We start from the raw sequence: 72,089 nt of genomic DNA, 5'->3' as shown, positions 1-72,089 counted from the left end.
GTGGTGGACATAATTTCTCTCATTTTATTTTACAGCATTTATAGTCTTACACTTGTTACTGATCTTTATAAAATCAACAGCTTTAAATATCCCATTTTGTTTTATTAAATGTAGAAAACATAATTAATAAGGCATTACAAAAGATTTTTAAGTCCATTGACCAAACCAAGCAGTGGAAGAAGGTGAATGATGTAGATAAATGTTCATATTAGAGTTGATTTCCTTGACAATTTTGTTATATTTCATAGCTATATTTACTCTATCTATGTATACAATGAACCTTCATGAAACAACCCGAGTACAGTTTTTATTGCTCATAGATTTGTCGGTCATAAGTATTTAATGCAAGAGATGTTACGTATTTATATAATTAACACCACTAATCGAGAACACATTAATAGAAGTTAATGATGGAAATAGGCAATTACTAAAGGAAAATGAGAACAAAGTTAAAAAAGCAAGGCAAGGAGAAACTGAATGAGTAGGTTAGTTCAGATACGATTAGGATAAGAGAACAACAGTTTCTCTGTTTAATATTTGGGCACAGATATCACTTCTACTTAGAAGGTCATCTCCTGATTCATGGTACTTACTGTTTTTGTGTTTTGTGTTTTGTGTTTATGTTAATACAGGGTTATGTTAATACAGTTTTTCCAGTAACTAAATTTCTTCATGAAATAATTGAATGCAGAAATGTATTATCCTTAACCAGAGGATGTAGTGGCTCACTTCATTACAAAGTACATAATATAAACTGCATTTAGCTGTTTCAGAAAAATGTAAGGGAATGACAGGCAGAACACAAGGAGAAATTAAAATTTCAAATTGCAGGAAAAAATTTCATGTTTGGAAAGAAGAAAAAGTCATGTATTTTTAGATTACTTTATAAAAGAGTAGGTTTTAAGGTATAGGATAGAGTAAAATTACAGAGACAGAGAGATAATGATTTTAGTGATGAGAAGTGAGAGAAGAAGCTTAAACTACCACATTGCTGTGTTAAGATGTGTATGAGTATTCCAGGGCAATATTTTAAAGTGAAGATTGAAGAAATTAAAAATATGAAAAAGGAAAGTTAATCTGGGAGTTATCTGAAATCAGGTGAGCTGAAAAAATAATTAACAATAACAAGGACAAAATTTATAAAGAATGTATCTAAAACATCTCTAGAAAAGTGATGAATAAAAATTGTTGAAAATTGAATAGAATATTTGGTGGTGAAATTGTAAAATTAGGAGGTGAAGCTTCCTGAATTCGAGAGATGGGGCCACAAACTGGAAAACAATTATTTTCCACTGAATAAAAAATATTTCAACTTGGTTTCAATTGAAGAATAGTGGACAATGAGCAGCTTCACTTTGAGACTGTTTTAGTGATCTCTTTATTATTGAATCACAGTGTTAATTCTCATTAATAAAAAAGAAAGTTTTTAAGAAAAAAATATATTTTTTTTGATTGGAAACTAGAAAACTAAAGTTTTCTGTTAGTTGTTGCAGATACAGTATTCCTTATCCCTTAACATGGAAAAGAAAACCAAAGGAGACTTAAACTCAGTAATAGAGTATACTGGCATCTAAGAAACAGGCTTTGTGGTATTTAGTGCTTGCTTTTCATACCAATCTTACAACTACATTTGTGGCAATGTCCTCCAGGCACCTAACAGTGTGTTCACAAGATGTTCAGGGGAGCTGATGTGGCTCAGTCGTTGAGCACCTGTCAAATGAAATAATAATATAACTCTCAGTTCCCTGTCTCTTCTACATTGCCAACACTATATTTCTCTCTATAATCATTCTCAAATATTCCATATACATTGACTAGTACTTTTTTCTGTAACACCGAATACATTAAAAATTTAAACATTTAAGAAGATTATAAAAGCAAGGGAAGGAATTCTGGTCCACCTAGATGCTAACATAAGAAGCTACAAAGTGTCATTCCCTTACAGAACCTTTGAACAACTAGCAAACATTGTCAAAGCAATCTTCTTCAGAACTCCAGAAGAGAGTTAAAGGGTTGCAGTAACTGGGGAAGAGCCAAATCAAGAAAACACAGCTTTTTAAAAAAGGTGAGAGAAGCTTCTTTTGCCTTAATTGGCCCCTTTCCCAATTAATTGGCCGGCAGTTCCAATGTGGTTCCCTGATATTGCTCTTGAGGAAACAGAATAATCCCTATGTACATCCTGCAGTGCCTACATAATTATGCTAATCTATCCATGGTTAGCCTGAAAGATACAACCAGGAAACTTGTCTTTTGTTCCACCTACCAGAACTTGCCTCACAGTCTGAAGTAGCTGGCAAACAGCTAACAGAGTGCAAGAAATGGTCAAATGGGCAAAAGATTATCTCCTTTAATTTATACATTTAAATACCCCAGAGAGGGGAAAGTCTATTACATAGAAAGTAGAGGTGGCATTTGTTTTTTGGAAATGGAGGAATTCCTAAGAACATGAACAAATACAAGCCTCAAGTTGAGAAAAGATGGAGAGGCCCCTGAACTTAACATTTGCTTTGGGCTGATATTACTAATACTCCAGGAAATTTCTGTCATATCACTAACTGGATACAAACTTAAGGAATAAATAGCTCAGGGACTAAGACCAAGAGTTAACACTTAAAAATATTGCAATGTACAGTGTGCAACAATAGATGATAAGATAAACAAAGAAACAGGAAGTGATGCCTCATTCAAATGAACAAGATAAAAATCCAGAAACCATCAACAAATAAGACCAGACTTTGGACATACTGGTCAAAGTCTTTTAAAAAAATGATACGCTCATGGAGATAAAGAAAAACACAGAAAAACTAAATGACATCAGAGAGGCAATGGATGAACAATAAGGTACTTTTAATAAAGATAGAGAATTAAAAAAAAAAAAATTTAAACAGAAATACTGGAGTTGAAGACCAGAGCAATTGAAATGAAAATTTCTCTAGAGGATTTCCACAGCATGTTGGAGCTGACAGAAAAACAGTAAGTGACTTCAAATTTAAGAAGTGGGTATGGTTCAGGCTGAGGATCAGAAAGAAAAAAAATGAAAAACTTGAACAGAGCCTGAGGCTTGTGGACCATCACACACTTTATGGGGACCCCAGAAGAAGAAAAAATAATGGCAGAACTGTTTCTAAATTCAGCAAAAGACATGGATATATAAATTCAAGGACTACAACAAACCACAAGGAGACTAAACCAGAGAAGAACCATGGCCAGACACAAAGTAGTCAAATTATTGAATGCCAAGGACAAGGAGAGAATTACAAAAGTTGCAAGAGAAAAGCAACCCATTGTGTAAGAAGCTGTCCCAGTGAAATTGAGTGCTGATTAGAAACTATGGAGAAAAGAAGGCAGCAGAATGAAATAGACTGCTGTATTAGCCAAAAAGGATGCTGATGCAAGGTACCAGAAATCTGTTGGCTTTTATAAAGGGCTTTTATTGGGGATAAAAGCTTGCAGTTACAAGGCCCTAAAAATTCTAACTTATGGTACCATATATGAGGTACTTCCTCACCCAGAGTCAGTTCCCACATGTTGAAGCAAGATGGCAGGCAATGTCTGAAAGGGTTCAGCTTTTCTCTTTCCTTTTAAGGCTCTGTGGTCCCATCTTCTTCCAATCTCAGATGTAGGCTGGCATAAGGCTTGTCTCCCTTCCTCTTGGGCTTGGTTCTTTCCTGGCTGAGTTGCTCTGTTCTCTTTACGAGGTCAGCTGTAAACTATCAGGCTCATCTTTCTTCCTGGGGCTACAGGATCCTTTGTGTATCTTTTCTGTGTATCTATTTCTGTGTAAGATTCAGTTTTATCAGCCCATCAAGGAGGCTGGGACCCAACACAGAGTCACACTCTAATGATGTGGTTGAATCAAAGCCCTAATCTTAACATAATTTAATTAGACATTTCAACTTCATCTAAAATAATGAAAGTATTATCATGCCCAAAGGAACATACCAATTTACAAACATAATCTTTACTCTTTGTGAAATTCATAAACAATATCAAACTGTCACAAGTGTTGAAAGAAAACAGTTGCTAACCAAGAATTTGTATTACAGGGACTGTCTTTCAAAAATGAAGGAGAGAGAGACTGACATTCCCAGATGAACAGAAATTAAGAGAGTCTTGTCTACAAGAAATGATAAAAAGAAAAGGGAGTAGACATTGATCAAAATGACAAAGAAATGACAGACTTTAGGAGAGGATTATGGGAAGAAGGTGAAGTAGGGCGCTCCAAGAGTTAGTCCTTCCACCAAAACAATGATTAATCAAGCAGGAACTGTCTGAAACAAATATTTGGAAACTCTGGAGGCCAGAAGAAAACTGAACAACATACTTGGAAGAATGCAAGAAAGAAGCTGATAAATTACAATAAAGAACAGTAAATTACTCTCTCTTCACAGTGGTTATCAGCATTCATAACCCCACTTTTATTGCAGGCCCCTGTGGAGTCCAACCGCTGGCTAGTTACTGGTGACAGGGACATAAAATTCCTCTTCCTTAAAAATAGACATGGACACAACTGGTCACTGATTACAATTTTTGATTAGTGAATTTGGATGACTGGGGCCCAGCTCTGAAGGCAGCTATTATTTCAACCCATCCCAAACAATGGTGGCAGCCATAGTTTCAACCCACCCTGTACAGTGGAGGCACAAAGATGCTGCACTTCCTCAGGGCTGCAAGGCACAGTTAGCTGAAGGACTACATTTGCTGAGCAGGTCAGGTATGCTCAAGTTTGGGGCACATCAGAGAAGTTTTTACTGCCATTCCTGATCCCCTCCCAAGAGTGTTTTGGAGCAGGTCTCTGCCCTCTTTGTTGGTCCTTTTTGGCTAGGAAAGATTGACTTGGAAATTTTGACTAGGAAAGACTGACTTGGGAAAGTCTGTTTTGTTGTACCTTCCCCCCAGAATTTGCCCTCCAAGCAAAAGCTGCTTGAGACAACAAAAGGAATTAAAGAAAATTATAGAAGTGGAAGTCTGGGGCAAAGTGTTATCAGCTTCAAACACACCAGAGAGTAAATTCTGTCTCATCGTAAACAGAGAAGGCAACCAAACTCCTGTAACAGGGAAACTTCAAAAGCAACAAACAAGCAAAGGCTCAAGAAAATATAGAGTCCCAGAAAGACTTGGAAAACTTTGCACACTGCATTGGCTTTTGGCTGTCCCGCTTGATAGGAGGACTGAAGCAAAAGAAAATTTTGTCTTTTCACCAACTGGTTTACAAAACCAAGTTACAAACTCTCAGGGAAGAAATTATTAAAATGTACAGTATGTATCTAAAGAGTACAAGACAAATGAAACAAGATATCCCTAAGGAAAAGGATAAAAATACAGAATGCACCAGCCAAAGAAAAAGATAAGAATGTGGACACATTGAATGAAAAAATATCTTAAAAAATGCTTAAGGAGATGAAGGAAAATGCAGAGAAAGAACAAAAAGTTATCAGGAAAACAATGAAAGAGCAGCCCTATCCTCAAATTGCACTGACTGTATAAAACCTGTGACCCTGCAGCCTATTAAGAAGGGAACAAATATCTTCCTCTTTGGGAATATAGAGTGGAAGGGGGAGAGTGGTTTCTCTTCAGTGAATTTGGCCAGCAGAGGGCACTTTGTATCATGGCTCTAGGCTGACTAGAAACACTTCTCATGAGAAGCCTTGGAGGTAAGAAGGCAGTAGTATGATATATTTAAGATACTGCAAGAGAAAACTACCAGTCAAGAATCTTATATCAGGCAAGATTGTTGATCAAAAATGAGGCACACATTTAGAAAATTCACAGTTAACAGAAACTGAGAGAGTTTGTAACCCTAGACCAGCTTTGCAGGAAATACTAAAGGAAGTGGACATCCTGAAAAGAAAAGACAGGAGAGAGAGGCTTGGAAGAGAGTTTAGAAAAAAAGAAAAATCAGTAAAAGTAAATGAAAGTATAAAAAAGGTTGTGAAAATTAGATATGACAAAAAAACTCAAAGATCAAAAAGGGTGAAGTCAGAAGTGTCTTTTCAGTAATAACATTGAAAGTTATTGGATTAAACTCCCCAATCAAAAGACACAGACAGGCTGAATGGATAAGAAAATAATAGCCATCTATATTATGTCCACAAGAATCTCAACTTAGGCCCAAGGACAGAAATAGATTGAACATGAAAGTCTGGAAAAAGTTATTCCAAACAAATAGCCACAAAAATTAAAAAAAGCTGGAGTAGCTATACTTTTTTCAGATGAAATAGATTTTAAAGGCAAAGCTTTTATTAGAGATAAGGGAAGACATTATATATTAATAAAAGGGACAATTCACTAGGAAGAAATAAACATAAATATATAGGTACCTAATCAGAAGTACCAAAATTACATGAGGCAAGCACTGGCAAAACTGAAGGGAGAAATAGATGTCTCTACAATAATAGCTGGAGAATTTAATACACTACTTTCCTCATTGGATAGAATATCTGGGCAGAGAATCAATAAAGAAACAGAGAGCTTGAATACTATAAATGGACTAAACCTAATAGACATATACAGAACATTACACCCCAAAACAGAAAGACATACATTCTGCTCAAGTGCTCATGAATATTTTTCCATGATAGACCATATGATGGATCACAAAGCAGGGCTCAATAAATTTTACACAATTGAAATTATACAAAGCACTTTCTCTGATAATAGTATAATAGAGTAAGAAATCAACAACAGGCAGAAAAGGGAAATTCACAAATATTTCAAGATTATACAACATACCCTTAGATAATCAGTGATTCAAAGAAGAAATTGTGAGAGAAATCAATAAATATTTCAAGATGAATGAAAATGAGAATTCAACATATCAGAACCTATTGGATGCATGGAAATTTCTAGTTCTCAGTGCTTACATTAAAAAGAAGAAAGAGTTAAAATCAGTGACCTAACTACACACCTGGAGAAACAGAAAAAAATACAAACAAGCAAGCAGAGGAAATGAAATTAAAAAAAAAAAAGAAATGAAATTAAAAACAAAAATCAATAGAATATTTTTAAAAATTGGTTCTTCAAGAAGATTAACAAAATTGACCAACCTTAGCTAGACTGACAAAGAAAAAAAAAAGAGAGAGAGAGAAGATGCAAGTAAATAAGATCAGAAATGAAAGTGGGGACATTACTGACCCCACTGAATTAAAGAGATCATAAGAGGATACTATGAATAACTGTATACCAGCAAACTAAACAATGTAGATGAAATTGAAAAATTCCTAAGAACATATGAATAACCTACACTGATATTGGAAGAATAAAACAGAAGACCTCAACAAACCAATCACTAGTACAAAGATTGAAATAGTCATCAAACAACTCACCAAAATGAAAAGTCCAGGAAAAATGAAAAGCCAGGGAAAAGATGACTTCACATCTGAATTCTACCCATAACCATGCAAAGAAGATTTAATGCTAATCTAACTAAAACTCTTCCATAAAATTGAACAAGAAGGAACAGAACCGAACTCAATTTATGAAGCCAACATCACCAGATATTACAGCCAGATATCCCAAAAATTGAAAAAGAAAAAAATTACACATGCATTTCCCTATTGAATATGGATCCAAAAATTCTCAACAAAATACTCACTAAGGGAATCCAACAATATGTTAAAAGAATTATTCATCATGATCAAGTAAGTTTTATACCAGATAGTCAAGAGAAACAATCAGTGTAATATACAACATTAATAAATTAAAGCAGAAAAATCACAAGATCACCTCAATTAATGCAGAAGAAGACATTTGACAAAATACATCATTCTTTCTTGGTAAAAATACCCCAAAAGATAGAAATAGAAGGAAACTTTAAGAATAAGATAAAAGGCATATATGAAAATCCACAGCTAACATGTAATAAATGATGAAAGACTGAAACTTTCTATTTGAGATTGGTAAGAAGACAAGGATGCCCACTGTCACCACTGTTGTTCATTATAGTGCTAGAGGTTCTAGCTAGAGCAATCAGGCAAGAAAAATAAATAAAATACATCCAAATTGGAAAGGAAAATATAAAACTTTCACTATTTGGAGAGGATACAATACTATAGTCAGAAAATTTGAAAAATCTACAATAAAGCTAAAAGAATTAATAAACAAGTTCAGTGGACTTAAATCATATAACCTAGCAACAGTGGTAAAAACATCATGGAACTATAAATATATAGGCCAATGGAACCAATCTTATGATGCAGAAACAGACCCTCATATCTATGGTCATGTGATTTTTGATAAGGCCATGAAGCCAGCCGAGATGGGCCAGAACAGTTTATTCAACATATAGTGCTGGGAGAACCAGATATCCATAGCCAAAAGAAAGAGGACACTTATCTCACACCTTATACAAAAATTAGCTCAAAACGGATCAAAACTTAAATACCAAACTAGAACCATAAAACTCCTACAAGAAAATTTGGGGAAATATCTTCAAGAACTGATGATAGGTGGTGGCTATTTGAAACACCAAAACCTTAAACAATGAATGAAATAGTGGGTAATTGGGACTTCCTCAAATATAAACATTTTTGTCATTCAAAGGATTTTGTCAAGAAGGTGAAAAGGCAGCCCACTCAATGGGAGAAAATATGGAAATCACATCTCCAAAAAGCGTTTGATATCCATTCTGGAATAAAGAGATCATACAACTCAACAATAAAAGAATAAGTAATCCAATTTAAAAAAATGTGCAAAAGACTTAAATAATTTTTTTTCCAAAGAGGAAATACAAATGGAAAAAAAGCACATGATAATACCACTGTCTATTTGGGAAATGCAAATCAAAACTACAATAAGATATCATCTCACACCTCATAGAATAGTCATTATTTAAAAAACAAAACAGGAAGCAATAAGTACTGACAAGTTTGTGGAAAAATAGGGACACTCCTTCACTCTTGATGGGAATTTAAAATGATGCAGCCTCTGTGGAAGACTGGCAGTTCCTCAGGAAGCTAAATATAGAATTGCCATGTGATCCAGCAATCTATGTACTATAAATTATCCAGAAGAACTAAAAACAGTGACATGAACAGATATTTGCATACCAATGTTCACAGCAGCATTATTAACATTTGCCAACAGATGGAAACATATCTAACTCCTCTAAACATATATAAAAGAAAAGAAAGATGTAAAAACAGTTAATTGCACGCCTGGTATAACTAGAAAAATAGTAGCAATGTAATCCCAAAGAAGAAAAATAGCAAATAGAAGGAAAAAATAGCAAAGATTAGGAAAAAACATATGAAGTTAAGAACAAAAAGCAATAATGAAAACCAATAAAAACAAAGTTTTGTTGTTTTAGAAGATCAACAAAATTGACAAACCCTTAGCCAAACTAACAAAGAAAAAAGAGAGAAGATGCAAATAAATAAAATCAGAAATAAGAGTGGGAACATTATAACTGACACCAAATTAATAAAAGAGATTATACTCTGAATAACTGTGCACCAACAAACTAGACAAGGTAGAAGAAATAGACAAATCCCTCAAAACACACAAACACCAACACTGACCCTAGATGAGATAGAAGATCTCAACAGACCAAACACAATAAATGAGAGAATGAAACTGTCATCAAAAACCTCCCAAAAATGAAAAGGCTAGGACTAGGTGGCTTCACAGGTGAATTCTATCAATTATTTAAATAAATTATAACACCAATCTTAATGAAATTCCTTCAAAAAATTTAACAGGAGGGAATACCAACAAACTCGTTCTATGAGGTCAACATCACCCTAATACTCAAGCCAGAAAAAGATACTACAAATAAAGAAAATTACAAACCAATTTCTCCAATGAATATAGATTCAATAATCCTGAAAAAATACTTGCTAACTGAATTCAAAAGCACATTAAAAGAATTTTAAACCATGATCGAGTGGGTTTTATCCCAGGCATACAAGAGTGGTTCAACATAAGAAAATCTGTTAGTGTAATATGCCATATTAATGAATTGATGAAGAAAAATCACATGATCATTTTGATTGATGCAGAAAAGGCATTTGACAAAATGCAGCGTTTTTTCTTGATAAAAACTTTCCACAATATAAACTTAGAAGGAAGCTTTCTCAATATGGTAAAGTACTTGTATTAAAAACCCACAGCTAGCATTGTATTCAATGGTGAAAGACTGAAAGCTTTCCTACTGACATGAGCTAGACGAGGATGCCCACTCTCACCACTGTTGTTCAATGTTGTGCTTAAAATTCTAGCTAGATAAATTCAGCATAGAAAAGAATGAAAGTCACCAAAATAGGTATTAGAAATAAAACTTTTGTTATTCACTGATGATGTGATCCTATATCTATAAAATCCTGAAAATTTCACAAGAAACTACTGGAATAAGTAGACGAGTTTAGCAAAATGGTGGGATACAAGATTAATATGCAAAAATCAGTAGCATTTCTATACACTTTTGGTGAGCAATCTTAAGGGGAAGTAAGGAAAATGGTTCCATTTACAATAATGATTAAAAGAATAAAATATTTAGGAATATACTTAACCAAGGGCAAAAAGACCTATGATCAGAAAATTATAAAACATTGCTAAAAGAAATCAAAGATCTAAATAAATGGAACAGCATTCCGTTTTCATGCATTGGAAGACTAAATATTGCTAGGTTTCAATTCTACCTAAACTGATTTACAGATTCAACAAAATCCTAACAAAAATTCCAATAGCCATTTTTTACAAAAAGAAAAAGCCAATTATCAAATTTATTTGGAAGGGTAAGGGGGCCAAAAAATAAGATCTTAAAAAAGAAGAACAATATTGGAGTATGCTCACTTCCTGTCTTTAAAACATAATTTTAGCCACAGTGGTAAAATCGGATTGGAACTGGCAAAAGATAGACATATAAATCAATGAAACCAAATAGAAAATTCAGAAGTAGCCCTCATACCTATAGTCAGTGAATTTTGGCAAGGATAGCAACACCATTCAGCAGGGTTAGGACAGTCTATTCAACAAATTGTTCTGGAGAACTGGATATCCATAGCTGAAAGAAAGAGGACCCTTATCTCACACCTTCACACCTTATACATAATTTAACTCAAAAAGGATCAAGGACATAAATATAAAATCTAGAAGCATAAGACTTTTAGAACAAAATGTAGGTGAACATCTTCAAGACCTTGTGTAGGTGGTTGTTTCTTAAACCTTACACAAGCAATAAAATTTTTAAAAAAATAGATAAATGGGACCTCCTCAAAATTAAATATTTTTGTGCTTTAAATAACATTGTTAAGAAGGTGGAAATGCTACCTACTCATTGGGAGAAAATTTTCAGAAACTACATATCCAATAAGGGTTTGATCCTCATATTATATAAAGTTATCATACAACTCAACAATAAAAAGACAAGCAAACAAATTAAAAAATGGGCAAATTATTTGAATGGATTTTTTTCTAAAGAAGAAATATGATTGGAAAAAAAGCACATGAAAAGTTGCTCAATCTAATTACCTATTAGGAAAATGCAGATCAAAACTACTATGAGATTTAATTTCATGCTTTGCAGATGGCCATTAATTGCTAAAAAAGTCAGAAAACTACAAGCATTGGATTGGATATGGAGAAATAATAACACTCCTTCACTGTTTGTGGGAATGTAAAATGGTGCAGCCTCTGTGTAGGACAGTTTGATGCTTCCTCAGGAAGCTAAATATAGAAATGCCATATGATCCAGCATTCCTGCTAGAAGGAATATATTCAGAAGAACTCAATGCAAGGACACATACATACATTTGCACACCAATATCATAGTAGTAATATTCAGAATTGCCAAAAGATGGAAACAACCTGTGTCCATCAACTGAAGAATAGCTAAACAAAATGTGGTATATATATATATATATATATATATATATATATATATATATATATATATATATACCACACATATATATATATGTATGATAAATACTATTCAATTGTAAGAAGATATGAAATGAACTTGGAATGCATGTGACAATAAGAATGAACCCTGAGGACATTTTGTTGAGTTAATAAGACAGACACAATAGGACAAATATTGCATGATCTCACTAATGTGAACTAAATACAATGAGAAATCTCATGGAGTTAAACTCTAGAGCATAGGTTACTAGGAAAAAGAATATGGGTTGAATGGGGGAGCTGATGCTGAACATATGTAAAATGTTTAATAAGAGGGATTGTAAATATAAGGAAATGGTTAGAGTTGATGATAACACATTATAATGACCATAATTAACACTGCTGATATATAAATGTGATTTTGCCTGAAAGGGGTCGTATAGGGAGGTTAATGGCAATTGAAAGAAAGCTAGAGGATAATCTAGGGACTACATAAAAATGTGATTTCAATGGTGGATATGGATAGTGATCAATAGTGCAATAGAAGAATGTTCCTCTATTACAAGGTGTTAAGAATATGGAACTATGTGGGAAAAATACAACTAATGTAACATGTAGACTATAGTTAACAATGATATAATATTTTTTACAGCAATGGCAAAGAAGGTATAATGTCATTGCTAAGGGTCAATAATGAAGAGTTCTGAAATGGACTGAGCTGGAGACAGCACAACTCTTTTATAAAATTGATAGCCACTGAGTATACATTTCATGTGTATTGTACATGGAGGATGATCATTAACATAGTGAACCCCATGGAGAATGATGGACTGTGGCTAATAGCACAAATAGGAGATCATTTTCTCATGAACTATAACAAATATAAAATATCAATACATGGTATTAATAATAAGATTGTGGGAAATATACACCAAATATAATTATGTACTATACGTAGCAGTAATTCTATGATGATGTTCTTTCATCATTTGTGACAAATGTGTCACAACAATGTAAGGTGTTGGTGGTAAGATGATATATGTGAATCTTGTATGGTATGCATTTTTTTGTCAATTCACAATTTCTCAAGTAAGAAAAAGAATAACAGAATTATTAAATGCAAAAGTAGCCTAAGACACCTCTGGGACACATATAGAGTACCAATATACACATTACGGGAATTCCCAAAATAACCAGAAAGAAAGGACCAGAAAGAAAATTCAAAGAAATATTGATACAGAACTTCCCAAATTTAGCACAAGACATGAATTTGAATATCCAAGAAGCCCAGAGAACACCAAACAGGACAAACATGAAGAAAAACACACCCCATCATTTATTATCACACTACTGAATACAAAGGACAAGAGAGCATTCTGAAAGCTGCAAAAGAAAAGCAACATCTTATGTACAAAGGAGTCCCAATTAGATTGAGTGCCAATTTCTCAGCAGAAACCATGAAGCCAAGAAAGTAGTGGGCTGAAAAGCATAAAATGCTAAAAGAAAACAACTGCTAGCTAAGAATTTTATATCCAGCAAAACTTTCTTCCAAAAATGAGGGAGAGCTTAAGACAATCTCAGAAAAACAAAAGCTCAAGGATTTCATCACTACTAAACCTGTCCTATAAGCTATGCTAAAATGAATTCTGACTGAAAGGAAAGAATACTAGACAGCAGTTCAGAAAAGCATGAAGAAATAAAGGCTGGCAGTAAGTCCCCAACTCTTACCCCAGACACCATTTCTGGTTACAAGTTGTAGCTCAGTTTTGTGCAGGTGCAAGCTGACAACATCTTACCTCAGGCCTTATCCTGATAAAGTGATTAATTCTGAAAGAAGATAGAACAATTTTAAATATAGCTGTACCTAATGGGCAAAGCCCAAAATATATGAAGTAAACATTGACATATTAGAAGAGAAAAATGATGGTATTGAGCTAAAAGTAGGAGACTTCAATACACCACTTTCAATAATGGATAGAACATCTAGACAGAGGATCAGTGAGGAAATATAAGACTTGAATGACACTCTAAGCCAATTAGTCCTAACAGACATATATAGAACATTTCACCCAACAGCAGTAGAATACACATTCTTCTCTAGTTACACATGAATCATTTTCCAGGATAGACCATATGGATGTCACAAAATAAGTGTGGTGGTTTGAGATATGTACCCCAGAAAAACATGTTCTTAAACTTAATCCATTTCTGTGGGTAAGAATTCATTATTAGTAGGACCTTTAGATAAGGTTTACTTCAGTTAAGGTGTGGCTGAACTCAATGAAGATGTGTCTTGATCCTATTAATGGAGTCCATTTTAAGAAGAATGGCATTCAGGCAGATTGAGAGAAAGCTCCAGGCAAGATGCTGAAGGTCATCAGAACCCAGAAGAGAAGAGGGAAGCCAGATGAGGTCACCATATGCCATGCCTTATGACAGAGGATCCCAAGACCAAGACTGTCAGCAGCCAGTACCAGAATGCTAGTCTTCGGGAAGAAAGTACCACCTTAATGAAGATTTGACTTGGAATTTTTCCTAGCCTCCAAGCCATGAGCCATTAAATTCCTATAGTTTAAGTCAACCCATTGTATGGTATTTGCTTGAGAAGCCAAGGAAACAGAAACAAAAATCTCAATATATTAAAATTATTGAAATTATTCAATCTATCTATTCTGACAACAATGGAATGAAGTTAGAAATCAATAAATGAGGGAGAAATGGAAAATTCACAAGTATGTTGAAATTAATAGTAACACTCCTAAACAACCAATGAGTCAAAGGACAAATCACAAAGGGAATTAGGAAATACTTTGAGGCATATAATAGACAACAACACAACATATTAAAACTTATGGGATGCAGCAAAGGCAGTGCTGGGAGGGATATGCAAAAAATGGTTATTGTATTAAAAAAGGGAAAGATTGCATATGAGATATCTAATCTCTCAGGTGGAGAATCAGCAAAAAGAAGAGCAAACTAAACACAAAATGAACAAAAGGAAGGAGAAACAGCAAAGAGAGTGGAAAACGAAATAAAGTATACAAAATAGAGATTATTAACAAAACCAAAAGTTGATTCTTTGAAAAGATCAATTAAATTGACAAAACTTTAGCTAGACTTACATAGAAAAAAAAGAGAGGATGCAAGTAACTGAAATCAGAAAAGAAAAGTGAGATATTACTACTGACCCCAAAGAAATAAAAAGGATTATAAGAGGATACTATGGAAAACTCTATGCTAAGAGATTTAAAAACCTAGATAAATGAACAAATTCATAAATCACAAAACCTACCTGCACCAACTCAAGAAGAAATAGAATATATTAAAAGACTAACAAGTAAAGAGATTGAAATCACTAATCAAAATCTCTCAACAAAGAAAAGCACAGGGCCAGATGGCTTCACTGATGATTTTTACCAAATATTTCAGTAAGAATTAACACCAATCTGACTCAACATCCTCCAAAAAACTGAAAAGGAAAGAAAATCTGAACTCATTCTATGAGGCCAACACAACCCTAATACATTCTGAGGCCAACATCACCCTAGTACCAAAGGCAGATAAAGTTATCAGAAGAGAAAATTACAGACCAATGTTCCTTATGACTATAGATACAAAACTCTTCAACAAAATACTAAATAATCAAATTAAACAGCACATTAAAAGAATTATGCACCATGATAAAGTGAGATTTATCCTTGGAACAATTCAACATAAGAAAATCAATTAATGTTAAAATTAAATCATATTAATAAAATGAAGGAAAAATACACACACATGAAAATATTGATTGATGCAGAAAAGATGTGGCAAAATCCAGTATACTTTCTTGATGAAAACCCTCAAGAAAATGGAATAGAAGGAAACATCCTCAACATAATGAAAGGGAAAATATGAAAAACCACTGCTAAGAACATTCTCATGGTAAATGACTGAAAGCTATCCCTTTAAGAACAGAAACAAAGCAAAGATGACCATTGTTATCATTGCTATTCAACATTTTAGTAGAAATTCTAGCCAGAGTAATTAGTGAAGTTGGAAATGAAGAGTAAACATTTTCTCTATTTGGGGATGACCTGATATTATAGAAATAAAATCCTGAAAAACCCACAACAAAGCTACTAGAACTACTAAATTAATTTGGCAAAGTGGTGGTATACAAGAGCAACAAAACTCAGTAGTATCGCTAAGAAGTAATAAAGAACAATCTGAAGAGGAAATTAAGAAAATTTTCTTTTACATAGCAATTAAAACAATCAAGTATTCAGGAATAACTTTAACCATGGATGTAAATGACTTATGCATGGAAAACTACAAACAATTTTTAAAATGAATTGAAGAATACCTAAATATATGGAACAATGTTCCATGTTCATGGATTGGAAGACTAACTATTATTAAGATGTTAATTGTACCTACAGTGATTTATAGAGTCAAATGCAATCCCAGTCAAAATTCCAGCAGCCTTTGCAGGAATGGAAAAGCCAATCATCAAATTTGTATGAAAAGGTAATGAGACCTGTATATCCAAAATTATCTTGATAAAATACAAAATTGGAGGATTTACCCTTGCTGATTTGAAAACTCATTACAATGCAACAGTAATCAAAGCAAAATGGTATTAGCACAAGGAGAGACATATAGACAAATAGAACCAAATGGTGAGTTGAGAAATTTATCTTCTCATTTAGGGCCAACTGATTTTCAACAAGGGTGACAAGACCAGTAAATGGTAAAGGAATAGTCTCTTCAAAATATGTTGCTGGGAGAACTATATATCCACATGGGAAAGAGTGAAGGTAGACCCCTACCTCACCATATATAAAAATTTACTCAAATAGGTCAAAGACCTAAATATAAGAACCAAAACATCAGGAAGTATCTTCAGGACCTTGTACTAGGCAATGGGTTCTTAGACTTTACACCAAAAACAAAAGCAAGAAAAAAGTGAATAGAATAATGGATCTTCATCAAAATTAAAAGCTCTTTAATTTTGATAAAATGCATCAAAATACTTCATCATAAAAGTAAAAATGAACCTATTGAGTGGGAGAAAGTATTTGGAAACCACATATCTGATAAGGGTTTAGTATACAGAAGATTTAAAGAAACCCTACAACTTAACAATGAAAAGACAAACAATCCAATTAAAAATTGGGCAAAACTGGACAAAAGGGAAGCAGATGTGACTCAAATGATTGGGTTCCCATGTGCCATATGGGAAACCCTGGGTTTGGTTCCTGGGGCCTCCTGGTGAAGACAAGCTGGTCCACACCTGCAGACAGCTGATGGCCCATGGACAGCTGATAGCCTGTACCCATGCCCCTGGAGAGCTATTACAACAAGATGATGCAACAAACGGAGACAAGCAGACACAGGAAAACGTGCAGCTAATGGATACAAAGTGGACAGTGAGCACAAGTGGCAAGGGTGGGGGCAATAAACAAATAAATAAATAAATCTTTTTTTAAAATTGGGCAAAAGGCTTGAAAAAGCCAATTTTCCAAAGAAGATATACAAAGGAATAATAAGCATATAGAAAGATATCTTTAAACATTATGGAAATGCAATTCAAAACTAAAATGAAAATACTACAAATAACACAGAATAGCTAGAATTTTTAAAAAATGTTGGAGAAATAGAAATATTTGTTCATCATTGAGAAGAATGTAAGATGGTGTAGCCACTGTAGAAAAGAGTTTTGTGATCCCTTTAAATTTAAATATAGTATTTTCATATGACCTAATAAACCAACATTTGGTAATAAATACAAATTAATTGAAAGCAGGGACTCAAACAGGTATTTTCACACACACAATCATGGTTGTATTATTTACAATTGGTGGAAGCAAGCCAAATGGCCCTCAACCGATGAATGTATAAACAAAATGCAGTACCTATAGATAGAGAGATAGATGATAGATAGTTGGATAGTCAGATAGATGGAGACAGATACAGATATAATATAAATATACAGATGTGAATATCATTTAGTTGTAAAAGGAATGAAGACCTGATATATCCAAAATGGATGAACTTTGAAAACATCGTGCTGAGTGAAATAATTCAAACACAAAGGCCAAATATTTTATAGTCTCAGTAATATGAAATAATTAAAATAAGCAAGTTTATAGAGTCAGAAACCAGAATGTTGCCAGTGACTGGTGTGGGTATAGGGAATGGGTAGTTATTTTTTATTGTTAAAGGGTTTCTGAATAATGGAAACATTTTGGTAATGAATGATGATGATAGCATAATATTGTGAATTTATTTATTATTTATTATTTTTATTTTTTGTCTTTATTTTTTAATATTACATTAAAAAAACATGAGGTCCCCATATATCCCCCACTCTCCTTACCCCACTCCTCCCCCTATAACAACAAATATTGTGAGTTTAATTAACACCATTGACATTTATTTGAATGTGGTCTAAATGGGTTTGTTTATATGTTATGAGAATTAAAAAAATAACACCATATGTCTGTAGAATATAAGAAATGTACAATATTGTAAACTATGGAGTATAACATTATAGAATAAATATAACATGTTTTATCAACCTTAACAAGGGTACCACACCAATAAATATAGATTGTTAATAATAGGAAAAACTGCATTTATGAGAACTCTGTATTTGTTCTTTGATTTTCTGTAAACATATAACTTCTCTAACTATAACAAGAAAGTCAAGGAAATGAGATATATTTCTATTTTATGATAATTATCTGATGTTCACTGGAAGTTAATATCAGTATCATTCTATAATGAAATATTAATGTTAGAGTTGATTTGAGGGACATTTAGTTCAAATACCTTATTTTTATACTAAGAAATTTTGTTTTAAAAATTATTTTCAGAATCTATTCCACTATGTCCATTTGCTCTTCACAAACAAAATACCTATTTTTGTTTGCCACTTTTAAAATTGCCTCTTTCTTTAACTTGGACAAGTATTGTTCTGATCTTTGTATATTCATGAATTTTTTCTATCAATTTTCTATACCTCTAACTCAGCAGAAAACAATTATTGAATGTTTGTTGTGTACCAGGTTCAGTTTCTTCTAAGTATATGTAATGTTTACTATAATATCAGGATATAATATTTGAGATATCATTTGAGATCTATCCCCCCCCATCCCCCTTTCTCATCACTGTCACTATATCCATGACTTGGAGAGTTACCATAGAATCCTATAGGTACTGCTTTCAAGAGGAGATTGATATTCTTCAAAACAGAGTGTCAAGTTCTTGGCACTGAGTTTTAAAACAGCCTTTTGAAAAGCATAGCAGGATTAAATCCAAAATGATTTTGTTAAGCAAAGGCAAGACTGTGAGACAAATGTCCAAAAATATTGTTTTGATGATCAACAAACAAAATCCCGAATATAAAAGTTAATCCAAGATGAAAGAATGCAGACTTATGTAAGATAGAAAAGTTACCTGACCAGGTTAGATGAGGATCCCATAGATAGAAAGCTTTGGAGAACTGGTAGGACTGTGGATCATAAGACTCATGTCAATATCTCTTAACTTTAGATCACCATGAGGTAGGAGGTTAAGAAAAAGAGAAGAAGGAAAATTCTGAAATGAATGAATGGGTTACTAAACAGTTTTAAACAAGAGGAGAACAAATATAACAGGAATTGCCAAGATTATGATTTGTGCCATCATTAGAAATGGAATTGGAAAACAAGGTTAAATTCTTACAAACAATAAACTGCCATTTTTTTGCACAATCATTTTATATAAATTTAACAGTTGCTGTCCACAAAATGGAAATCAATTTCTCGAAGGAAATATAGCCAGTAATTAAGAACTAGTAAGTTTAGATATATGATTATTTTTCCATTTCTCCACACAGTCTCATAGTATTTCTCTTTTTATTTTTATTTGTTTTTTTTTCTCTCTTTGAAATATGACTATATCCCAGATTTTTATTTACCTCTTGACCTGACACTCATAGAACCCAACATTGAGTCACAGGGCACCAATTCTAACAGAAATAGTCAAAGATTATTGACCTATCTTGATTCTCATTTGTAACATTTTAGCTGTGGTTGGGTGTTTGGCATAGAATGTGGAAGGGCATGGAGAGGAGGGTATGTTATAAACATGGAGGGCCAGTTTTATCAGTAGCTCTAGGTGGTAGTAAATTCTCAAAGAAGAGGACATTAATTAGATAAGAACTCTAAGATATATCGACTGAAATTTAAAAGTAATATCACCGTCATGGAATTGTAAAACATTAAAATTCATAGTCAGAAATCATGTAAAAATACAAGTATTTAATATAAGCAATATAACATAAATATAAGAACTTTTAACTATATTTATAGTATAGATATTTTTTTCTTTCATTCTCAGCATTGGGAAATTTTATTAGGGACTCTAATCTCACAAACAAACACTATAAATTCAATTTCTATTGACAATGGAATTTTTTTTTCAATTTATTTACAAGTTAGCTACATTAAAAATGGGATTTATTTTTAACTGACTTGATAATTTAATATCCAATTATTTTAAAATCATCAGATAATTCAGGCAAATGAAGGGTTAGTTCAGTTTGTTTGATTGCAAAAGACCAAAATGTAATAACTCTGTGTCCAAAATAATGGCAAGTGAATCTGAGATTCTGTGGGCTAACATAAATGTTATCATTGTTCATGAGTATATAGAAACACAATGTATGACATAGCCTAAAGATCTAATTAGAAAAAATGATATTCTATTTTACCTTGAATCTGCATTATCATTATTCTGTTTATATATATTTAGATATATTTGAGATGATTCAGTATTCAGAGCAACTGCAGTTCAAAGCTATGTGGCTAAAGGCTTTACAATAAGAGAAAGCAATAAAGCTTTGGAAATTGTGTTCTATTTTAACATAAATAAAATTATTAAGAAATGATGGTGATAGTATGTAGTGAATATATTTTGTATTTTCTCATCCTAATGGTTATTATGTTTTCTTTAAATTCAGAACTGAAAATGTTTGGGATATATCATCTTTAAATTTTTGTGCTGATATCAACTGCTTGTTTGCATCTACTTGTATAACAACAACAAAAAAATAGTGCCATGTTTATATAGGGGATAACTCTGAAGAAACATTGAAAAAGTAGGTTGTTGAGACTAGGAGTCACATTTGTGAATTTTTGTTCAATATCAGCTGCATCATCTTTCAAAATCTTCAAGAAATAGGCAGTTACCTATAAATGTTCACAATCAAGGTAGAGCATTCAGTAGAATAAGTGAAAACAACCAGGGAGGTAAATGGGTTGTCAAATTCTGTCACCTTATCATTGAGGATTTCCTATATAAAAATGACAGGGAGGATGTGTGATGACCTTAGACAAATGATAGTGGAGCAGAAAAATAGGAAAAAATAGTCACCTCTATACATTTAATCTGAGTCATTCCTTAGTGGGAAGGTGAACTGTCTTATGGGTGTCCAAGATATTGATACAGGATCAGAAAGGTGAAGATGATACAGTTGTACGTTATATGGGTGGGTGATAATTACTCTTCCAGGAGAGTATTAATGCTACTTCTCTTTAAAAGGAAGCTTCAGAGCAGGAAACAAGACTGCAGTGATTACCCATGTGTCACATCTCTCAGTTCATTAGGACAAGATATTTTGCCTTAACTTCCCATCACACAATTAACTCCTCCTAATAAAGACACTGAAATTATAAGAAAATAAACCAACAAACCAACACCATACTACAGGGTTAAAATGCTCCCAGTAAAGGATAGTAAATAATCCATTAATATAGACTTTCAATTTAGTAATGGATTAATTTACTAAGAATGTTTGCTCAGAGAGAAATGAACATTAAATAAACACGTAAGGATAGAGGAAACTATTAGAATATGTCCAGAATATGACATCATATTGGTGAGAGAAGTTAGTTATATGAATAAATGAATACATGTCACTGTCCTACCTAATTTATTTGGGTATATAAAGAACCTTCTTTTCCCTTTTTATGATAATCATAAAATTTTATTAATGGATAAAAATGAAAAATATGAGGGTATGCCTATGCAAAAACTCAGCCCTATAAGAGTTTTTCCAAGAGTCACAAAGTAGAGTTGTCAAGATCATTCCTTATGTGCAATGCATCTACATATGTATAAAAAGATTTACCTATTTCTGACCTAGGAATGTATTCACATATACAGAAATATACATTCTGAATATGAGATTAAAGATAAAGGACAAATCCTAAAAGTACAAAATTAAATTAACTATAATTTTGAAGTAGCATTCATTTTTACTGGCTATTTTATATAATATGTTAGGCAGGCAGTGCTTTTTTTGCTTATTTGTAAGATAAACATTATTACAAACAAAAGTCATGCAGGAAATGAGCGAAGTATGTCAATCATATGACTCAACTTTTCACAACTTCCTTACTGTGAAATCTACCAAGTGTCAGAAAAATACGATTACTTATAACACCCCAAAATAAACTATTATCCTAAAATCCAATGTAGCTTTGCTCTTTGATGGAGAGCAAGAGCTGCAGCTGAAAGGGTGCTAAGGGGACAATGTAATTCTGCTCTCAACTTGCTTTGAACTCGGAGTCTAGAAAACAAAAAGCTGCTTTTGAACCTGAAAAAGTGCATTCTGACCATCAGTGCTCTCCATATCTACTTTTAAATATCTATTTGCCACTATTATTTGCATTGATGAGACATTACTTTTGGCAGAATAGTCTCTCCTCACATTTTCTGAAAAGAAAGCTGTAGTACCAAGAATTTCTGCTTCAGTCAGAAAGTTAGAATAGATGATTTGTTGCCAGGTACAAGAAACTTGCCCATCCCTGTCTGTCTAACTGTTTTTAAATATCAGAAAAGGGTATTTTTTATGCAAACACGTGATCAGACTAGGAAATACATGAAGGTTCTCAAATTATTGAGGGAAAAATTCCAAGACTGTTCCAAAAATGGAAAAAAAAATTAAATTATACAAAAAAGAAAGAAAGAAACTTCAAAACAGTCCTGCTCTCAGTCTTGTTCTCTAACCTGATAAAAGGAGACCCAAGTCTTCAAGCCATTTCTAAGAAAAGGCATTCTTAGAAAAAATATGAACTACAAGGAACAGAAAAAAAAAGGATCTATGCCCTCAACAAAAAGTAAGAAAAATGGAATCTATAATACATAATGTAAAATATGATATGAGAGAAAATAAAATGAAATGAAAAAACAAGAAACTAGAAAAACAAAAGTGCTGCTTAGAATGCAGAAAGACAGAGAAGATAATGCAATAAATAAGCAAACAATCCTTATTAGAATAAAGAACTATCATAATTTGCAGTGCAGAAAAGATTATGAAATTAGTGATGGAGGACAAACTTGTGGATATTTCTCTTGCTTTCAGAAGAAAAAGAAAAAATCAAAGAATTTACAACCACGGGAACATTTCTGCCTCAGAAAATGGAATCCTATTATATGAAAAATACTATTCCTGGGAAAAAAAACAAAAAACAGAAGGAAGTGAAACAGGTGCAATCATCAACATCCTGAGAGAAGAAAATATTCCTATATTAAAAATGATTAACTGCAAGGTTCATTAAGTACCAGACAAAGCTAATAAAGGGAGATTAGCACTAATATCAAACTTGTTAGTATTTTTAATTTCTAATATAAAAATATCATACAAGAATTAGAGTTTCAAAATATTATCCATAAAAAAGGGAAAATCTGGCTGAATATAGACACTAAAATTTTTAAGATGTATTTTTTATTTATTTGTCTCTCCTTCCCCCTCCCCCGCTCCGCCCCCCAGTTGTCTGCTCTCTGTATCAATTCCCTGTGTGTTCTTCTGTATTCTTGTCAGCTGTACTGGGAAACTGCTTCTCTTTTTAGTTGCATCATCTTGCTGCATCAGCTCTGTGTGTGTGTGGTGCCACTCCTGGGCAGGCTGCACTTTTTTTGTGTGGGGCGGCTCTCCTTATGGGGTTCACTCCTTGTACTTGGGACTCCTACACGGGGGACACGTCTGGGTGGTATGGCACCTCCTTGCACGCATCAGCACTGTGTGTGGGCCAGCTCACCACACAGGTCAGGAGGCCCTGGATTTGAACCCTGGACCTCCCATGTTGTAGGCAGACGTTCTATCAGTTGAGCCAAATCTGCTTCCCAAGACACTAAATTTTAGGACTAATAATATCTGAAACACTGTGTTTCAACCCCTTTTCCACCCAACACAACTGAGAATTATGCTATACTCTTTTCTTTAAAAGTCCTTTCTTTGGCAGTGGCTTTTAATCATTGCTGATTGGGCATATATTTAAAGAGACTTCTCAGAGTTTTATTTGTAGTAGGTGGATAGTTCCTGTCCACAAGCCACCCTTTTACCTCCTATCCCTTACCTCCATCCACCAACACATACAACCATGCATGCATTTGGCCTGTGAGTTACAACTTTTCAAAATTTGGAATGGAAATACAAAATTTTGAGAACAATCATAATAATTGTTATTTATATGCAAAAGAAAAAGCAAGATATTTTTCAGGCACGAATGGACTTGGAAAGTATACTACTCAATTGTTATCCCTCAAAAACAATAGCCTAAATATGGAAGTCGTATTACTATGTGTGAATCAAGGCAAAGTTCTTATGTAAAATATCAGCAATGAGCATTAAAAATATACAAACAGAAAATTAACAAAACTAAGAACAGCACACAAAGATATATATTTTTAATAGGAAAGAACAATTAAGTGTTGAAAGAGAAAAATAACTATCAGAAAATAAGTTGTAATTTTCTTGCTACTAATGAAAATATGCAATGATTTGGCTTAAACAATGGAAATTTATTGACTTACAGTTTTGAGGTTAACAAAAATCTAGATCAAGAAATCACCAAGGGGAAACGGACTTTGGCCCAGTGGTTAGGGCGTCCGTCTACCATATGGGAGGTCCGCAGTTCAAACCCCGGGCCTCCTTGACCCATGTGGAACTGGCCATGCGCAGTGCTGATGCGCGCAAAGGAGTGCCTTGCCATGCAAGGGTGTCCCCCGCGTGGGGGAGCACAACGCGCAAGGAGTGCGCCCGTGAGGAAAGCCGCCCAGCGTGAAAAGAAAGTGCAGCCTGCCCAGGAATGGCGCCGCCCACACTTCCCGTGCCGCTGACGACAACAGAAGCGGACAAAGAAACAAGACGCAGCAAATAGACACCAAGAACAGACAACCAGGGGAGGGGGGAAATTAAATAAATAAATAAATCTTTAAAAAAAAAAAAGAAATCACCAAGGTTACGTTTTCTCTCCAAAGACAGTGGCTTTCCAGGCCTGTCTGCTGGTGATCCTTGGTCTTTAGCTTTTCTGTCAAGATTGAAATACATATGGTAGCCTCTCCTGGTGTCTCACTTCTCTTCCATGCTCCACTGGTTTCAGCTTCTGGTTTCTCCCTCTTTGGTTTTCTCTCCATCCTTTTGAATTTCATTCTGCTTATAAAGGACCAATAGTAAGATTAAGAACAATCTTCTTTGATTTGGGCCACACCTTAAGTGAAATAACCTCATCAAAATGTCCTACTAAAAGTGGGGTCCTACTTACAGGAATGGATTAAGATTAAGAACATGTTTTTCTGGGTACATAGCTCCAAACCCCTACAATAACATGTTAAAACTGATGACATTGATCCAAAATGTCAATATTTTCAGTCCCTCAAAAATAGGAAATACCCTAATATCAGAGTGGACAGAATATGAGGGTGATTATGTCTTCATCTCATGGAGGAAATGTCAATAAATGTTATTTCATTCATAATGTTAATGAAAATAATTTCAGATGATGACTATTAGAATTTAAAACTGATTTAGATGCTACTTGATTAAAAAAGAAGAAACAGAAAATGAAAAACCAAATAAAAATTTGTGTAAAACCTATGAAAGTGTAAGTAAAGATACAACAAGATGACAGAATGAAAGTCATACCTTTAATTGCTTTTAGTAAATGCAAATGAATAAAATTTTCAGCAGTTTCTGAATTGGCAGGAAATAATCATTCACATTCAACTGTGTCCATTTTGATAATTTCTAATTTAATAACCTGCAGACATACTTTACTTCGAGAATTGATGTTGCCAGATAGGACAGAGAAGATGTAGTTAAATCCAAGGTAGTTTCCCTTGGTTTCAGCGACCCTAAGTGAGGCCAAGGATGTGTATTTTTCAGGAAATTGATGTATCTGGAAATCTCAGTTCTTGACATATCATTTTGTACTTTAATAGTTATAGTAGCAGAACCTATACTAAATATTTAAGTGCTTCCTTTTAAGTGATGGTTTATAAATATTGTGCTCCCCTGTTTTTGAAACAAACAACAAAATCAGCAACAAACTCAGCTGTAGAAAGATACTTTTCCCAAAGGAAAGAGAAGAATCTGTGGCTAATTTTTCTTTAACAATATCTCTGCCTGTGGCTTTGGAGAATTCCTCAAGCACATTTCTTCACATCTTCCCATAGAAAGAGAAAAGTTCTAAGATGGGAAACAAGACAAATTTTAAAAAAGTTTATATGATACTATCAAAAGACACTCCTATATCAAAGGAGCACAGAAAGATTTTAAATGTCAAAGCCAAATAAATATACAAAAATAAAGTAGAAAGTACAATAATATTAGAGGAAATTAAGCTAAATTTGCAAGGTACAAAGAAAATAAGTTTTGTATATTGAGATAGATGTAATTCATAAAGAAAAATGTGAACTATAACGGTTTATATAATTATCAAACTAACAAAAGTGAAATGTATGAAAGAAGTCTAGAAAACAGCAAAATTTTAATATACTTTTTGAATTTTTGACACAATAAGAAAGAATAAAGATATAACAAAACTAAATAATGTACAAACTAAACAATAAATATTCAAGAATCAGCATAATATTGATAAATACCAATAATGTACACAAATGTACCAATTATTTTCCCAGGTAGAATTGTGCAGATGCGTTTCTTTCCACAATTCAGTATTTTGAGAAATTAACAAGGGATGGTTAAAAGAATTAAAAATTTGCAAAATATAAGATATTTTTATAAGACTTATACAAATAATTCCAAAGTTAATAGTTAATAGTTAATAGTTGAAATGAATCAAATATGAATACATCAAGACACTGGCTCTTTTAGGGAATAAATGTATTATCATACAGCTACAATATAAAGTGATTTCCATAAGAAGAGGAGGATCAGTTACAGATAAAAATAGCTACAGATATAGCCAACAGAGAGAACTTAGATATATGTACAGCAGAAGCTCCAAATCACTCAAGATATTTGGTTATTTGATATATGTTACTGGGAAATTTTGAAAATTATTTAGATGAAAACATGGCTGGATACCTACATGCTATATGCAAAAGTACTAGGAGAATATAAAAATCAGCATAAAAGATGGAATTAAGGACAGTGGGAAAAATTAAGAGAAAAGAAAGGAACACTCACCGTGATTCTTTGATATTAGCTTTGGGCAGATGTCATCTAAGTGTACAAGTATATGAGTATTCTTTTTATATTATGAAGCATACATATTTCTGAAAATCATAAATACATGCTTCTTTTTTATATTTGTAATTAAAGAAAATATTGAATACAAAGAATTTTAAATAAGGCACAGTTTTAAGAGAAAGTAAAAACTGTATCCAAGACAATTAGAAAGAAGTGAGAACCCACAAATCCATTGTAGAAAGAATTTTCAGTTGATTTTTGCAAAGCAATGTACTAGCCAGAGGGTCCTAGATGTAAATTATAGGGCACACTAGTACAACATACAGGAAGGCTTGGAGGTGGGGAAACAAAGGTGAATGTAAGAAGTGGATGTATCTGTATTGTCTAAAGCTGGACTTCATACTTGATAAATAAAATTGGTTTGAGGTTTGAGAGACAAAGGAACTTAAGAATTCTTTATCTGGCAAAATTCTCCTTCCAACTAAGTGTGAGTTTAAAGCCTTCACAAGAAAACAAAAATGAGAGAATATTTTGCAAAAAGACCATTTTTACAAGATATACTAAAAGAAGTGCAACAGGTTGAAAGGAAAAAAAAAAACAAGAAAGAGACTTGGAGAAGAGTGGAGAAATGAAATGTAAATTTAAGTGTAAAAAGACAGACAACTGGAAGATATTTGATCATGAAAAGCCAAAGGACAAAGTGGATGAAGCAAATATATCCTTTCAGTAATAACATTTAATGTTAATGGATTGAATTCCCAAAACAAAAGACATAGACTAACGGAATGAATAAAAAATATGAGCCATCTACGTGCTGTCTATAAGAAACTCATGTCAGACACAACTAGGTTGAAAGTGAGAGGTTGGAAAAATATATTCCATGCAAATAATAATCACAAAAGACCTGGAATAGTGATACTAATATGGAAAAAGAAAAAATATGCATATATATATTAACTGTGAAAGTGTTTTAACAGATTAATAAGGTCATTATATATTAACAAATGGTGCACTGCACCAAGAAGAAATAGCTATAATAAATATTTGTGATGGTTAAGCTAATGTGTCAACTCAGCCAGGTAATTGTGCCCAGAAGTTTGGTTAAATAAACATTGGGCTGATTGTAGTATAAGGACATTTATGGACTTCAGTCATCAGTGATTTTACTGCGTAGAAGGCTGATTTTATCTACAATCAACCAAGGAGATTGCCATCAGCTCTAAGCAATGTTTTAACCAATCAGTTGAAAGACTTAAAAGGGGAAGTGTTTCAGCATCCAGGAAATTTCCCAGCTCATCTTTGGGCAGTCAATGTCTCCTGGGAACTCATCAAGGACTTTCATCAGAATTTCATCAGAGGCCCTGATTTGCAGCCTGCCTGCAGAATCTGGACTTGGCCTCTCCCTGGTCACATGAGAGAATTTTACAAAATTTCATACTATTTTCAGATATCTCCTGTTTATTCTGTTTCCCTAAAGAAACATGACTAATTTAATACTAATGAGAATTGTGTAACTTCCAGATACGTGGTGTCGAAGTAGGTAGGCAGGGATCAATGTTCTCACAATAAACAACAGAGGAAGGGTAAAAAGCTATCCAAGTGAGCCACTTTGGGGATCTGTAGACTATGAGAGTCCTACACATCATTCAGGAGGGAGAGGGACAGAGAGCTAAGGCCAAACAAAAACCATTAGTTCCTTGACCCTGTGGCTGGAAAGGCATACATACCTCACCCTCAATGCAAATTGCCTCAGTAAAAGCCCTGGATCACTGCAGCCAATTGAGTGGGGAAAGAATATTTTCCTCTATGGAAGGAAGAAGGGCCTGGTGGAGGGTGAAGAGTGTTTTCTCTTAAGTGAGTGTGGCCAGCTAAGTCCCCTTTGAATCTCAAAAAAAAAAAAAAAAAAAAAAAAACCCAAAAAACAAGCCAGCCCTGAATTGGCCCCAGGAAGATGGGAGGAGGCATTTGATCAGGCAGGATGTTACACCCAACCACCAGGAGAGAGGGAGGAGCTAAGTCAGTGAGCGGGTTGGTGGAGACCTAACAAGCCCAGGAGAGAAGGAAGCCAGGGCAATAGCATGCAAACTGCTAGAAGCCCAACTCCATTAAGGGAAAGGGGTAGGGGAGAGGAAGAGCCAGATAAACTTTCAGAAGCCTACATAAACTGTGAGGTGACTGTACCACGGTGTAGGAATGTCTGCCTCTCACATACTAGGTCCCTGGTTTGATTCCTGGTACCTCCTAAGAGAAGGGATCCAGAGAGATATCTAAGTTGCCAGGCATCCACCTGGCACCTAATGGCAGAGAATTAGTAGACTGACATTTTTTTTTTTGTTTTAGGTTTTTCGATCTGTTATTTTTTATTAGCTATTGTTTTATGTTTATTATTTATTTTATTTGCTAAAACCAGGTACCTTACTTGTGGAGGGCAGCTTCAGGGTGATTGAATGATGAGCACCAGCAGCCTGATGTAGTTCCTTTGGGCCTAAGAGGAGAGGCTACTTTTCCTGAGTTGTTTTCGGTTTGTTTCTTGTTTTTCCTTTTCTTTGTTTCCCTTTTTTGAATCCTTATTTTATTTCTCCTTATTTTCTTTATTTCTTTTCTTTCATTTTTCCTTCTTCTGTTGCTTTTCTTTCATTCCACCTTTTCTTATTTGTTCTTCTTTTTAACCTCTTCTCATCTTGCCAGTCTTTTATTTTGTTATACTTTTTCTTGTTTCGTTTTTATCCCACCATTGTTATTCTTATTCCTTTTTACTTTTTATGATTTTTTATTCTTATTATTTATTTTCCTGTATCTTTATGACTCCTTGTCTACATTTTAAAAAATTATTAATGTTATTCTTTTTCTCTTCTTCTCTCTTTCTTTTTCTATGTTCTTAATATTTTTTTCAAGGGAATACAGACAAATACAAGCATAAAGAAAACAAAGTAAAATAAACAAGTTTTAAAACAAAATAAAATAACACCCTAGAGTAGAAAGAGAAGCTAACCATCTGAAATAATCCATCAAGATAAACAGATACATAGACACTAAAGAAATTACAAGCTATACTAAAAAACCAGGAAGACATGGCCCAGTCTAATGAACAAACAAACAAAAAATAGGAGAAGATGCAAAGAATGGGACGACTAATCAAGGAAGTCCAAACAAATGAATCAACTTAGTGAAATAAAGGAAGAGGTGAAGGAATTAAAAAACACTGGGGTGACATACTGAAGAAATTGTAAACATCAATAAAAAGATAACAGATATGGTGATAAATGGCACAATACAAGAAATAAAAATATGCTGAAAGCACATAACAGCAGGTTGGAACAAGCAGAGAAAAGAATTAGCTGACATTGAAGAGAGTAACTCTGAAATCACACAGGTATTGGAAAAGATAGAAAAAAATTCATTGGGGACTCAGAAATGAATGACAGAATGAAATGCACAAATGTATGCACTATAAGCATGCCAGAGGAGAAGAGAAGGGAAAGGGGGCAGAAAGAATGTTGGAGGAAATAATGGCTGAAAATTTCCCAATTCTTCTGAGGGATTGGACATACATGTCCAGGAAGTGCAACACAAAGCAAAGAGTATAAATCCTAATAAGCCTACCCTGAGACATGCACATATCAAATTGACAAATTCTCAAGACAAAGAAAGACTACTGAAAGGAGCAAGAGAAAAGAGATCCATCACATACAAGGGAAGCTTGATAAGATTAAGCACTGAGTTCTCATCTGAAACCATGGAGGTACAAAGACAGTGGTATAACATAGTTAAGGTGCTGAAAAAAGAAAACTGCTCGCTAAGAATTCTGTATCCAACAAAGCTGGCATTCAAAAATAAGGAGAGTTCAAAATATTTCCAGATAAATAGAAATTAAGAGTATGTCAACAAGAAACCTGCCCTTCAAGAAATACTAAAGGGAGTTCTTCAGGTTGAAAGGAAAAATAAGGAGAGGGAGAGTTTGAAAAGAGTAAATAAGAAGATTATTAGTAAGACTAACTAAAAAGAAAAAAGAGAAAAAAACAAAATATGACATATATAAACCTAAATAAAATATGGCTAATGTAAGTACTGCCTTAAGAATAATAACATTGACTGTTAATGGATTAATATCTCCAATTAAAAAAAACCCACAGATTGGCAGAATGGTTAAGGAAATATAACCCATCTATATGTGGTCTACAAGAAACTCACCTTAGATCCAGGGATACAAGGATTGCAAGCGAATGCCTGGAAAATAATTTTACTTTAAAATAATAAACAAAAAAGGGCTGGGATAGCTATACTAATATCAGATGAAATAGACTTTGAATGCAAAACTATTGTAAGAGACAAGGAAAGGCACTGTAAATTAATAAAAGGGATAATCTATCAAGAAGAAAGAACATTATAAAAATGTATGCACCTGACAAGGATGCCCCAAATTACATGAGGAAAACATCAGTAAAACTAAGTGGAGAAATAGATGTCTCTATAATTATAGATGGGGGACTTTAATACACCAATATCACCATTAGAGAAACATTTCAATAGGGGGTTAATAAAGAAATAGAGACCCTGAATAATATTTTAGAGGATTTAGGCCTAATATACACATACAGAACATTACACCCAAATACAGCAGGTTATATATTCTTCTCAAGCACACATAGATCATTCTCCAGGACAGACCACATACTAGGCCACAGAACAATTCTCAACAAATTCAGAAAGATTGAAAGTATACAGAGTAACTTATCTGGCCAAATTGGAATGAACATGGAAATCACTAAGGGGCAGAGAAGCAGATTAAGCACAAAGATATGGAAATTAAACAAAAAACTCTTAGACAATCCAAACTCTTACACAATCAGTGGGTCAATGAAGAAATTGGAAAAGAATCAGTAATTACCTTGAAACATGAAAATAAGAACACTACATATGAAAACCTATGGGATGCAGCAAAAGCAATGCTGAGGGAAAATTTATAACCATAAATACATAAAGGCATATATTTTTAGCCATATTAAAAAAGATGGAACAAAATCAAGGACTTAACTGCACACCTGGTAGAACTAGAAATAGAATATAAACTAATCCCAAAGCAAGCAGAAAGAAGGAAATAACAAAGGTTAGAGCAGTGCTAAATGAAACTGAGAATAAAAAAAAAAAAACACTAGAAAATTTTAATAAAACCAAAAGCTAGTTTTTTGTGAAGATTAATAAAATTGGCAAATGCTTAGCTAAACTAGTAAAAAAAAGAGAGAAGAGGATGCAAATACATAAAATAAAAATATGAGGGGCAGGGTATCACCACTGAACTCACAGAATTAAAGAGTATTATAAGAGGATACTCTTAAAAATTGTATGCCACCAAGATGGATAAATGCGATGAAATGGACAGAATCCTAGAAACACACAAGCTGCCTATGTTGATAAAAGAAGAAATTGTTGAATTCAACCCACCAATCTCCTGTAATGAGTTTGAACTAGTCATCAAAAATCTCCCAACTAAGAAACTCTCAGGACCAGATGACTTCACAGGTGAATTCTACCAATCATTCCACAAAGAACTAATATCAATCTTGCTTAAACTCGCCCACAAAATAGAAGTAGAGGGAATATTGCCTAACTCATTCTATGATGCCAACACCATCCTGATACCAAAGTTGCACAAAGATGTCACAAAAAAAGAAAATTACACACAAATGTCTCTAATGTACCTGGATGTTAAAATCCTCAAATATTTGCTAATCATATTCAACAACACATCAAATAAACTATAGCTGATTTCATCCCTGGTATGCAGGGATGGTTCAATATAAGAAAATCAATCAATGTCATACACCAAGGTAATATTAAAAAAATCACATGATCATCTTTATTGATGCAGAAAAAGCATTTGACAAAATACAACACCTCTTCTGGATAAAAGAACTTCAAAATATAGGAATAGAAGGAACCTTCCTTAACATGATAGAGGGTATACATGAAAAAACCCACAGCTAACATCATATTCAATGGAGAACTGCTAAAGGCTTTCCTTCTAAGATCTAGAACAAGACAAGGATGCCCATGTCACCACTGTTAATTAAGATTGTGTTAGAAATAGTTGCTCAAACACTTAGGCAAGAAAAAGATATAAAAGGCATCCAAATTGGAAGAGAAGAGTAAAAATATCACTATTTGTAGTTGATATGATCCTATACATAGAAAGCCTTGAGAAATCAACAACAAAGCTTCTAGATCTGATAAATGATTTCAGTAAAGTGGCAGAATAAATCAACACAAAAAAATCAATAGCATTTCTGTACATCAATAATGAGCAATCTGAGGAGGAAATCAAGAGAAAAATTACATTTAAAATTGCAACTAAAAGGAACAAATACCTAGGAATAAACTCAACTAAATATGTAAAGGACTTGTACATAGAAAACTACACAACATTGTTAAAGGAAATTTAAAAAGACCTAAATAAATGGAAGAATATTGTACGTTCATGGATTGAAAGACTAAAAAGTCTAAACATTATTAAGATGTCTGTCCTACCCAAATTGATTTACAGACTTACTGCAATCCCACTAAGTACTATAAGAGCATTTTTTTTTCTGAATTAGAAAAGCTAATTCTTAAATTATTTGGAAGAGCAAGGGGCCATAAACAGCAAAAAACATATTGAAAGAGAAAAATGAAATTGGAGGAATCATGCTACCTGACTTTAAAGCATACTATAAAGCTCCAGTGGTATTAGCTCTTAAATTTAGGTCTTTGATCCATCTTGAGTTAATTTTCATATAGGACGTAAGGTGGTGAACCTCTCTCATTCCTTTGGATATGGATAGTCATTTCTCCCATCACCATTTGTTAAAGAGGCCTTTCTGTCTTATTTGAGTGGGCTTGGTAGCCATATTGAATATCAGTTGATCATATATGTGAGGATATATATATCAGAACATACTGACCAATGGAACTGAATTAATTCAAGATGGATCAAAGACCTAAATATAAGAGCCAAGACCATAAAGCTAAGAGATAAAGTAGGGAAGCATCTATGAGATCTTGTACTAGGAAATGTTTTCATAAACTTTACATCCAAAGCACAGCAACAAAAGAAAAAATAGATCAATGGAACCTCCTCAAAATTAAAAACTTTTGTGCTTCAAAGAAGTTTGTCAAGAAAGTGAAGGGACAGCTTAGTCAATGGGAGAAAATATTTGGTAATTTGGGAGGGGCATGGAGTGGAGTATGTTGGAATCCTGTATATTTTTGATATAATATTTATGTAATCTAAAGCTTCTTCATAAATAAAAATAAAATACAGCTTTCTAAAAACGTATATTGATGCACTTAACTTGTTTGTCACAAAACACATGAGGGATGTGACATATCTGGAAATCTGAAAATTGAAGGGAGAAATAGATTTCTCTACAATAATAGTTGGAGATTTCAGTACACCACTCTCAGCATTGTATAGAACATCTGGACAGAGGATAAGACAGAGAGTTTGAATAATATAAATGAACTAAAGCTAAAAGACATTTACACAACTTTTTACCCTCAAAAGCAGGATGTATGCTCTTTTAAGTGTCCTTAGATCATTCTCCAGAATAGAGCATATATTTTGTCAAAATAAAGACCCCAAAATATTTTAAAAGATTGAAATTATGCAAAACACTTTCTCTGATCATAATGGAATGAAGTCAGAAATAAATAGTAGATGAAAAATGAAAAATTCACAAGTATATAGATTAAAGAGCACATGCTTAAATAATCAGTGGGTAAAAAATGAAATTGGAAGAGAATTCAGCAAATATCTTGAGACCAAAAAAACGATGAAAACAACATATCAAAACTGACCCCATAGAAATAAGAAAGATCATAAGAGGATATTATGAACAGCTGTATGCCAACAAATGAAACAAGGTAGACAAGAAAGACAAATTCTTAAAAACACAATAAACAACCTATGCTGACTCTAGAAAAAATAAAAGACCTCAAAAAACCAAACATAAGTAAAAAGATTGAAGTAGTCATCAAAAACCTCACAAAAATGAGATGTCTATGACCTGATGGCTTCACAGGTGAATTCTAGAAATCATTCAAATGCAATCTTGCTCAAGCTTTTCCAAAATATTGAACAGGAAGTAATTCTACCAAACTTATTCTATGAAGCCAACATCACCTTAATACCAAAACCAGATGAAGATACTATGAAAAAAGAAAATTCCTGGCCAATTTCTCTAGTGAATATAGATGTAAAAATCCTCAGTAAAATACTTGCAAACTAAATCCAAAAGCACACCAAAAGAAATACACAACTTGATAAAGGGGTTTATTCCAGGTATGCAAGAGGGGTCTAATACAAGAAAATCACTTATTATAATAAACCATATTAATAATTTTTTTAAAATCACATGATCCTCCCAATGGACACAGAAAAGGGCACTGGTAAAATACAGCATCCTTTTTAAATAAAAACAGTTCAATAAATGAGAATAGATGGACGTTTTCTCAACATAGTAAAGTGTGTATATGAAAAACCCACAGCTAGCATTGTACTCAATGGTGAAACACTGAAGGCATTGATCTGAGGTCAGGGACAAGATAGAATGTCCACTGTCACCACTGTTATCCAACATTGTCTAGAAATTCTAGATTGAGCAATTAGGCAAGATAAAGAAATAAAAGGAACCTAAATAGGAAAAGAATAAATAAAACTTCATTATTCACTGATGATATGAACCTCTACATAGAAAAACCCAAAGATTCCACAGCAAACTACCAGAACTAATAGATGAGTTTAGCAAAGTGGCAGAACACAAGATTAATAGGCAAAATTCAGTAGTACCTCTATACACTCCTGGTGAGCAATTTGAGGATGAAGTAAGATAACAAAATTCTATTTATAATAGCATCTAAAAGATTCAAATATTTAGGAATAACCTTAACCAAGGACATAAAGCATCTATATTCAGAAAATTACAAAACATTGCTAAAATAAACCAAAGAAGACCAAAATACTTAGAAGGGCATTCCATGTTCATGGACTGGAAAATTAAATATCATTAAGATGTCAGTTAATGATATATAGAATCAACTCAGTCCCAATAAAAAATATCAACAGACTTTTTTTTGCAAAAATGGAAAAGCTAACTAGGAAATTTATTTGGGAGGGTAAATAGTCAAAAATATCCTAAAAAAGAATGAACTTGTAGACTTCCCACTTCCTGACTTCAAAGCATATTACTTAGCTACAGTGTTAAAAACAGTATGTTACTGACATGAAAGAATGATATATTGGCCAATAGAACCAAATTGAGAACTCCAAAATAGACCCTTTTGTTTATGGTCAAGTGATTCTTAAAAAGGCTGTCAAGCCCACCCAGAGGGGCCAGAACAGAATATTTAACAAATGACACTGGGAAAACTGGATGTCCATATCAAAAAGAAAGAAAGGGGACACCTATTTCACAACTTATACAAAAATTAACTCAAAACTTATCAAGAAACTAAATACAAAATCTACAACTGTAAAATTTCAAAAGAAAATGTAAGGAAACATCTTCACGATCTTTTCATAGGCTACAGCTTCTTAAACCTTATACTCAATGCACAAGCAAAAAAAAGAAAAAATAGATAAAACGGAACCTCCTCAAATAAACTCTTTTGTTCTTCAAAAGACTTTGTTTAGAAAGTAAAAATGCATCAAAGTAAAAATAAAAAAATATTTGGAAACCACATATTTGATAAGGGTTTGATATCAATGTCATCTAAAGATATCATATAACTCAAAGATAAAAAACAAATGTAGAAATGAATATAGTTAATGTTATCTCATGATAGTGATTATAACTAACACCACTGATTTATAAATGAGATTGTGTATGAAAGGGGTAGTCTGTGGATGTAAATGTCAATTTAAAGGAAACTAGAATAATCTAGTCAATATATAACAGTGATTTCAGTGTTGAATGAAGTTTGTGGTTAATAATATAAATATAAGACTGTTATTCTTATATGATGTGTGAAAAATATGGTGATACATGGGAAAATTACTAATAAGTAATGTATGGATGATAGTTAAGAATAATTTTCTAATATCTTTGCAACAATGGCAAAGAAGATGTTATATCAAACCCAAGAGACACCAATATGGGTATATACTTTGGTATATGAGTTTTCCTTTCGGAGTAATGAAAGCATTCTAAAATTGACTGAGGGTTAGCACAACTCTGTGATGAAAATAAGAGCCACTGCCAGTACACTTTTTGTGGAAAATATGGGGATATATAACACAGGGAATCTAGCGATGGAAAATGGACTGTGGTTAACATGACAAATATGAGAATGTTATCTGATGAAGTACAACATATGTATAATGCTAATGTAAAGTGTTAACAATTGGTGGGGTGAGGAAAGATACACCAAATGTAAGATATGGGCTTTGGTTATTAGTAATTTTCTGATGATGCTCTTTCATAGTTTGTAACAAATGTTTTACAGTAATGTGTAAGGTTTTAGTGGTGGGGTGATGTATGTGGTAGGCTTGTATAATGATATGTATTTTTTTGTAAGCTCACAATTTTTAATCTTATTGTTTACATATATTCATGTATGAATGATAAATGAATACAATTTTATTTTAAAAAACAAATCAATTTATTAAAATTTTATGCTCCCTTTGAATTAAGAAATGTAAAGATAATATTCATTATGGAGGAACAAGTAGTGAGTCCACTTTTCTTAATTTGCTGGTGATTATGTTGTTATATTTGTTAGAGAGCAAATTTGATAATATTTAATAAGGGGCTTAGATATATACATGCCCTTCCACTTGGCAATTCTCCTTCTATGGCTATATACTAAGAACATAATCAGAAACTACTTGAAAAGTATTTGTGGCAATATTATTTACAATGACAAAAAAATAAAAAAAAATTTTTTAAACATCTTAAATATTTTCAACTCCATTTATCTAAATTGTAAACATAAATAAAATTACAGTGATGGAATTAGATTAGCAGATATTTATGGTAGTGGAAGAATAGAGTGATTGAGAGGTGACTGCTTCGACATGTTTATTTATTTATTTATTGTGTGAGGTAGTGAAAATTCTCTAATATTGATTGTGATTATGAATGCACAAACTCTGTGATTATACCAAAAGCCATTGACTGTACACTTTGGATTGATTGTATGGTATGTGAGTATTTCTCAATAAAAAATATTTTCATCAAATTTCCTAACAGATAATTCTTCTATTTTACTTGTATAGCTTGCTTTTCATTAACAATATCATTAAGAAAAAATTTACAAGCTATGTTTCAGCATTTTGCATACTCATCACTACATTTAAATATCAAAATAAAAATGTGGTAGGAAATAAACAATATGTAGTGTCTTGATTGGAGAATCCAACTAGAAAATTGTTTTCTTTAGTTACACTGAAATAAACAGAGGGAACAGAAAGGGAACAGAATATAAATGTGCTTTTACAAAATAAAGTTTATAGGTCATTTTTATCTTAGAAATATAGATTTAGATTGGTGCTTTTTAAAAATTATATAAACAAGGGATTGAATGGCAAAATATTAAATCACATTGATTTTTCTATTCATTATTGTTGAGAACCTGTCTGCTATACCTTCTTTATCAAGTAAAACTACTTGAAGTTCACTTGAATTAATTGCTACCAAATAGTTTTATATTTATTAATATTCATATATGTTTTACCAATATTTTATGAAATTTCCTAAGTTATGTCTTTCTAATTAAAGTATATAAATTTCCATAAGTTTTATATAACTTAATTATCCAAATGTAGACCTGTTTTAAACTTAAAAATAGAAGGGAATAATTTTTCTCCAAATAACTCAATTTGGAGTTTATATATTATTATCTCTTTTCTTAATCCACCCAATCAGGGTTAATCTCCATGATGATGTAAGCATAATGAGTTTTGAGGTTCAGGGTTCCTTAACTTTAGAGAGCAATGATTCTCAAGACATCCAGACTCTTTACTAAGAATCATAGTAATGTGATGAAAGATGTTAAAGACAGAACTATATTCTGGTCACAGAATAAGATTTTAAAATCACTTCTTTTTCTGGAACAACATATGCTGCTTTTTCAAGTGGCTTCTCAGCTTGGCCCTAGACTGATGTCTGTGCTGTAATTCAGACCTCCTGGATAGAGGGAAACAGTTATTGCAGGTTTGCCTGCCACATTGGAAGTGTGAAAAGTATATGCACAAGGGACAGTATCAAACCGATCTGGTTAGGTCTAAGGAATGGAGAAAAGGGTGTGGAATAGAATATATCTTATACAATTAATGCATAGGGATTTAGGAGGTTTTTTTTTAAGCAGGTACAGCGATGCCCAGAGATGTACTCACCAGACGCAATGGATGTGACATGATGATGGGGGAGAGTGTTATTGGTGGGGGAGTGGTGGAGTGGGGGCAGTGGGGGCAAATGGGGACCTCATATTTTTTTTTAATGTAATATCTTTTAAAAAATGAATAAATTGAGTAGAATTTGAAAAAAATAATAATAAATAAATATGAGACTAAAAAAACAAAACAAAACAGGTTTTAAATAAAGCTCATTCTGACCACAGACAACATTTTTCTTTCTTCCTTGTTTCTCAAATTCTCTTTTCTTGATGGTATTTTACCTCCCTATAAAAGTACAGAGGCAATGATCTCCTGAGCTCTTGCCTTGGGAGGAATAACCTTAGGGCTCCTGCTTTGTTGCTTCACTAATCTTTGACTAGTTTAAGCATCTGGTAAAATCTATATTAATACTTAATATGGCTTAAGAGGCAAAAACAGAAGTATGTAAATGGTGTAGGAGTGATCACTTGTCACTCCTTTTCAAAATATTTGGTAGATTCTGGTCTCTCCAAATAAGTATAGAAACAATCTGAAGACTATAAAACTAAAATGTAAGACTAGGATACAATAATGTTGTATTTGCTTGTTGAAGGATTTGTCCTTCCTGCTCCCAGACTTGACTATCTCCTTATTGTTAAGTTTCTTTTAATAGAATGATAAATAAGAATCATATTAATAGTACATAGCATACAAAAGTAAAGAAATGATATAAAACATCAGTAGCACAGAAAGACCCTGAAGGTTTTCAAAGAGCACAGATTCAAATGAAAGCATAATTTTTAAAAATATTTTATTATATATTTTTAAAGATACATAGATCACACAAAATGTTACATTAAAAAATATAAGAGGACAGCCAGCAAGATGGCAGTTAAGTAAGGAGCTCCTAGAGTCAGCTCCTGCTACAGGGCAGTTAATAAATACCCAGAGCTATCAGGAGCTATCTGAAGCACCTGTTTGGGGACTTTGGGAGGCCAGAAGAGCATCCTGCAACATATTTGAAGGAATGGAAGCAGGAGACTGCCCATCTGCAGAGAAGATTAGTAAGTAGAGCAGTCCACACCATGGATGCCGGTGCCCATCCTCCATGGGAGGCACAAGCTGCATCAGGAGCCATTCCAAGCTGGAATTGAAAGCTCCACTTCCCAAAAATGGTAGAGAAACAGACAGCTGGGCATTAACTTCAGCTATTGATGAGTAAATTCAGCAAGTTAAAGTATAATCCTAAGAACAGCTAAAGTTTAAACCTGTCTGAATTAGAAAGAGGCTGGTAACCACCATCTTAACACTGTACCTGGCATAAGGGGAAGTGGGATGGACTGAAAATCACAGTGCTGGTGGGGACTGGCTTCTTTCCTACCATATCAGATTGCAGCTCTAGCCTAGGACACAGCACCACCTCCAGTAGGGAGGAAGCTGCAGGGAACTGTGCCAGCCTCTCCAGGAAATTACTGGCCAAGCTGTGGAGGCTGGTGATTATCCTACTCTGGCAGTGCAAGCTGTCCCAGGAGCTATTTTGTGGATGGAATAGGAAGTTCCATGTCCCAAAAACAGGGGAGGAGATGGTTGTCTACTAATTTCAGCTACTAATTAGTAGACTTGGCTGGCTAAGCTATAACCCTAGAAACAGCTCAGGTGTCAATCTGTCCAAGTCAGAAAGAGGCCTGTGGCTACCATTTTGACTCCACCATCAGCATGAGGGGAAGCCAGGCTGCCCAAAAATCACAATGATGGTAGGAACTGGTTTCTTCCACCTAGATTGGCCTGCAACCCTAGACTAGGCCTCAGCTGCATCTCTGGCAGGGAGGAGGCTGGTAGGCACTACACCAGCCTATCCAGGAAACTGCAGGTACCTTTAGCTGGCACAGACTGAGTAATCAGAAATCTAGTGCAGCAACTGTGGTCATCTTGGACCCACACTGCATAGATTGCAGCCCACACCTACATCTCCATCCCTGCCCCAGGCAGGAGAGAAAGGGGTGTGAAGCTTCATTGGTCTCACTGGGCAACTACTGTTAAGGCCTGTATGACTTGGATTATTCGATACAGCTGTGACTCTGTCCCTACCACTGGCAAAGGAGAAAGTTAAGATAACCTTCACTGGTCCTTGGGACAATAAGGGCAGCTTGAGACTCCACAGCTTATAGCATCAATTACAACCTTGGCTCCTACTGCACAACCAGCAAAGGAGAAAGGGCAGGAAGTCCTAAACTAAAAAAGAAAAACTGCACCCAGAATAAATACTCTAGTAAGCCAAATGCCAAGACACCAAAAAAAATTGACAATCCACACCAAGAAACAGGAAGCTCTGGCCCACTTAAAGGAACAAGATAAGCTTCCAGATGACATAAAGGAGTTGAGACAACTAATCACAGATGTTTCAAACAAATATGTTTAATAAATTCAATGAAATGGCTAAAGAGATTAAGGATATTAAGATGAAACTGGATGAGCACAAAGAAGAATTTGAAACCATACAAAGAAAAATAGCAGATCATATGGAAGGAAAGGTGGAATAAATGAAATTAAAGAACATTGGAATCATATAATAGCAGATTTGAGGAGGTGGAAAGGATTGATGAGCGTAAAGAAATGGCCTCTGAAAGTGAACATACAAAAGAAATAGATAAAGAAAAGAATGGAAAAATTGAACATGGTCTCAGGGAACTAAATGACAGCAAAAGGCATGCAAACATTCATGTCATGGGTGTCCCAAACGGAGAAGAGAAGAGAAAAGGGGTAGAAGGAATATTTGAAGAAATAATTTCCCAACCCTATTTTTTTTTTTAAAGATTTACTTTTATTTATTTAATTCCCCTCCCCTCCCCCGGTTGTCTGTTTTCTGTGTCTTTTTGCTGTGTCTTGTTTCTTTGTCCGCTTCTGTTGTCGTCAGCGGCACGGGAAGTGTGGGCGGCGCCGGAAGTGTGGGCGGCGCCATTCCTCCACAGGCTGCTCCCTCCTTCGCGCTGGGCGTCTCTCCTTATGGGCGCACTCCTTGCACGTGGGGCTCCCCTATGCGGGGGACACCCCTGTGTAGCACGGCACTCCTTGTGTGCATCAGCACTGCACTTGGGCCAGCTCCACACGGGTCAAGGAGGCCCAGGGGTTTGAACCGTGGACCTCCCATGTGGTAGACGGATGCCCTAACCACTGGGCCAAAGTCTGTTGCCTTCCCAACCCTATTGAAGGACATAGATATCCATGTCCAAGAACCACAACATACACCCATCCGAAAAAATCCAAATAGACTAACTCCAAGACACATACTAATCAGAATGTCAAATGCCAAAGACAAAGAGAGAATTCTGAGAACAGCAAGAGAAAATCAATGCATAATATATAAGGGATACCCAATAAGATTAAGTGCAGATTTTTTACCAGAAACCATGGAGGCAAGAAAGCAGTGGGCTGATATACTTAAGATACTATAATAGAAAAACTTCTAGCCAAGAATCTTATATCCAGTGAGACTGTCTTTCAAAAATGAAGGCCAGATTGGAATATTCACAGATAAACAGAAACTGAGAGAATTTCTAAGTAAGAGACCAGATTTTCAGTAAATACTAAAGAACATGCTAGAGCCTAAAAAGAAAAGATAGGAAATAGATGCCTGGAAGAGAGTTTTGAAATAAAGATTGTATCAATAAAAGTAACTAAAAGTGTTAAAAGAGTGGTGAAAATAAAATATGACAGATAAAAGTCAAATAGTCAGGAATAAACTTAAGCAACAATGTAAAGCACTTGTATTCAGGAAACTGAAACTCAATGTTAAAAAAAAATTTAAAAATGCCTTAATAATAGGAAGAACATTCCATGCTCATGGATTGGAAAACTAAATATCATTAAGATGTCAATTCTCCTCAAAATGCTGTACAGTTTCAATGCAGTCATGACAAAAATCCCACCAGCATTAAAAAAAAAGTTGGAAACATAATTATCGAATTTATTTGGAGAGGTAGGTGGTCCTGAATACCCAGAAACCTCATAAATAGGAAAAGTGAACCCTCATCTCCAGACTTTAAATCATATTACCTAGCTATAGTGGTAAAAATAGCATGGTACTGGCATAAAGACAGACACATAGACCAATGGAACCAAATTAATGGTTCAGAAACAGATCCTCACATGTATGGTCAAGTGATTTTTGACTAGGCTGTCAAATCCACACAGCTGGGGCAGAACAGTCCATTCAACAAATGGTGCTGAAAATACTGGCTATCCACAGGTGAAAGAAGGAAAAAGGACTGTTTTCTCACACTTATCCAAAAATTAACTCAAAATGGATCATAAACCTAAAAATAAAAGCAAGAACCATAAAACTTCTAGAAGAAATTATAGGACAATATCTTCAAGGCCTAGTGGTAGGTGGAGGATTCTTAAAGGAGATAAGAGGAGGCCTGAGATGGACTATTGATGTTTAATGAATGTGGAAGTTTTAATTAGCTTTACTGTGAAGGTGTGGAAATGTATAGAGTTCGTGGTAACAAATAGTGAGTAACAGCTATTTTATAAATGGGGATGTGGCTGAAAATGGTACTCTAGGTATGTAAATGCGAATTAACAGACTGCTAGAGAATAATCTGGGAACTGAATAGCACAGTAAACCAAGAGGATGATGAGAATTGTGGTTGATGGTACAGATGCAAGAGTGTCCTTTTTGAGCTAGAGCAAATGTACCTCACTACTGCAGGGTGGTGAGAATGTGGAGAAACACAGGAAAAATACAACTGGAGTGACATGGACTGTGGTTAGCAGTAGTAATATAATATTCTTGCATCTATTCTAAAGATGTACTGTGTTGATAATAGGGCTGTATGGAAAATGTGAGCCAAAAATATACACTATTGACATGGTAACAATCAGATGATATTATCTTATCTGTAACCAATATTCCTCCATGGTGTAGTGTGTTGATAGAGGGGTGTTGTTTGTGAATTCTGCACATGTGCATGATTGTTTTATAAGCTTACAACTTCTGTCATAAAAAACATATTTTAAAAATAATAATAGGGTGGGTTCAGGGAAAAATACACCAAATGTAAGATAAGGACTATAATTAGTAGTAAGATTTTGACAATATTCTTTCATAATTTTTAACAACTGTCTCTAGACAATGCAAGGTGTTGGTGGAGGGTTGATGTATGGGACCCCTGTATGACGTTATGCATGTTTGCTTTGTAAGTTCACAAAGTTTACTATACACTTAATTACTTATGAATGTTCATATATAAATAACATAAAGATAATAATAATAGGGAGGGTTGGGGGAAAATACTTTGGTTAATATCAATATTTTGACAATGTTCTTTAATCATTAGTTAAAAAGGTTTAACAACAATGCAAGGTATTGGTGGTAGGGTGAGTTGTAAGAGTCCTGTATGATGTTGTGTATGTTTGTTTTGTAAGTTCAAAACTGTTACTATACACTTATTGTTTATGTATGTTTATGTATGAGTGATATACTTCAATAAATTAATTAAAATAAATATGAGGTTTCCATATACCCCACTCCTCCCACATCAACAACCTCTTTCATCAGTGTGGCACATTCATTACATTTGATGAATCCCTTTTAGAACACTGCTACACAGCATGAATTTTCGTTTACATTGTTGTTTACACTCTCTCCCAGTCCATTCAGTGGGTTATAGCAGGCTATATAATATCCTTCATCTGTCTCTGAAATATCATAAAGTCAACTCCAAGTGCCCCAAATGCCCCCATATCATACCTCTTCTTCCCTCTCCCTATCCTCAGCAACTCCCATGGCCACTGTCTCCACATCAATGATACAGTTTCTTCCATTGCTAGAGTCACAATAACTCTATAGTAGAATACCAATAAGTCCACTCTAGTCCATATTTTATTTCTCCATCCTGAGCACCCTGGGATGGTGATGCCCTCTCCACCTCTCAATGAAGATGGGGCTTAGATCTCACATGACTGACAGATGGGATTCTCCTGCTTGCAGTTGTAAACTCTCTAGGTTCCCTGATGTGGTGGTTGACCATATACATTTTGGGAAGAATGGGTTATTTTGCTTAATGCATCAACTAAGAAAAGAGAAAAATATTGTTTTATTGAGGGAAACTATTTAGTAGGCTGCCATGCCTACATTAACTTTGGAAAAAGAAGAGTTAATTTCTGTAAAGGAACTTGAGACCATCAATGTGTATCCAACCCCCTCATTTTATAAATGAGGGAACATAGGCTCAGAAAAGGTAAGGTGCCTACCAAGGTCATGTTGACTTGGCAGCAAACTGCAACTAGATGCCAACCTGCACAATTCAGTAATCCCAGAGACTTGAGATATTTCAAAGTCAACATGAAGTAACTTAAAAAATAATATTATGATTGCATTTTGCTTTGAAAGATACACCTGGTTAAGTATATATGCTATTGGGGTAAGCAGGGTTAGAATGCTGCTCTATTAATGAATGACAAAACAACAGCCAAAAGTAACTGATTGCTGAAATGACAATTTATGAGCCTTGACTCTGAGGTTTTATGAGGTATAGTGCATAGGTGAAATCACAAAATTGGGGGAAATATTCAAGAAAAACAGAATATGAGTAGTGATATTGAATTTGTGCTCACATGTCCTAGTTTTCACAAAGGGAAGCAAACTATCAAAGGCAGCATTCTCTGTCCAACTACTGCTCAGATGTTTTCAGAAAAAGACCACCTAACTAATCCATAAATGATCTGGAATTAAGTGCACTGAAGTCAGTGCACAATTAGCTAATTACATCATACAGCATTCTTTGGTGGAATTCCAGGATGCTTGAAGGTAATTACCAAGTTTGGGGTCTCTACAGGATGGGAGCAATAGCTAGTATATAAAAAACAATACTTAAACTGTGATACATGTGGTCAGTGCTTAAACATGTTGTCTCCTTGGGGACAAAATCATGTCTACCTTTTCTCTTTTCTCATGAAACACTGAAGTTATTTTGTGACTGTTGGAAATAACCATCATCACTTTGAACTGATTTCATGTTCCTATAGACGGCAAGTAGGAAGAGCACATATGGCATGTTTGACTACCTACCTCGGAGACAGCATTGGTAGAAAACATAGAAAAGTGAAAAATAGGTTGAATAATGGGGGAGTGAAAATAATGGTTTTATGTTTAAGACAAAGCATTAGAATGAGCAATTAGCTTGGCTATGGTTTCACCTAAAACACTGACTGGTAGAGATGGCACTAAATGTTGAAGGATGAATAAATTGAAACTGTGAAGGCTCTGAAGATTACCCTACTTTTAACCTAACAAATTACTCTGCCACAACTCTCTCTCTCTCTCTCTCTCTCTCTCTCTCTCTCTCTCTCTCTCTCTCTCTCTCTCTCGCACACACACACACACGAACACCAGACGTCTGGATCAGTGAACAGATTTTTTATTTACTCACAGAGCAATGTCAGCAGTGCTGGTTCTGCCTGTTCTCATGCCTCACAGGGTGAGACAATGAGAGCCAGATGTCACCTGCACATGCAATAGAATTTGCAACCATAAGAAAGAAAACCTAAAAATGAGGCAACTCTGAGCCATATAAGGTGGTTGATACATCCAACTTTCATCCCCTCAAGAGAGAAAAAGAGAGAGCTAGAGGAGCCTTTGCTATGAATGTAAACAAATCCTCTGTAGGGAAAAACCTGGAAGACCTTGACCCTGGAATGTGCTAGGGTTCCATGGGAGCTAAAAATGAAGTCTCTATATTTGTTACCCTAAAATGTAAGCAAATGGACCCTGGGCAATATACAAAATATAATTTCCAAGGCCCACTTGACATTCAATCATTCAGCCCTGACCATGTAGAAACATGAAAATACTCACGTAGTTGTCTATCAACAATGAAAATTTGGTTGGTAGTATGATTTGGATTGGATCACATGTTAGGGAAATCAAGAAGTAAAATTAGATAAACTCTTAGAGGATAGGAATGATTACTATGCTTCTTTTCTCTCTCATAACCTGACATTGTTTTAGAAAATGATACATATCAAAGAGGTCACATTACATTCCTTCTTCCAGCTCTTATTGTAATATGTTTTGAACAAATATGGCTCATGGAATTCAATCACAAAGCAATTCTGTGTTGTCTTCAAATGTTTCTTTACAATTTATTTACTGTGGGAAAATTACCTCTGGATAAAAATTCAGCAAATTCTATGTTTTTATCCAACTATTCTTATTTATCATGTTTAATAATATAATTACAAATGACAGTTTCAATTACCTACTTAAAATATTCAGTCCTTTGCATGAGTTAATGCTTCCAACTTCATCCAGTTATAGCTATTCCTTCTCTCAGGTAGAAGAGACTACAAATAGTCATGTGTGTAGGAGAGAAGAGTAAATACTACTTCTTTCTCTATTACCCACTATCTCTGAAATATGCTGACCCTTTCCTATTTCTCCAAAGATGAAGCTGGGGAAGAAAAGAAAAGTAAGGAGAACAGGAAGGCAAATAAAATATCAACTTCTAGTTCTTGTCTATTGTGGTCTTAAAACTGTTTTATTTGGTCCTATTGCACAGGTCATAAGTTTAATGCATGCCAGTTCATTATGTGGGACGCAGTTGTGACTGATAAACATTCATGAAATGTTTGTAACTACAAAGTATTGGCATACAGGTAGTTTCCAAGGTGTCACCTCTCCTTTCTTCATCTCTCCAGTTAGCTGGCAGCTCATCTTCGTGGCCTTAGACTTCCAGGCAAAAGTCATAGAACAGTCTACTGTTCCCCTCTGCTTCCTCAAACAGAATGAGGTAAATAATAAACTCTTTAATTTCCTTAAGGCCTGTGTCTTTCTTGATTTGAGGTAAAGGAAAAAACATGTATCATCCCATCACTTCCTTCCCATTATGAGTTACTCACAGAAACTTTCTGCAAAGAACCCTCCTTATGAATTCTCTTCCATTCTCCAGCATTCCATCCTTTTTATACTTTTATAGTTTCAATGTGAGTAAGGGGTTTGAGAGTGATTCTCATCCACTTTTTTTAGAACATTTTGAAAGGTAGTCTCCTTTAGAAGCTACAATATTCTGTCCTCATTCTTCACCCTATATTAAGGCAAAGAATGTCTTATTTAACTTTCTATTACCATGCCATAGGCTCTTCAAAGGCCATAATTAGATCTTCTATTTCTTTTCTACACCATGATTTGCTGGGGTTTCAGAAGACAAATAGAACTGGCCTATGAGCTGACAAAGCCATAACTCAGAAGCATTCTAAGAGCTTATATTAAAAAATGCAATTTATCAATGTATGTCCAGGACTGATTCTGTATGGAAAAGAACACAGGTTATGGAGCCACATTGAATGGGGTGAATATTCTGGCACTGCCTTATTTTCTGTCAACCTGGTTTCATTACTTCATAGTGTTCTAATCTACATATTTCAAACAGGATTATATCAACCTGGTTTTATAGTGTTCTAATCTAAAAATTTGGGATAAAATTACTTTGTGGGCTCTTTGTGAGAATTGCATAATATATATATAAAGTTGACAAGGACCTGGCACACAGGAAGCATGCAAAAATTGCATATTTGCTGTTATTGCTTCACACCAAATTGAAATCCTGAAATAGCTTGCAAATATCTATTTAGAATTTCATCTCTGTTTTTCCTGGCTAACCCTTTGGTACATATGCTAATACAGGTAAAAATCACGATGGAGGACAAACAGAACAGAAAGGGAGAAGATATTTAACTTATTAGATTATCTGTCTACATGTAATTCATTATTGTCTGCATCTTTGATGATAATGACTTTGAAAAAACACTACATAAAAGGGTTCAAAATGGTGTATGCCTCACCTAGAATAATTATAAACTAAAAGAAGGAAATAAAAAATACGTAAGAAAATGAAAATTCTCAAAATCAGATTTTGATAAAATAGGGTTTGATTTTAAGATATGAATATTTATATTAAGATTAATTTTAGGAAATAAAAATGAACAAATAATGTATAATATAAAATGTCAATTATTTATAACCTATAATATTTTAAAGAATGATTTTCATAGAAATGAAAATTTGGGTGTCTTGATAAAGATTGGGTTCACCCTAAGACAAAAAATTATTGCTATATCAGAAAAAAATATATAATTAGCTATTTTGAAAACAATGCTACTTTTTAACATGGTCACAAGGCACTAATTAATATTCAAATAGTGATACTTGTATATTGCTATACATACAAATGGGAGTTGTAAAACAAATCTATAGCAGTAGAATATAAAATACAATTTAGATGCTCTATTTGCCTCTAATTCAGGCATAAAGCCTTTCAAACAGGACTATATCATTGTACTTTGACTGACTTTTATTATGTGGAAATAACTGAATTTTTCTTTTTATTCAGACTGCCCTGAAGGCCAAAAGCTTTTTAACACAGAGGCCATAATTCGAATGATGGGAAAAAAAAAAAAGCTTTTGATACTCTGAGGACTTTTTCTCAAAGAGAGAGAGAGGTGCCAATATTTCCGAAGCGGTTTAACAGACCCTAAGTTCTGTAAATGAATAGAGGTATTTTATAGATTTATTTATACACTATACCTAAAACCACTTCTAAAAATACTTTCCTATTATTTAAGAAATACATATAAGACAATTCCTTCACCCTGAAGTGAAGAGTCCCTAGCAATGATTTGCTAATTATAAACCATGAATATACTAAAATATTAATTGTAAAACTGTTTTAGTAAAATGCTATTAGTTAAAATGCAAAACAGGACACTAATATAAGTTAACAAGTAAATTATTATATACAAATAAAATATATTCCATTTTGGTGTTTAAAATTAGCACTGTCCAATAGAACTTTCCACACTGGTGGAAATGCCTCTGCACTCTGTAATATGATAGCCAATAAATACCATGCCTATTAAACACTTGAAATATTGCTAGTGTAACCGAGGAACTGAATTTTAATTTTATGTAATTCTAATTCATTTAAATTGTCATTTAAATAGCCATATATGGTTAGTTCCTTCTGTATTAGATAATATACTTTTAAAAACTGAACTGCATGTGTCATAATTCTTATTACCAAAGGAATGCATTGTAGTGTAAATTACTCATCAAATTCTCTAATAATAACCACATCCTTTGTTGATTTTTAGAAATTGAAGTGACACCACTAGATAAAGCATGATCTTGTCTGGCCTGTGATTTCACGAAAGGAATTGCATTTTCTCAGCAACTAGCACTTCATTGCGGCCAGAGAGTAACCCGGGTGCTCTGCCACCTGTCCTAGATGGTAGATGTATCCATGTGTAGTGAGTTCAAATTTTCAGGACTTTGTAGTTGACATTCAAAGAGTTGTGACCGCTAGATGGCAGTAAGACAAAAGCTATTTATTGGTGGCTGCCACATGACAAATTTGCATGGGAGGTGAGGTTCCTTGCAACAAGAAACCTTCCATAACCCAGCGGTACCAAGGAGCCACCAGAGAGGAAGCAGGGTTAGAGAAAACTCCCACACTCCTGGGAGAGAAGAGACATTAGGGAAGGAGATGGGGGCTTCTATGTCCAGGTGTCACACAATCAGCACAGTGACGAGTTTAAGCTAAATTGTTCTGTGCTGTCAATGTAGCTTGGGACTTTTTAAGTGCCGGGACTTACCTAATTAAGAACAGATGCTGGGCAAAGCTGGGTGTAGTTTTGCAAGGTATGCAAAGCAGGTTAGCTCCAAATGGCTGAAAATTGCTATTTGGTCAAATTTTAATTTGTAGAATTTGGGTTTTGCACTAGTGGGTTTTTCTAATGTACTGAGGCTACTGCGAAGAAATAAACACGACGCAGGTCTCCTACACACAGGCGGTCTTGAATTCAATTATATTAAACAGTGATTCTCATAATGACTGGTCCCACAGAGCCAAAACTTGACCACTGCTGCTAATGGTTCCAAAATGCTGTCTCTTTTATCATCTGTTCCACTGCCCCCCACCAAAGTTAAGCTCCCTCAGAGAAGTGTTGGACCCTGGTACATGCCTTCACCGGTGCCACCTAGCCCCTCAATTGACTTGGGGCCACTGATAGCATCTCTGCCAGAACTCATTTAGCTGTCACTGTAGCCAACATTATAGAAATCAACCAGAATGAAACTATTTGAATATTTTAACAATTGGACCAACCCTGCACTCCTGTAAACTGGTTGATTATATAAACACTGATTTTATAACTTTAGGAGCTGATCTTTGGTTTTTGAGCATTTGATTAGTTTTTTTAGATATAAATAGGCACTCAGGTTGTAGTTTATATGTATCACTCAGGAGAGTCATAAAACATTTTAAAAAGCTGCATATGTTTAGTAGTAGGAATGAAAAAGAGAGAGAGGAAAAAAAAAAACATGTTTACCCAGTTGAAACAACACCTTTTTACTTTCTGTCTGGAAGACTTTTGTTTGGTTGATTTATTAATACATTTTGATCTTTGCTGATGCAGTTTAACATCTGTTCAATTATCATATTCTTAACACACATTTCCTCAGCATGTTTTCTGCTCCATCTTCCCTTTGTTCTCTTGGAGAAATTGACTGTTGTTGACATCTTTTGGGATGTGCAATATTAAAGGTTAAGTGGAGATTATGCAAGGGAAGTAAACCATCAGGCTAAAATTGGAGATGTTCAAAGGAAAAATGATGGGGGAAAAGGTATTAAACAGAAACAGAAAGAAAGAGTGATAGGATGATAAAGGAGAGAGACTTTCTAAAATCTAGAATACTGCCTGTGGTTTTTACTGATTTGATAGTTTTTCAGAAAAATCTGCCATTTCAGTATCAGTCTGGTAAATATAATATTGTTATTGTAGCTATCTGAAAAAAAATCCATTGTACTGAAGTCATGATATCTCTTTATCTGTTCTTTCTCCTAATTGCTTAAATTTTCAATATAATCTGTTAGCAAGTTTAAACTAATTTTCTGAATGAAAATAAACTTTTATTTTGTATTTCTAAAGCTTTCTCAATATTTCAAAGACCATTCTTTTTTAGTTTTGTACCTTTCAATTATCCCTTGTCTTCATTTTCTCTTATTCTGCAGGGTCTTTAACAATCAGAAAATAAAGAAAACCATAGAATCTAAGCTGGAATATAATTTCTTAATTATTTCTCCTTTTTTCCTCTCATTATAAGAACCAAAACTATCAGCCTAAACATTGTATAATATGCAGATATCCTGTGCTAATATAGACAATGCTTTTAAAAATATAATAGGGTGTAATTGTTAAATAACACCTTTAGGAAAACGCATACACATACACTTGATCATTTGACTCAATGTGTAAAATTATGTGTCAGTTTCACCACCTAGTAATTTTTACTTACATTTTTTATTGAATCAATTCATTTTAAATTCATATTAAATATTAGTTATATGTCATTTGTTAATATAGATTTCTATTTACTTTGAAATGTAAAGAGGGGGAAATTATGATTTCTTTTGTAAAGATGTTTATAGTCCTTTTTATTATTTTGAAATTAAAAATCCTGACAAAAGAAATTTGAGAATAGTTGTTAGAGTTATTTTTAATTGCATAATGAAATACAATGAAATGATTGTATATAAAAAACTGCAAAGATAATGCTGAGACCCCAGAAAACGGCTGGGGGCATAGTGTAGCAAGGAAAACTTATATTGTGACCAGAGTTCTACATCTTGTTTATAAAAACATAAAATATTTTAATCTTGAGAGGCTACAGCTGGACTCTGAAACCTAGGAAGGAGTCATCCTACCTTCACCCTTTCCCTCCATTATTTTTAATGACCAGAACTATTTCCCTGATCTTGGAACATGAAATTAAACTGAGGCAAAAAGAAATTTCAATCATAGGTATTTTTCAATCAATATTGCTTGCTGATTCTTCTATTACATTTATACACAGTAAAGGTAACCATTTAGTTAGTTACCTAGATATGGTCATAATGTTATTATATCATATCACACATACACATAAACACAGACATAGACCTCTTTTTATTTATGAGTAAAAAATGTATTTCTCCCTACATGGTATTTATCCTTAAATTTCTACTGTATGTTAAAAAAAGTAAAAAGAGCTATTAAGGAAGTATTTCCATATATTTTACCAACCCCCGAATACCTCAGGCAATTATTAGGGTGGAGTGAAGGGAGGTTATAATGAATCAAAGCTTTCCCATTTTCACTGTGCTGATTATGTTTCCTATTGGTGAATGGGACCCTTGTGGACAGTATGAATTAACATGCCTCTAAAAAGAAACAGCGCCCTCCTTTTAAAGAATACTGTTAGTTTCTGCCTTGTATGCTGTCACTTTATAACTTAATAATTGAAAGTTAATTCTCTCCATGATTATCTATTATTCAAGCAAATCCCATGAATATTGTTGACTCAGGAATGTCAGTGGTGGTATGTTCCAATTGCAGATTTAGTTGGCTTATCCTTTAAAAATAACCTGAATTTGAAAATGCCAGGGTCGGTTTATAACTGTGCATGATTTTTTAAAGGAAGCTTACTGAAGTAATTCCCCACCGAATTTAGATCCCTTCACTAAGAATCAGTCTCATTTAATTAATTAATTTTTGAAAGCAAGTAAAACCCCTACTATATTTATTTTGAAATACTATAACCCTGGTGATGAGACTTTTGTTTTGTTTTTTTTTCACCAAAGAAACTTGATGTAATTTACCCATCCCCTTTCTCATTCTAGATACTGTATGAGTTAAGTATCAATAGTGATTAATTAAATAAGTAGCCGCTTTCAGCTAAACTGCCCTGGTAATGCTTTGCAAACTGCAATCATTAAAATGAAATTGCTTTCTTAACAAAGTAGAGTATTTGTAACAATGCTTAATTAAACTATTTTCAAATGGGATGTACAATGCTTTAATGAAAAGTCTTCTTTCATGCAATCTTATCTGCAACTTTTAAATCAAATTTGAATAATGTGAGGTAAAAACCTGGATAACTGAAACTGGATTATTGTGTGAAAGACTGCACTTCAAAGATGAATCCTTTATTCTAGAACTAATGTTTATACATTATAAAAGGAAAGTGTAAAAGACTATAAGGCTTCAACATCTTTAAGATTTAGTCATATAATTCAGCTGGAATTTTTTGTTTTTATCTAAAAGCAGATGTTACTTTAAGTGCTGTGGATTGCTTCTCTCAAGTTGTGTTATCTAACACAGTGAACTATTTATTATTTGTAAGAAATAAAGTATTGGCTATGAAATTCCATCACTTCTTGAAGATTGAAGAGACTCAAAGCAATAATGCTAGTCTCCAATCTGAATTGTTTCATCACACGTATTTTATTGTCACGTAATAAACTGATGAAGCAGTGTTGTTCAGCTAACAAGATATTTTATGCTTAGAAATTAGATTTAAGTCGAATTAAGAATAAGGAAAAATGCCTTCATAAATGATTTGCCACAATAAATTAATCCCAATAGATTTGGAACATTTGCTAAGAAGTGTCAGAATCCTAGGACAAAATGAAAACTGGAATAGAGTTTACTGGTTGAATCTGGCTACTGATTCATTTTTCAACCAGCATTGTATCACTTCTCCTTAATGTATGCTATGTACCAGCTTAGGTATTGGGCATGTACTAGTGAACAAGACATCCTTCCTTGCCTCAAAAACTTTATAAAGTTGTGGGCAAGACTTATATAAGTAAAAAATATAATGTAGCATATTAGTGCCTTGTGATAGTGTATTTCTTGGGAGGTATAAAAGACAGAAAGATTCTAAATCAACAGATGAAAATTGGAGTTTGGGGAGAAAAGCAGGAAATGATAACATTTGTGATCAATTCTGGGAGTTAGCAAGGAATATTGGGAGAGGAAATTATATGTCCATGCCAGATATTTATCCAAAGATTGTGATTTATGGTGGGGTCCTTGGGCCACATTGTTTCAGTTTGACCTCTGAAGGGGCTGGAGACTATAACCTAATATAAACCCTGGACACCATGGCTTAGATAAGCTTCCCTTGTTGGCAATACTCTGTATATTTTGTCATACACCATTGCTGGGAGCACTAACCACTCTCTGAAAGACTAAGAAAGGAAAACTGTGAGCATGTGCCTGTCTTTCTTGGAATCTACCTTATGCAACTTTTACCTTTGTTGATTGTAATCTGTTTGCTTTTGCTGCAGTAAACTGTAACCAAGACTATGTAACACTTTTGTGGGGTTTGTGAGTTATTCTAGTGGATCACTGAGGATGGGGCACCATGGTCTATGGAGTGCTAAACATAAATACAAAGAATATATTAAGCTGGGCAATGATATTATCTGACTGCAGTATCAATGGAAATGTTCTGCATGATCTTGCAATGATGGATACAGGACATGTTAAATTTCATCAAAATTAATAAAAGTATATGGTCTAAATTGTAAACCATAATGTGAACCCCTGACCATGGTTGGTAGCTATGTTTCAGTATTGTACACCAGTTGTGGCAAACATACCATCCACATGTAAAAAAAGTTATTGATAAAGGAGGGGGGCGGGGAGGAGAGGATGTTGGATATATGGGAGTCCCCTATATTTCTGTATATGATTTTACTGTGACATAAAACTTCTTCGAAAACCAAATGAAAAAAAAGTAAGATACTGGGGAAGAATTGGAAGAAAATCTCACTGTATATATAGGATGACAGGTGATACAGTGATGAAAAGCAAAATAACAAAAATTTTTAAAAAATATTTTTCTTTATTTTTAATATCCCAATTTGTAAACTTTATTTTAGTTTTAGTTTTTCTAAATTATTATGTATTTTATTTCTTATGTTTAAACCTATCATTATTATTTCATTTTCCTAATAATTGCATTTGGTCATATTCTTGGCTTCATTTTTGAAGACATTTTGGATCACAGAAAGATTATAAGTATGGCAGCAGAGGATCACTGGTATGGGGTGTCAGTGATGAAAGATTCATGGGAGGAAGTTCACCTGGGCATAGATATATGGTATAAATGTGTTCAAGTGTTCACAGAGTGTTGCCACAGTGGGTAGAGATTCACACAACAGCTGAAAAAATATTGAACTCCCATCCTGGGGATCTCTGCCACATTCTCTAATGTGGCCTGTCTCTGAGCCAAACTCAGCATATAAATCTGTTACCCTCCCCTCAGTGTAGGACATGAATCCCAGGGATGATACTCTCTAGCACTGAGGGATTACTACCAATCACCAACAAGCAATGCAACTGGAAAAAGACTTTGAATAAAAGGGGGGAAAGGTAAAGATAAATGAGTTCATAGGGCTAAGAGAATTAAAAATGAGTTTGAAGATCTTCCCAGAGGTAATATTTATGCCCATCTCAGCAAGATCTCATAGACTGTAGACTGCCAAAGTAGATACTACCCCAGATAATGGGTCTCCTAAGGGCTCTAGAGATGCCCAGGTCCTACGGTCATGGAAGATAGCTCCAGAGGTTGGTGCCTCGCCAGTGGTCCCTACTTTGGAGTTTGTGCTCCTGAGTGTGACAGAGTTGGACGCAGGTATGACTTTCTACACATGACTCTTCTGTCCCTTTCATTTGAAACTATAGTTGAGGTGCTGGAGTTGGTAGGTATACGTCCAAGAGCCTTGAATCTCTGGGTTGTCCATATGCCAGCTGGGCCTGATCCTCAGAAGAGTTGCAACACCTACTCTCCAGTTCATTGGACTCACCCAGGGCAACTAACAAGGTGAGGATGGACAACCACCACACCAAGGAACTGAGAGGCTCTACAACTGCAAGCAAGAGAGTCCCATCCATCAGCTATATGGATCAAAGTCCCCCTCTCAATTAGAGATGTAGTGGAATCACTATCCCAGAATCCTCAGGATTGGGGAATAAAATATGGACTAGAGAGGCCTTACTGGTATTCTACTATAGACTTATTCTGATTCCAGCCAAGGTTGAAATTATATCATTGATGTGGCAAATGTGGCCACTGGAAATGCAGAAGTCAGGGAAAGGGATAAAGATGTGTAATACTGTGATATTTTCAGGACTTGTAATTGTCCTGAGTAACATTGAAATGACAGATATGGGTCTTATATATATGGCCAAAACCTATAGAATTGAATGGGAGAGAGTATAAACTATAATGTAAACTATACTCCATGCTTAGTGACAATGTTCTAAAATGTGTTCATCAATTGCAATGAAATCACCACACTAATGAAAGTTGTTAATGTGAGAAAGGGTGGGAGGTGCAGGGAGTGGGGCATGTGGGAATCCCTCAAATTTTTTTATGTAACATTTTATGTAATCTAAGTATCTTTTAAAAATAAATTTAAAAATATATTTAAAATAGAATGAATTGAAAGATACAAGGCTGAAGAAGATACATTATTTAAAAGATTGTAAGAGTATAGAACTTTATTAAGTTTTTTACTAATGTGTGAACAGCACTAGTTTCTGGTATATTCGTAGGCAGTCAATAAATACTTTTTTTTTTATTTTTAGAAGGTACCAGAGATCAAACCCAGGACCTTGTACATGGGAAGCAGGCACTGAACCACTGAGCTACATCTACTCCCCAATGAGAATTGTACTTTTATATTGCTGTTTTTAGGAGGCACTGGAGGTTGAACCTAGGATCTCGTACATGGGGATTAAGCACTTAACCACTTGAGCTACATCCACTTCCCAATAAATACTTTTTAAATTTAAAAAAAAGTATCACAGTATTGCAGTCCTTAAGTAAAAAGATAGTTGCTGATGAAAAAGAGCAGAGGGAACTCGTGTGAAGGACATTTAGGATGTGGACTCATTAGAGCAAGTAGATTTGACTGGATAGAGGGAGGAAAAGAGACAAGTAGAGGATGGATCCTAGGTTTTTGAATTGGGCTTCTGGGTGCAATGATGGTGCTATTGAGATAGGAAATACAGAGAGAAGATGATTTTGCTCTTCTGAAAGTTTCCCAGAGGCTGATGACAAAACATCACGTCTTACTTGTGAATCCCATAGGTTAAAATACAGTTTGACTGAAAAAGTTACCTTTAGAAAAGCTATGTGCACATATTCTCTTTTCATATTGGTTAGTGTTAGCTTCCCTTTTATTTGCAAGTGAATATAATTTTCTCTGATGGACGAGGTAAAAGAAAAATGAAAGTGTAACATAGCTCTACTGTTTACCATCTAGTGACCTAACTTTCTGTGATGATGCAAACTTTGGATAAATCCCATTCTTGTTCCTTTTGTTTTTTTGTTTTTTTTTTCACTTTTAAAATTTGTTTAAATTTAAGATCACCCTGTATTTTTCCATAATTATTCTGATAATATTTCCATTCATTCACTTAAATCCATATTTCCCTATCTCCCTTTCAGGCTCATTGGTAAAGAATGGCAATGGGAATAGAAGAGAGACATTTTGTAAAGTGGATTGGCCATGTTTGCAATTGGATGAAAGGAGAACAAAGAGAGATTCATCAGAAAGGGAACTTTATTTTAAGCAATTGCTTTGAGGCACCATTTAGGGATAAATGAGAACAAAGAGGCTTTTGTTGTTGTTATATTTATTTTTGGTAAAGTTATTTGAATTGGTTCAAATTTCAGTTGTGTGCTTCTATACTTTGAACAAGCAAAAATACATCCTTTTTATGATGCAATGCAATGCCTCTTCCAAAGTTCTGGAAATAGCTTTAAAGAGGAGCAGTGGCTTGGTTGCCAGGTCTTTAGAGCAATCACTGTTATCTATAATCTGTGGTGACATTGCTATTCACCCAAAGTAGAAATCCTCTTGCTGTTATCTATCTAAATTCCCTAAGGATGCTATTTCTGGCTGTTTCTCCAAAGTTATAACACCATATGTTACTCACCCTGACCATAGGTGTTTATGACATGCTCTTTCTGTTTTTTCTCTACCTCAGTTGACATAATATTTTCCAACAAGTTCATGTGTTGCTTTTAAAACACCTTAATTCAACTCTTGTAGACAAAGAGAAACATTTGCTTTCTGTGGTCATTCAAGATGAGATGGCACCGGAGGCCTCAGTAACACCGCTTCAGGGAAATATTTATTTCTAGGATCTGACACATTCAGCAGAGAAAAGGAAGATGAAAAATTGGTCTTTTTCTGAAAATGTGATAAAAGCAACATCGCACCATAAGAAAACTAATAGCTAGTGGAGGTAGATCCACCTAAGAGACCTGAAGGTCAATATATATTCAAGTGCAGATCAGAGAATGAGCTTTCCCAGAAGAGGAAGCAGGAGATCTGAGGAGAAATCTTTTCATAGAAAGGAAGTGTTCTATTTAACAGAGGTTGGCTTCAGTATCAGACAATTCAGGCCACTCTGTGCTAAAGAGAGCATCTTGGCCCAGTGTCCAGAGAGCAGGCATTTCCTGGGCCATTGCATAGGTGGGTCAGGAGGTTATTTTAAAACAGCTACTCTTCCTGGGTTATACAAAACAAATAATACCACTAAAGATAACTCCTTGCCCTTAAAGTATATTAGAGTCATTTTAAGTATTTTAAAAGCCAACAAACGAAGACCATTGTAAAATATAGATTAAGGAGATGTTTCTTGAAATTGAAAAGATCACATTGATTTATGCTGAACATAAAACAGTATCCAAATGGTAGAATGGCACTCTGAACATCAAGTGATTAATAAGGCAAAGAAAATCCATCTCTTTTTAACGAAGAGGTACAAACTCCCGAGACGGAATTTCAGGGAAATAAAAAAACAACAAAAAACTAAACAAAACGAAGATAGCTATAAAATTTCAGAAGTGAGAAGAGTATGTATGATTAAGCAAATAATTCTATAAGAAAGTATTCACAGAGATGCTAAAAACTACTAAAACCTATCACAATTCTGCAATTAAAAACTAGTAGTAGTTTAAAAACAAGTTAGTTTTTATGGCTAAGAGATTTCAAAGTTAGTGGGAAGTCATTCCAGAGGCTACACTTATGTACGTCTCAGGAGGATCTCACTAAATGCCACGGTAAACAAAGCGTTAAACAGGGTAAACTCAAGGGCTCTAGAGACATCTAGACACTGTAGGTAAAGTAGACAATTCCAGGAAATCAGGGCCCCTTTGGTGGGCCTTACCTGGGATAAATGATAATCTTTCTCCCCAATGTATCAGAATTAGATTCATTTATAATTTTCCTACACATTGTTCTTCCGTCCCTTTTATTTGAACATAATACCTATAATTAGCACTATACCTGTTAAATATATGTCTCTGAGACTTGAATCTTCTGGCTGTTCATGTGCCAATTGAGCCCTGTATCTCTGCAGAGTTGCAAACAACACCTACTCTCCAGCTCGTCAGACTTGCCCAGGACAGCTAACAAAAAGATAATGACTGGCAATAACCATCACAAAAAAACAGAATCTACAGCTTCAAGCAAGGTAGTTCCACCCATATGCCCCATCACCATCTCCAAATCCTGAAGACTGAGGAACAAACAAAATAAGGTGGGAATGCAACTATGGACTAAAGTAGACTATTATTCTAGTAATAGAAGAATTTGTAACAGTGATACAAAGAGAGTGGTTACTAGGGTTACAAAGAGGGGAGGGAGAGGGAAGAATAGGCATAACACGGGGCATTTTGGGGGACAGTTGGATTGTTCTGCATGATATCGCAATGAAGAATACAAGTAATTATACATTTTATCAAAACCTATAAAATTTTGTGGTGCAAAGTGTAAACCATAATGTAAACTATAGACTACACTTTGTAGCAATGCTTTAATGTCCATCAATTGTTACAAATATATGACAATAATGAAAGATATTAATGGGGAAAAGTGTGGGAGGGAAAGGAGTTGGAGTATATGAGAATCCCCTATATTTTCAATATAACGTATGTAATCTAAAGCTTCTTTAAAAATAAAGAAAAAAATAAAAAGCTAGTAGTGATACCTAAATGTACAATAATCGTATTTTTAAAATATACATGTACATATAATTCTTCAACTAAAAGGGTTTTTATCCAAAAGTAATTTAAAAGTAAAAACATGTTTATACTTTAAAATGCATTAAATGGTGTTTTCTCTTTCAGATAATTTACAAAGACTTTGACTACAAAATATAGCTAAAATTAAATTAATGTATTTATTTTTTATTTCCAACCAACTTATTTTCTTTTCATTTTAAAAAATGTTCTCCACCTCTTGTTTCTTCCCCCAAAGATTTTATTCTTCAGTTAAAGAAGCTTTTGTGACATCATGGACTATTTTTCAGAAAGACATGACCCAGAATAAGGAAGATATCTTCTGTCCTATCATCCCCCCTATCTTATGGAGATGTTTAGGATTCTAGTCAAGAAAAACAAAAACAGTGAGAGAATACTTCAAATTTTGGAAACAAGGCAATTCTCCCCCAAAATGTCATTGATTAATTGGTTGCTAATTATATGTAAAGGTCATTTAGAAGGAAGATTATTGATCACAGGTAATAGCAAATAGGTTTAATAACAGAATTAACAATCAAAAGGTGTCAAAAGATGTGCTGGAAGATTGAATGTAACAAAATTAAAATTAATAGAAATAAATTTAATACTGGACTTAAGTTAAAAAAAAAAGTCCATCTGTACAGTAAAGTATGTGACAGACAACAGTATATTTATATAAATATATCTGGAGACTTTCTCAGTGTGAAGTTAATGCAAACCAGCAGTGAGATATTGTTGCCAAAATGACACAGTCTTTAGTCTCATTATTAGTAATAATGGGTGGGGATTGATAGTCCCACACCTCTCCACACAATGTTGCCAGGCCACAAAAGGAGCACTGTGTTCACTTCTGTTTTATGGCAGTTAAAAGGCAAAAACATAAACTTGTACATATTCAGAGATGAGTAGCCAGTATCTTGAATAGACTTGAAGCAGTGGCATATAAGGAATGATTAAAAGAAGCGGAAACATTTAATATATAGAATAGAAAACTACAGGATAGCAAAGAGACCCATTTTATGAACCATAGAGCCCTAAGCACTTTTTGGATCCTCTTTTCCCAAAAGTAATTAAAAATATGGCAACATTTAACAAAAAAGATGCATGGGTAAGTCTAACAAAATTTGATTTCTGTTACTATTAATAGCATTTTTGACAAATCAACACTAACTTATTTCAGAAAATGGTACCAAAATTTTTGACCCTGTCTTGTTGGTGCATTACATATGTGCTTCAGAGTATTCTGGAGATGAAGTGGACTACTTAGGGAAGTAGTAAGTTTCCAGGTACTGAAAATATTCATACTGTGGGATAATATATTCAGCATTCAAGTACTGAAATTGTAGTTGAACCACAAGACTGTCAATTTTCTTATAATCAAGCAGTACTATTTTTGTTCCTAAATAATAATTCTTTTAGTAATTTAGATTCACATATAAATTGAATCTGTCACATAGAAAACATTCCAACCAAATAAAGCTGAGATAAAATAGGTTAGTATATATTAGCTTTTACATTTTACTAATATTTTTTTAACTGAAAGTTATCAAATCACCCTTTCAATTCTTTATTAACCCCACTGAGTCTACATGAGCATCAATCTTTAGATTTGGCACTTTGCTAATAGGTTTTTATGAACACAATTGACAGATGAATATTCTTTAGCATGTGAAGATAAAAGATATATTTTTCCTATCAATTTTCTATTGCTATTTGATATGCAGTTTCATTTTTTTAAATAGAAGTAGTTGTTTCAAATGTACACAAATACTTAAGTGGACTTTATTTCATTTACAATGATGGCTTAAAGAAACATTTTTGGTTTCAAAAAGAAGTTGGGTTTTTTTATTCTTAAGGAGAAATTCTAAGCTTTAAAAAAATGTCAATAGCAGTAACATCTTAGTTCAGGCATCATTTGATTAAAGAAGAATAGAGAAACCTCCCAAAGGATTTTAAAATGCTTAAAAACCTGCGTATAAAGTGAAGATTCCTCCTCTCCTGTTTCTTGAGTTTGGACCTAAGCAAAGTATCTTAATTCCTGTTTTCATTTAACATATTTTGGTAAACTATGAAAAAAAATATCTGGTTTGACTTTTGTTATTTTTTAATTCTTTACTAACTAATACGCTAGGAAACAGGTGCTAGAAATTAAATTTTGGATAACAAAGAAAATTTATTTTGTTTCTGCATCCTGTAGCCACCAATAAAGAGTAAGGAAACAAAGAAATGAACTAAGCCCAAAGCTCAGGTTCAAGAAACAGTAAGATTAAATATAAGTATAATGTGATTTCTTGTTTTTATTATATTATTATTTCCAGAATAATACCTTTTGTTGTGTCTGTAAGCACTGAGAGGATATATATATATTAAATGTAAACAATAACATAGTATGTATATAATTAAATATGAATATTTAATTAAAATAGACATTATTATTTCATTAGTACTGCTTCTATTTATAGTATAGTAAATTTGAAGTTACTGAGGAGACTGATCTCCTTCTATTACACCAGAGTTGGAATCCACTGGCCAGCTTATTGCTTATGGCCTTGTTTTCTCTGGATTTAATTGATTGGGCCAGAGGTAAACATAGGAAATCCAAAGGGTAAGTCAATAAGTTTCTCTTTGCTGAGTATTGGTGCATGAAGAGACTGTGACAGTCAAATATAAGCACAGAATTTGTTATTTTATGTAAATTTAGTAGCTGATGGCTCCAATCTGAGGTAGTTGTTATGTTTTGTTCATAAGTGGATCATGAGATGGTCCACTGGGTGGACTGTGGGAGAGTGTGGGCTATGGTGTGGACCATTGACCATGAGGTGCAGCGGTGCTCAGAGATATACTCACCAAATGCAATGAATGTCTCATGATGATGGAGGAAGTTGTTTTTATGGGAGGAGGAGTGGAGTGAGGAGGATGGGGGTATATGGGGACCTCATATTTTTTTTAATGTAAATTAAAAAAAACAAATAAAGACAAAAAAGAAAAAAAAGAAGTGGATCATGAGAGCCAGACCAAAGAGAGAGAGAAAAAAGTAGAGACCATGACAAGACAGTAGAAGGAGAGAGGGAGAGAGGCAGATATAACCAGAAAAAGAGCGAGGGAGCGATGTTTTATTCTAATTAATTTTCATTTCACAAAGAACTCTTACAGGATTTCTTAACTCATGCATTCCGTAACACTTTGCAGTATCATTCCAAAATTAGTTTGAATATATTTCTGTATTTCTGTTTCTTAAAAAGAAACGTTTTCTGATTGGTAAACAAATAAAAGACACCTTGCATTTTAAATATTATTTTCACTCTTTTTTTTTTTTTTTTTACAGCTCAAGCAACTAAGGTTCAGACATTGTGATGTGCTCATAATTACCCTATGGAAATAATTATTTCGTTTGATATAAATGGACATTTTTATTGAAATATAATTAACATAAAACAAATTACACAGATTGCAACTGTTCAGCCTGATGAGTTTTGATAATTGCATACACCCATCTAACCACCATGCAAAATGATGATAATATAATAATAAAAACATTTTAATCATGCCTGAAAGTTCCCTCACATCCCTTTCAGTCAATTCCTATGCTGACCTTTGGAAAAACCATCATCTTATTTCTATCATTGTAAATTTGTTTTGTTCTTCTGAGACATCCTATAAGCCTATGGCTTTTATGTCTTCCATGATTCAGTCAATATAATGTTTTTATTATATTATTTTATTTTATTAAAAATGAAAAATATTTAATAAAATATTTTATAAGAACAAAAATCAATGTAATGTGGTGTTTTTTTGAGATTTACCCATGATTTTTTCACATATCATAGCTCATTCTCTTTTTTGCTAAGTAGTATTCCACCATATGGATATATCCCAATTTGTTTATCCATTTTCCTAATAGATATTTGGTTTGTTTCCTATTTTTGCTATTCTAGATTTGTCTATTCTTATACCAATGACAGCATCAAGTTAACTACTATATAAAAGATATGATTTTAATACAATAGCTACTGTACAATGTAATTTAATTGCATTCATTAAAAATATTTTCTAAATCAAAATGATGAGTCTGCTGGTGATGGTTTAATTTGCTCTCCCAGTCTTTTCACTTAATGTTCCTCCCTCCCCCAGTCTTTTTTCCATAAAATACCAGAATTATCCTTTTAAAATGAAAGAAAGTCTAGTTTACTCATTCTCTTAAAGTCCTCCTATATTGATTATGGATTCCTTCAGAGCTAAAATCACAACTCCTGACAATGACCTGTATTTTTTGGAGTCTAGCTTCCTCCACAGCTTTATCTCCCACCACTGTCTCCTCAATTACTTTTCTCCAACTATTCTTTGCATCTGTGTTCTTTGAATTGGAAGCATGTTCCCACATTAGGGCTCTGCATGGTTTATTTCTTTACTTCTCATTTCTATCAGTTCTCTTCTCAAATGCTGTCTCATCTGTGAGGCCTTCCTAGACCACTCTGTTAAACTGGGAATATCACCCAAGTGCCTCACACTGCTTCTCTTTTTCATAATTTAATTCCCACTAACATTCACCATGGTCTAATACATTGCTTATTTGTTTTTGTTTGTTTGTTTGTTTTCTCCCCCTAGAATACAAACATTATTAGGGAAGGAACTTCATCTCATTTGTTCATTTCTAGAATTATATGCTTAGAATATGAATTAGTTCACTGTAATGCTCAAAAATATACATTAAATAACAATGAATTATCTCATTATCCACATATAATATCATCAATATTGTTCTAGTACTTTTTTCTTGAATTTTTAAATTCTTAAGAATGTTGCAATAGAAGCATCCATAGTGTCTCAATATTTTATTATGCAAATAAGTCACAGAGGTTACATGACTTTATCATGGTCATTTATCTTATTTTTTTATATTTATTTTATTTATTTCTCTCCCCTCCCCCCCCCCCCCGTTGTCTGCTCTCTGTGTCCATTCATAGTGTGTGTGTGTTCTTCTGTGCCCACTTGCATTTTTGTTATGTGGCACCGGAAAACTATGTTGCTTTTTTTGTGGTTGTTATTGCATCAACTAGCTGTGTCTACTCTCCATGTGTGAGGCTCCTCTCCTGGGAGGGCTGCACTTTTTTCACATGGGGCACCTCTCCTTGCCGGACACAGTCCTTGTGTGTGGGGCATCCTTATGAGGGGGACATGGCACTCCTTGCGTGTGGCAGCACTGTGCATGGGCCAGCTCACCACATGGGTCAGGAGGTCCTGGGTACCAAACTCTGAACCTCCTATATGGTAGGTGGACACTCTATCAGTTGAGCCACCAAAACAAAGAATCAGCCTGAACTTGATTTTCAGTGCTTTATCCACTGATGTTCTCCTTTTTCAGAAAAAGTGAGTGTGTGTGTATGTGTCATGTGTGTGTTGATAGTGTAAATAGAGGTTTACTGTAAAGGAAACACACAGTTGCTTCTGTATCACAGGATTTTCTTTGTCAACATAATGCCACACCACACTTATTTACCACTTACATGATATGATCTATAATGAAGAATTATGTATATATTCAGTTTTAATAATAAAATTTTACTTGCCCTTCATTGTGAAAAGAGGGGGCAATGCCCACCAATAGCTTTAATATAGTTCAGAAATTTCTCTCTTTCTTATGATAAAGAAAAATATTTCCTCTATCTTTCTTTCTAGAAATTCACAACCGTCATATTCCAAATGAAATATATAGACTATGAAAGCTGATGTCTATCACATCCACTTAGGAGAGAAATAAAATATTCTAAGTAGATCATTCCCAGACAAACGGGATATAAATTCTACCTGGCTGTACAGAAAGAACAGAGTTATTTCAGAAAATGAAAGACAATTAATTACATTAAGAGGTTGCAAAACAAAATAATCAAATCACAATGTTGAAAACCCATTTATGAATGTAATAACAGTAAGAATAGACAGAATTCCCAGAGCCCCTAGGATCATATGGGAGTAGAGAAAACTAAATTTATTTCAAATTTGCAAAGCATATTGCTCTAATGCAATAATATACTCTTTTTCTTAAACTCAAATTTAATTTTATTTAAACTTAATGAATGAGGATTTGTGAAAATACTGAAAGACTTAGGTTTTCTGACTTATTACCTGATATTTCACTTGGAAAGCTAATAGATAATTCAAATTTAACCTGGCTAAAACTTTAAAACAAATCATATCACCCTTTATTCAAACTTTACATTCTCTCCAATCATACTTAAAATCCAAATTCCTGAATATGTTTGCTTTAGTTTTCTTATTTGGCATCAACTCTGTGTACCTTTTTAAGCTTATCACTCCCTACTTATTCCTGGGCCTATTCTCTCAGCTGTCGTTATTCTATTTTTCAAATATGATAAATTAAAGGCTTTTGCCATTTCACTCAGAATTCTTTTTTTCCATTTTTTTTTCAGTGCTCTCTCCCTCACTTCGTCTTTGGTCCATTGTCACCTCCTAAGATAGATCTTCCCTGATCTTTTAAAATAGTTCAAATTTCCCCACCCCCATACTTCCCTCTCCTCATTTCCTAATTTGTTTTATTTAATGGCAGTATTTCCTAACTTAAATGCTATCCTTTGTTTATTTATTTGTTTGTCTGTCACCCAATGAAGTGCAAAGTCCTCAAAAGCAGGGCTTCATATTCAGTGCCTAGGAATGAGCATGGTGGATTTATTAAACACTTATTATAGCACTTTGATATGGCTATGAATTCCAAAAATAGTTATTGGATTATGTTTGTAATCTGGTCTGTACCTGGGTGTGACTGAGTTATGATTGGGGCTTTGACTGGGCCACATCATTAGGGTGTTGAGTCCCTGCCCCTTGGTGGGTAAGAACTCACAGATAAAAGGCATAGCAAAGGACAGAGTTGAGTGTTCTTAACGTTAGAGGTTTGATGTTGGAGTTTGATGCTGAAGTCTTAAGCTGGAGCCCCAGGGAAAGAGACAGAGCCATTATCCTGATGGTCTACAACTGATCTTGTGGAGAGAGGCAAAGCATAGAGAGCTTCATACTCTACAGCTGAGCTTGTGCAGAAAATAGGAGCTGAGCCCAGAGGAATCCAGGAAGCCTGAACCCTCACAGACACGTTGGCAGCCATCTTGCTCCATTATGTGAACATAGACTTTGGTAAGGAAATAACACATGCTTTATGGCCTGGTATCTGTAAGCTCCTACCCCAAATAAATACCCTTTATAAAAAGCAACCAATTTCTGGTATTTTGCATCAGCATCCCTTTAACTGACTAATACACTTATTATATAGCTGTTGGATATTTGATTAAAATAGGCAGGCTGGAAATTTCAGGGTTGGATTCATAGTTTTTATGTTCCAAGTAAGTATGGAAAATAAAAAAAATTTAAACTATTTCAAAGCAAAAGGAGGTAAAGCTAAGTTAATGAAGTATGAAGTTATGCTGAAATATTTTACATATTTAATGAGAAATTGTATAGTGCCTCTTAATGATTGCTTATTTGAATACTATGCTGGGTAACATTTATATGCTTGAGATCCATGTCAAAAAAATTCATTCTTATTTATGACCTACTGAGTAAATCTTAGTGTACTAAACTTTCTAAAATATATTAATACTTATTTTTTCAAGAATGACCACTTTGAAGTGATAATCAACTATTAGAAAGGGTTTCCAATACCACTGCTTTTGTTTTAGGTTATCTATTTATGATTCTTTTCTTCCCATCATTTGGGGAAAAATATTACTCCCAGAAAAAATTGTCTTCACTGAGGAAAAAGTAAATTATTAGAAAACACTAAAAATTTGCATAGGAAAAAATAATAACAGGAATTTTTCTAGAGTTTTAAAAGGACATTTTATAAGGCCATTAATCTCAGGAATTATCTTCTTACTTCATTAATTTTGTTAGATTTCACAAGTAAACTCTTTTATACCCATTTTTAATGGGATTGCAACAAGTGAGTTTATGTTGAATGAATCTTTGAAGAAACTTTTGTCTGGAGCAGAAAGCATGATCTTTTACTTGTAACATGATCATTTAACTTGGATTGCAGAATCAAGGTAAAATATATATTCAGTTAAAATTAACTAAGTAGAATGATAGACTATATTTACTATGAAAGTTTCAAATTTACTTCTGTTGTGATACCCCCCAAAAAACAAAGTTGAATCTATAATTATTTTTGCTGTTATACTAATAAATGTAGCAAAACAAATTCCCTATAATGAATAGCAAACATAACATGTTCAAATATTTTTCAAAAGGAAAAATGAAGTGTAACTACAAAACAGATAAATATGGATAAATACATTTGAATCATAAATACAAAGTCATTTCTTACATTTTTTTAAAAGATGATTATTTTTAATTGTGGTAAAATATTATAACTTAAAAAAACACATTTAAACCATTTAAAGAAGTCAATTCTGTGATGTTAAGTGCATTGCCATTGTTGTGTATCTATTGTCATTATCTATTGCCAGACTGTTTATATCATCCCCAAACAAATCGCATACCCACTTAGCAATAACTGTCTAGTCTTCCTTCCCACACCCATCAGAATCCAGACCAAGACCAGAATCCTAACTGGGATACTTAGTTCAACCCACCAAAATCACACTAACAGAATGAAGAGAAAATTAAACAAAAAACAAAAAACATATCATATCCTTTGCCACAGAAAAGACATTTGCCAAAATCCAGTATTTGTTCATGATAAAAACACTCAAGAAGCCAGGAATAGAAGGTAATTTTCTCAACATGATAAAGGGCATTTATGAAAAACCCACAGGAAATATACTCAGTGGTGGAAAACTGATAATATAGTGATTTGGAGTGATGTACCCTAGAAAAATGTGTACTTAAATTTAATCTATTCCTGTAGACATGGACCCATTTTAAGAAGGTCCTTTTAATGAAGTTACTTCAGTTAAGGTGTGGCCCAAATCAATTAGGATAGTTCTTAATTATATTTCTGGAGTTCTTTATAAGCAGAATGAAATTCAGACAAAATGAAAAAGAAAGCCACAAAGTGAGCAGCCAGAAGCTGAATATCAACAGAACCTGGAAGAGAAGGGAGAAGTCAGGAGAGGTCACCATGTGCATTTCTATGTGACAGAGGAGCTCAGGACCAAGGATCACCAGCAACCAGTCTTTGTGGAGAATGTGTCTTTGGGAAAGCATCACCTTTATGATGCCTTGATTTGGACTTCTATTAACCTCAAAACCATATGCTAATAAATTCCCTTTGTTTAAGCCAACCCATTGATGTTATTTGCTTGAATGGCCAAGGAAACTAAGACAGATAGTTTTCCAGCTAAAATTGGAAACAAGACATGGATTCCCACTGTTACCATAGTTATTCAATATTGTCCTAGAAATTACTGACAGAGCCATCAGGCAAGAAAAAGAAATAAAATGCATCAAAATAGAAAGGAAGACATAAAATATCCCTATTCCAAAATGACATGATCTTATATATAAAAATCCCAAAGAATCCATAAAAATCTACTAGAACTAATAATCAAATTCATGAAGAAGTCAGTTGGGCAATCTGGAAAGGAAATCAAGAAAACAATTCCACATACAGTAGTCTCGAAAAGAATAAAATATCTATTAATAAATTTAACTAAGAATTAAATACCTCTAAAAATTTCAGCAGCCTTTTTTGTAGAATAAAAAAAAAAATCCTCAAATTCATAAGGAATTGCTAGGAGTCCTGGATAGCCAAAACAATCTTGAAAAAAGAACAAAGTTCAAGAATTTGCCCTTCCTGATTTCAAAACTTACCTCAAAACTGAAATCATTAAAACAGAATGGTACTGGCATAAGGATAGGCTGATAGACTGATGGAATAGAATCAAGAGAGTCCAGAGATAAATCCGTAAGTCTACAGCCAACTGATATTTGATCAGGGTGCCAAGTCCATTCAATGGGGGAAAAAATAGTCTCTTTAACTGATGGTGGTACTGGGATAATTGTGAATTCACATGCAAAAGAATGAATGTGGAACCCTAGCTCTCACCATATACAAAACTAATTTAAAATGGATCAATGACCTAAATATAATAGTTAGTAGTATAAAATTCTTCTGAGAAAACAGGAAATATCATAAAGATATTGTAATAGACATGGAATTTTAGATTTTATGCCAAAAGCACAAGCAACAAAGTTAAAAATAGATAAAATAGACTCTTATTCTGTATGCCCTCAGGAAGGAATAAGCATAGAGGTGATTTAAGAAGGAAAAGACTGACAATGTGATAGCCAGGTCCTGAGCCTCAACAGACTCCAGCACCTACAATCTGACTTATTGGGCTCACCACACTCAGCTAAGATGGAGTTGAAGAAGGACAACCACCACACCATGGAGCCTAGAGTGATTACAACTGAAAGTGGGAGGATTGCATCCAGCATCCATGTGGAATCTGAGCCTCCTCTTGACATAGAGGTGCAATGGACACAACCAATCCAATGTCCACATAGAAAAGGTGGCATTGGATTGAGAAAAGTGGACA

This window comes from Dasypus novemcinctus, chromosome 4, assembly GCF_030445035.2.
Source record: "Dasypus novemcinctus isolate mDasNov1 chromosome 4, mDasNov1.1.hap2, whole genome shotgun sequence".
In the NCBI taxonomy this organism is placed as follows: domain Eukaryota; kingdom Metazoa; phylum Chordata; class Mammalia; order Cingulata; family Dasypodidae; genus Dasypus; species Dasypus novemcinctus.
This window is presented reverse-complemented; position numbering follows the sequence as displayed.